Genomic DNA, 71,446 nt, shown 5'->3' on the forward strand with positions numbered 1-71,446 from the left:
CTAGGGGATCTCCACTGCTCCCAAAACACTAGAGTGCTATCTAATTGTAGATTTAGATTTGTTGTCAGAGTATACCTCAAACTCTAAGGAAACCACATAAAAATTTAGGAAACAAGTACACTTGATAATTTAGTAGAAGACAGAAAATGGAGTCTCAGGGAGAGACTGATGAGAATTAGAAAGTAAGAAAAGAGAAACCTTAAAAAATGAGAATAACAAAGAGAAACAGGAAACAGTTACCAATATAGTACATATGAGTTCAACTATGCGAACAATTGCTTTAAATGTGAATTATATCAATGCTCCACTTAAATGACAGAGTGCAGAATAGATGAGAAAACAAGACCCAACATTCTGTTGTTGATTTTTAAAAAGCATTTGAAATACAAAGTCATGGGAAAGGGGAGTATGGGTATATTTGTCAAAGGATACAAAGACATCACTTGTTCATCACAAATCTTCAATAATAAGTCTAGTGTAAAATGCACTGCCATCGTGGAGAGCAATGTATTCTCTTGTCACCTTCTGCCTTGGGCACCTGATTCTCAAGCATCAGAACTGGGGTATTCTGAAGCAATTGAGTCTTGAAACAATATTTGCACATCCGTATTCGTAGCAGCATTATGCACAGTGGCCGAGCAATTCAAGCGTCCCATTGACTGATGAGTGGATAAGCATAATGTGTTATATCTACACCATGAAATAGTACCCAGCCCTACAAAGGAGGGACATCTTATGTCACTTTGTGGTGTGAATGAACCTTGAATATGGATGATGCTGAGGGAAATAGTTGTCGCAAAAAGATGAATAATGTCTGATGTCCATCATATGAAGTTTCAAAAGTACTCAAATTCATAGAAAGTGAAAGTAGGATAGTGGTTACCAGGGACTGGGACAGAGAGAAAGGGGAGTTGTTTAGTTGGCATAGAGTTCAAGGTGTACACACTGAAAATGTTCTGGAGATTATGACATGAATAGACTTAACACTTCTGAGCTGTGCCCTTAAAATGGTTATGATGGTAATTTCATGTCATCCATTTTTACTGTAATGAAAACTATGTACATAATCTGCATCCGACTTGGTTTCTGTATTTATTATAACAATATCTAATAAAAGTTATCCTTCAGGAACATACAGTCATTACCCCACAGGTGCGCAGGTCCCTGAATTGCCCCGCCCCCACCTTTGAGAAGCTTTACTCTGCTTGCGCACCCAGGGGAGCCAAAGCCACTGTTATCCACCAGATCCTGGATTTTCACATCTTCTCCCAGAGAGAACTGGCCATTTGCTTCATGCTTCAACACCAATGCCACTTAGGGAATAATCTGTAACTTAAACGTCAGGCTTGAGAAACGGTGTCTTTCAGAGTAGCTAAAGGAAAGAAGGAAACCCTACAGACTGCGTTGCTTCTGACCCACAAGCAATAAAAGCAAACAGTGGAACAGGAGGGAGGTTGTCTCAGGGAGTTCGTGAATGACAGCACAGGCTCCGGCTTCTTACTCCACACACCCAGGCTGACACTGGTCCGTGTACTGTCCTTGGCCCACTTCAGGCAAGTTACATGTCTGGGTTGACCCTCCTCTCTTGAATACCTTATTGCAGTACATTTGACTTTTACTTTATAAACTCCACAGTACACTGTTACTAATGCTTTTTTAAACATTTAAAAAATGTTTTTATGATCTACCTATACACATATTTATGATTCCAAATACTCTCTGGTCCTTTGTATAAATCTCATAGAATTTTTTCCTTCTGCCTGAAGAACTTGTGTCCTCATGTCTTTAAGTCTGCTGGCAAGGAATGCTTTCAGGCACTGATGGTCTGAAAAATATCTTGATGTACTTCTCCTCCCCTCTTGAAAGATATTTTTGTAGGAGATAGAATTTATAATTTTCAGAATTTCTTCTTTCAATACTTTAAAGATTGTGTCACAGTATTCTTTTTCCTCTTGACAACTGCCACTTATTAGCACTTCCTGTGTGTTGGCCAAAGGGATTGTTCTTAAGCAGACATGATTATTATTCCCATCGTACAGTTGAGTTAACTGAGGTACAAAGAATACTTGAGGAGCTCTCCCCAAAGTCTTGTTCCCTTCACACAGGGTTTGTGGCTCTTTAATCCCAGCTCAGCCTCCATACAGCTGGGCAACTGTTTGGCCAACGGTTAGGTTCCAACAGAGATGGCCCTGGGTGCCGGATGAAGGGGACCCAAGGAAGTGTCCCCCAAGCAGTGCTGCAGTATGGCACTGGCTTGCACGGGCTGCTGTGTAAAGCTCCACAGAAACTTGTTTTCCTACAGCTCTGGAGGCTATAAGCTTAAGATTCAAGTGTTGGGTGGGTAGGTTTCTCCCGTGATCTCTCTCCTTGTTGATAGCTGGCCATCTTCTCGCTGTGTCTTCAATGGTCCTGTGTGCATGTGTGTGTGTGTCTTGTTCTCTTCTCACTGAACACCAGTCAGGCAGATTAGGACTCATTCTAATGACTTTGTTTTAACTTAATTACCTCTTCAAAGACCCTCTCCATTTTGAGGTGCCGTGGCTTAGAACTTTAACACAGGAAATAGGGATAAGGTTATCTACTGAAACTATAACAAGTTCTGACAACAAGTATGCTGCCACTTTTAGCACTGATCCTCTAACTGCCTTTAACATTTTCTGTTTATCACTCTTTTTCAACAGTTTGCTTGTGATGTTCCTTGGAGTGGTTTTTCTGTACTGCACTTGTAGCTTGTTGAGATTTTAAATCTAATACTTCATACTTCTTTATCAAACTGTTAATATAAAAGCCACTAGTTTTTTCAAATGTTTGCTGCCCCACCCCAGTTTTCTCCCCTTCTGAACTCCTATTTCTCATCTATTAAAACACTTGTCTTATTCCATAGGTCACTAATGCCCTCCTCATCACTTTGGGTTTTTTTGTTTGTTTGTTTTGCTCTGTTTTGTTTTTCCCTCTTTCTGCCTCGTTCGAACCATGCTAATGCTTTATCTTCAACTTCAGGTTTTCTTTTGTGATGATGATTAACTTACTATAAATCCCATCCAGTGTTTTGACCCAAATATTAAACTGTTTATTCTAGAGTTTCATTGCTTCTTTTTAGATCTTCCATTTCTTCCAAGTTTTCCATTACTTTTTCTTACACGTGAAGCATATTTCTAGCTGATATTTCAAAAGCTGTGTCTGCTCACTCCATTCTGTTATTTCTATACTTGTTTTGACAGAATACTGTCCTAATCATCACATCTAATATTGCCCTGTCTCTTTGTAAATTTGCTAGGTTTTTATTGGATGCCAGATATCTTGAATTTCACAAGGTATTGACCCTGGTCTTTGTTGGATTCTTTTAAACTGATTTGAACCTTGTTTTAGGCAGTGTTCTCCAGGGCATGAGCTCATAGGACATGTGAGAATGCACTTGTTAGATGAGTTGAATCACTCAGATATGGAGAGTAAGAAGTCTAAGATAGGCTCTCCAGAAGCTAGGAATCCTATTAGGATGTCTTGGTCCAAACCCAAAGGCCTTCAAACCAAGGAGATCAATGGTGTAACTCAGTCTGAAACCAAAAGCCCAAGAACTCAGGTGTCACAGGTACAAGTCCTAGAGCCTAAAAAGCAGAGAATTGGACTGCTGACATCCAAGGGCAGGAGAAGAAGGATTTCGTGACTCTGAGAGAGAAAGAAGAATTCATTCTTCCTCTACTTTTTCTTTCCATCCGGACCCATGGCTAATTGGATGGTGCCCACCACTTTGAGGTAGACTTTCCTCACTCAGTCCACTGACTCCCACACCATTCTCCTACAGAAATACCCTCACAGACACCGGGGACAGCCTGATCATTCTCATAATGCCAAACCATCTTTCAGCAGAAGAGAGACGGACTTAGGGCCTACTGACATTTCAGGGAATGAAAAATCCTTTATCCACTGTTGAAACCCACCATCAACCATCACAGACATTGTTGAACATTAATTTACCTAAAAGTCATTTGATTTTTTTCAAATACTTGCTTTTAAGCAAGCACAGAGCTGTGAACCCAAGCAGGGGAAAGAAGACACAGTGTTTATATGTGAAAGTGAGTTACGCTCAGGGCCTAGTCGTAAAAGGTTTCTCATTTCCATTTGGGAGTTGAGAAGTGAGACCCTCCCTTGGTGGACATTCAGCGTTCTTTGCCTCCACCCACTCAAAAGAATCCCTGTGTCCCCTCCTTGCATGAACTGAAAGCGCTGCCGCACATTTTTAAAGTGGCCCTCGGGGTCAAGGGAAGGGGCCCAAGTTACAGCCCCCGTTAGGAGCCACTGGCTTGGGACCTCAAGACTGAAAATACATGGGGTGGTAAAAAATATGGTGAATGTTTCAGTTTTCAAAACTTAGCAAAACACACATTGCCAAGAAAGACGGGATAAGTGTGAAGCAAAGAGTATGTTAAGGTGGATAAATGGCACTGAGTCTTTTACTGTAATGTTATTTTTAAATGCACCGTGATTTGTGATCATCCCACTCTTCCCCTTGGCTCTCTGCCCTCCGTTGGCTCCAGTTCCTCTTCCCGCCATCTTGTCAGAGGAACCCAGGAGGCGCCTCCTCCAGGCTCTTCCTGGATGGCCGATCTATTCACTTCTTTTCTTGCAGTGCCTGCCCCAGTGCTCACCCTGGTGCCCACCGCACCTGCAGGTGTCTCTTGCTCGCTGTCTACTCACAGTCAGCTCCTCTTCAAGGGCTCAGCTCAAGGGCCTCTGCAACCAGTCATCTCCATCCTCGCCGGGCCGGCAGCGACCTATCCCTCTCTGGCCCATGGAGATATTGCCCGTGGCTTCTTCAGTGAACAGAAATGTAGAGAACGCCGCACTGTGTCCACGCTGTGGTCACAACTAACCCTCAGAAGCCTGAGATTAGAGCCAGTCATTCCCGTAACGGGATGGATTGTGTGTGTACTCCATGTGCATACGGAGTAGATGTGTGTTATGGGATACACGCCAATATTGTGTTGTAACGTGTGTATGCTTCAACACCCCGTGTTATTCCTGGTGAATCATGTAATTTTGCAATTTGTTGATTTAAAATAAACAAGGTATCTAACGATGCATTTAGCAAGCAATCGGGTTAGCTGCCAGCAACAGTCCTGAAGTGAGGGTCCACAAGCTGGGGGTCTTGGCGCTGGTTCCATGCTGGGTCTCCTGAAGCGGGCAGTGCCGGGCTGCATATCTTGAGCTTTGGATTGTGAGGAGGCACAAAGAATTCATGGGAGCAGCTGCACAGGGTGCCTGCCACAAAGAAGGGTGCTGCTCCAGTCAGAATCTGTAAAATTGCGTGCTACAGGTTTTCTGATCCTGGTTTATACCAACAAATAAGTCCTGCCAATAACTAATAACTTTAAAAACTCAAATCTTTTTATAAAGGAAAAAACAGGAAATGGCTTGCTAAAACATAGGTTCCAGGACAATATCCTCAAAAGATACCATTTCCTTAAGCAAACATGCACAGCAAAGAAATCTGTGCTTTAATGGGCTCTCAGAGCATTTTGATGCAAAATGAAATTTTAAGAGTCACTGCCTTGGTAGCTTCCTGTGTCCCCACTGGCTTGAAAACCCTTTCAGTGCAGGAACTGATTGTTATTGCTTGGAATCTACCCCCTGCTGAGCACATAATTGGAGTTTCCAGTCCAATGTGTCAAGGGCAGGGGCTTAGGGAGCTCAGGGACTGCCTTAAAGGTGGGTTTTAGTCACCTGCATGGTCTGGAGCAGGTGCCTTCATTCTTGTTCTTCTATATAAAGGCTTCTAAAAAGTGCTACCCAGATGAAGCTTCCAACAAGTCCCCCGCCTGACTCTCAGCAACATTGCTGTCCCTAATCGCATCCCACCCAAGCAAGCAGCCACTGCTGAGCACATGAAGATTCATAAAACTGGTTTCCATTTCAAGAGGCATCAAGTTTAATAGCTGGGATGGGTAGGTAAATAATTATACAGAAACCATGGCACATAAAAAATATGAAAACACTGCCAGAGTCGGAGAACTTAATATCGGGGCTGAATTTAAAGGAATGGATAGGAATTTGGAAGTGAAGAGGAACCTAAGCAAGGGAGCTTCGCAGAGAGTGGAAGAGTAAAATAGAGAAGGGCTGGGTGGAGACTGGGAGGTAGGAAGTGCTTCCTCCAGCCTCGGTGCTCGGTCGGAGGACGAAGATGCTGATGGAGTGACACTGGGGAAATAGACCCACACGGTCGTCCTCCTGTCCTTGCCAAAGGAATCTAGTTCTGACAGCATAGTCGCAGCGGTTCATTTTCTCAAGCACAGCAGCTTCCCAGAGCCCCCAGGTTGCCAGGTGGACATACTGATTCTGACTCCATGCCCATTCTAAAAGCAGTGACTGTCAGAGGGTTTTGATTGTCACCCCCAGTAAGAAATGTGGTTTATGGTGCGACCTAGAAGCACATGTATAACATCAAGAATAGAAGCACAATTCCCGGGCAATGTTGCCTCCATTATTTCCCAGAATGCATTTTGTTTTGTTTTCTATTCTATTTCAAAGACAGGAAGGAAGGAAGGAAGGAAGGAAGGAAGGAAGGAAGGAAGGAAGGGGCTCAGAAGGGAGGGAGGGAAGAAGGGAGGGATAGAAGGAGGAAGGGAAGGAGAAAAGTTATGTTAGATCCATAGAACTAGTCTCACAATCCAATGAGTCACAACTCACACTTTGAGAAACACAAATCTAGGACTCACAGCCTAGTTTGGAGGTGTCAAAAAAGCAGCACAGTGCAGGGCTAAAAATACAGACTCTACAAGCAAATTCCCAAATACAAGTCCCTGTTCTTTCCCCCTTATTATCTGTGTGGACTCCAACGAGCGATGACAAGTTTCTGTACTGTGGTTTGTTTATCTGCATGATACATAACAAGAGGAACTCCCTGTTAGGGTTGGTGTGAGAAGTAATTGAGATGGTATAGACGAGCAAGTCCAGAAAACTGCCAGGTATCTAGTAAGTGCAGCCTAAGTGTTAACTGCTATCATCGTCATCGTCCTCCTCCTAACTTAAAATAAAGCTAAATTGCAGTACCACTAGTGGAAGAAACAAGGCAATACCGAAGAGTTTATTTGCAAGTCTGTACAAAACTACACAGTGTGCAGGGCAGGTATGGGATGCCCTGGGACCCGGTCCATGCAGGCTGCATCCCCCATTTGTTTCCAGAGGAGGATGGTGGTGTCCTGGGGAACAGGACTGCTGGGTTTCAGTGGCCCCCTCTGAAGCACTTCCCTACGGAAGCCCCTAAAGAGCACTTCCCTTCCCTACTCACATTTTGTAGCCCACAGTGAGGAAGGCTTCCGCCCTGTTGATGTCCCCCAAAAGTCACATGTTAAAACTTTACCCCCATGTGACAGTATTAAGACGTGGGGCCTTTAGAGGGGGTTCAGGTCATGACATCTCTATCCACACAAGTGAGATTAGTGCCCCTGTAAAAGAGGCTTATGGGAGCCCTTTTGCCCTTCCACCAGGTCAGGACACAGCAAGAAATCACCATCTTGAGCCAAAAGACCCCTCACCTCACCAGACACTAAATCTGCTGGTGTCTTAATCTTGGACCAGAACCACGAGCAATACATTTCTAGTGCTGACAAATTACCCAGACTAAGGTATTTCATGATGGCAGCCTGAATAGACTTAAGACAACTTCCTTTATACAATGAATCCTGGGGAACATGCTAGAACATTAGTCTGTAGAAAGAAAGGTTGGGTTCCTCTTCTCACCAATCCAGTCAGGGACAGCCCACAGAAGGGTTTAAAACAAGAGTCAGAAAAACAAATCTTTCAGTTATGACAAAGATCAGCATGATTTAACTCACTTCACGCAGCACCTCAGCTACTTGGATGGCAAAATTAAGGGTCACCTACCAACAGATGGGCAGAAGCCAAATTTCCAGAACATTCTGCCAGTCACCCGAAGGACAAATTCAGGAAATAAAGAACTGGAAACTTGAAGTAAATGTTTCATTGGTCATGATGATCAGAAGATGACGGTTAACACACACGCAGACCTCATCCCACTGGCCACAGGGCAGAATGGACATCTCCAGGCCTCACACCGCCTCAAGCAGGGCTCACCCTGGAGGCTCTGCAGCCGCCGCCCCTCCCGGACTCTGCCCCCGACTCTGAACCTCCACTGGCCCGGCTCTCATCTCCCTTCACGCGGCGCCTGCGGATCGGTGGTCCTGGTCCAAGCGGAAGAGCTGTGAAAGGCGGGGGCCCAGGCCCCAGTCTGCGGCGGGTAGTGTGGCAACGTCCGTGAGCTGGTCAGTCGCCCTTACCCAACTCTCTCCTTCTCTCCTCTCTCCCACCCCATCACTGTTCCCCAGAAACAAATAGGATGGCTTCACTGGTCGATTCTTTACATGTACAAACACCAAAAGCAGAGGGAACACCCCTGGGCCACCCCCCTCCCCCCAAACCCCAGCGCTGGGAGAGCAGCGGCGGGAGGCTGCTCGGGACTGCGGGAGCTGTCCGGCGTCCTGGAAACGTCTCCGGCCTCTGGCCTTTACCTGGAGGCCTCTTCCTTCAGCTCCTTGTTTTTCCGCACCTCCTCTGCGTGCTTGTCCTGAAGAAGAAGAAGGGAGGGACAAGAGAGGGTCACACAGGCTGTCCTGGGGTAAAGGGAGGTAGAGGGGAAGAGAACCGAGAGCCAAAGGTGACCACCGCTAGGAGCGCAGGGCTGTGTCCGCAAACGTCCTGAGAGGGGCAGAAGATGGCAGGTTTGTGAGCTGCTGGGTCGTGGCCCCGAGAGCCCGTGGGCCGCGGGCGGTGGGTCCCAACCTCCCTTGGGGACCCACCTGGCAGTGACCCCAGGACCCCTCAGCCTCTTTCTCGCTCCTCCGGCCACGCTGCAGTTGCGCTGCTCACACAGCTCGGCGGTGTAGGGTCCTGCTTGGGGAAGCCTATGCGGCAGAGCGGGCAGCAGAGCCAGCCTTCCTGCCCACAACCTTTGCCAATGTAGCAGCAGGCATTCGCCCTGCTGCTTTCTCCTCTGTCTCCTCAGTGAGCTGAAGTATGAGGGTTCTCAAAGCACAAACCGACAGAAGAAATTTTAGAAGGCTTGTGCGAAGATTGCTCCAAAAAGTAGACTCTCTTGGCCTTGATTGTAAGAGAAGCTGCACTTATTTTACAACGTCATCCGGGAAAAGACTGATCTGTCCTCGCAGGGCCACCACTGTGTAACCTTGCCGGACACACCCCACTCGGGTCTCATTCTCCAGGCCGGCCCAGGGGCCCGTCTGGGCAGCCCTCTGCCCTCCCGGGCTCTGGCAGGGTCCAGCTGCAGGCTCTGTCAGTCCTGCCTTTGTTGTGCTCTCTGCGGAAGCTTCTGGGTCCCTATCAGAGGTGATTTCCTCATGGGCAGGCATCAGGCCTTTTTCTTCTTTCTATTTCCCAGTTCTTGCACTTGGACTTGGCAGGTGCTCTGTAAACGAGCCCCTGAACCAACCCTGGCGTTGTCACATTCCGGTGACCATGAACCCAGACGAGACCCACGGAGGCAGCTCAGCCTGCCAGGATATAACTTCCTCTACAGCTCTGTCCCTGCAGAGGCCCTTGAACTTTCCCCGGGTTGGGAGCAGGAAGTAGTGTGTCTCTAGCAGTGCTTCTCAGTCTCTGCTGTGGCTCATAGGACCTGGGAGGCCTGGGTATCCTCAGGCACCAGCCCTCAGACCCCAGGTAGTAGGCCCAGGGTAGGTCCAAGTGTCTATAATTTTACACTTGTTCAAAGTGATTCTAGTATAGATGGTGCATGACCCACACAGACTGGCCCGAGAGGCATTGGAGAAGGGCTCTGTGGCCTGGTGCCTCACACACCCAGCTCTTGCTCCACCTCCAGCCTCTTCCAGTGGGTACAGCTGAGTGGGGGGCAGGTTCTGCTCTGATGCCTTGCTTCTTAGAGTCTAGTTCACCTCTATAGCACTTATTCCAGAATGGGAACCTTTCTGATCACTCCACCCTTCACTCTACCTCTGTTCTCAGGTGAGCTTACTGGGCAGAAGCCTAGGTTTGGAGCCTCCCTGCCCTTGGCCTCCAAAGGGCCCCTCAGTGATGAAAAATAATGAATTGATGGTGGACAGTTCTCCCTGGGATAGGCCAGGAAAGAGCCACCTGAACGGAGAGACAAAGAGCTAGTTTCTAGTCCCAGGTGTGCTACTTGTCAACTGTGTGAACTAGGCCTGTCATATGACCTCTGACATGCTTTCCTCATCTGAAAAAGGTCCACACCTATCCTGCTCCCCTCGTGGACTTGTAAGGACCAGAGTCACTGTGGGATGATGAAATGAAAGTGTTTTGTAAAATCTTTCAAATGCTCATCGCTGAGGCCTGCACAATTCGGCCCCTGCACCTTCCACTCCCAGCTGCAGACTTATTTATTTTTCTGTAAGCTTGCTACAAGTCATCCCACACTGATTAGAGAAGCTTGAGGTCAGACTCAAGGGATGGGAAGGGAGCTTCCCTCCCTGAGGTGGCCTGGCTGTCCTTCATCGGACAGAAGCAGTAGAGCACAGTGCCACCCCTGCTGGCCAGGGCCTGCGCAGCATTCGGGTCCCTGCTGAAGAAGCCACATCTTTCTAGCACCTGTTGCCAAGGGCCTGAGATCCAGGTGGATGGGCAGGAAGGAGTGGGGACCGCACTGCTCACCATGGGACGAGGCCACCGATCGGGTCCCGGGAGTCACCGCGCAGCAGGCGGTTCCTGGAAATAAAACACAGAGCTGGAGCTTCCCAGGAGCTGCAGGAGAAACTGGGGCAGCCTTGTGACTCAGGAGAAGAGGACAGCATGTCCTCAGACAGGCTGTGTCCTGCTGACAGGCGGACCAGCCCCAGGCTCTCAGGTTCTTGATACTCAGGTGACTCAGTTGAGTTTGCGGACGAAAGGCAGCCTGGTGAGAGACCTGCGACTCACTCAGGCCCTATACTGAGGTGTGGAGTTGTGTTTCCTGCTCAGTGGGCCCCTCAGCTAATCATGCCCTTGGCTTAGAGGTGAGAATTCAAGTGAACATCATTTATTGAATCGAATCAGTTCATTCAAGGAAGAAGCCAGGAATATACAGTGTGTCTATCCCTATCCATTTTGCCAGGAAAGAAGGGCTATCAACTTCCTACAACATCAAGATATTTCAGTGATGTAGCTGTGCAGAAAATCCCATGAGGAAACCCAGAGCCTGGTTTGTGCTTCATGCCTGTGGCTTCCCAAGTCAGCCCCTTGGGACTCTCTAAGGGTTCTGCCTAGAAGAAAGGTTCCCCTGCCCAGGGTGCTTCCTCTGGAAATGGTACATAGGTCCTTGTGCACTCTCCACAGAAGGAAGGCAGAGCTTCCGGGAGCCTCCTCCCTTGACCAGGATTTCTTACCTTCTCTTGCAGCCGCCCCAACATGGCAGCAAGGTGGGCCTCCCGGTTTTCCTTATTGGATTCCATCTTCTGGGCCAGTTTTTCCTTGGCCATCTTGATGAAGTTGTTGTTCTCCTCAATGGCTTTTTGGATCACCTCTCGCTCATGTTCTCGTTTCTCTGCTAGGTGCTTCAGGAGCTCAGCTTCCTGGTACTGGGGACGCACAGAAGGAGAGAGAGGCCTTTTAGGGTGAGCCCACCCTTGCACACTTTCACCGTCATGGTTTAAGCACTCTGCATCCAGAACAAGAGCCTCTCTGAGCGTGGCATCCCAGCCCATGAGCAGGAAGCAAGGACACTACCTGGATTCTCCCGCCACTTATTAAGCTTTGATTGTTCTTCAGCCTTTTGCTAAAAAGCCTCAGGGCCCCATTTCCCTTTGCCACCATTCATTCATTCACAAATACTAAACGACCTCATGCTAACTTCCAGATGCTACTCTAGCAACTTTGGAAAGAAGAGCTCCAGTAGAGATAAGATACAAAAGTAAATAAAAACAAGAAAAAGAAACCAGTGATAAATGCCTTAAGGAGTCAACAGGGAGCAATGTAGGAATTCAGGGGTGGGGGTGGGGGGGATCGTTTCCTGCTTGAGAGAGGAAGAGAAGCTCACACTGAGATCGCACCAGGGTGGAGCCATGAGACTCCTAGGAAAAACTGAAGACCGCACAGGCTGGAAACACCATACCATGGCCTTCTCCCCTCTCCTACGGAAACACTTTCCTCACATCCTCAGCATTATTCAATGCCTTCCTCTTGTCACCATGTACACAGGTCCCCTCTAGGAGATGCTTATGCCCCTATCAAACTTAGGCTCCTACAGGACAGGGACTTCACTCCATTTCCTTCAGTGGCACCTCAGTCTCTGCCTCACAGATGGAAGGCACTGTCCTGGTATCCACAGGTTCGTGGTGACCCTACCCACTCAGGCTACCATCTTTCTTTCCCAGTTCTCTCCTTCCCTTTCATCCTGACCTGGAGGGAGAGAGGGAAGGTCAGTGCCTACCTTCCTTCGCTCCTCTGCTGCTTCTAATTTCTTCTGGATCTCCTCCAGTGAGGGGTCTCTCCGCCGGGGCAGGGAGGCATTGAACTCGGGCACCCCATCAAAGGAGGGCGGCTTCAGGATGACCTCGAAGGACTGGCCCGAGGTGCACTTGTTCAGCTCGATGACCTCCATGTCTGAGATGACGCACCAGTTCAGGTCCACTGTGTCTGCTGCAGGGGGCATGGCAGGAGCTGCTCACCCATGCAAGGCTGTGCCCCCAGACAGCATGCACACATGCACACAGACATGGGAGAGCCAGGGTCCCCCAGGCAGCCCGCGGGCCAGGGCTCTGGCCTCGCCCTGAACACCAGTACTGAAGGTCAGTGGCCTCTGATAGGACTGAATGAGTCTGTAGCCATGGTGTGAGCTTTTGGGATCCACAAGTAGGGTGCCGGGTACAGGATTTATACAACAGCTGCAGCAACACTGGCTCCTTTTGCTTCTGCCTCTGCCTCCCGTCTCCTTGGAGATTTGAGCTCCTGCTCCAGCTCTCTGGTGGTGGACAGTGGGGCACTTGACCCTCCCCCCACACCCTCCTCGCCCTGCCCCTCTGATGGCTCAGCCTGACTCCCTCCTACCCTGTTCTCTTCTTTCTCTCCAGTCAGCACTGTCTTTCCGCTGGCTTTGACCTTTCCTCCTACACTGTCTCCCACACCAGCCTAAACAGAAAAAACAGTCTTAGGTCATCCGAACAGCCCCTCGCTCATCACCAGACCAAATCCATCGCTTCCTCTCACTCAGGTCGTGGGAGATGACCTGTCTCCTGACCACCCTGCACAGGGACAGGGCCATCGAGCACTCCCTGCAGACTCCCCCATCAGGGCCACTGACACAGTCCCAGACGGGAAGCCCAGGCCTGGTGCCTCTCCACCCTTCCCTAGGGGACCTGGTGACCACCCAAGTCTCTCCTCCTCTGGCTTGAGCTCCTCACGACAGCATCCTCCACAGCATGGATTTGCTCAGGAATGAACACTGGTGACCCAAGAGTGAGGGCTGTGGGCGTCCTGATTCAGACCCCCAGTGGGTCTGGGTCCAGTGACCCAGGTCACCCCAGGGGCTCCGACACTCAGGCTCTGGGGAGGAGACCAGGCCATGGCCAGCAGAGTTGCCTGAAACCGGGTCGGGCACTGCACCATGAACGCAGGACACGGGAGGCCCCACCCTCACGCCCCTCTCTGGGGCTCACTGACCTTCATATTTGTAGGACGATTTATTCAGGGGATCCGCCAGGAAGCAGGAGCAGAAGAGGGACACGAGCGGGAGCTCCTTCATCTTCTCCTTGTAGGCTGTGGGAACAGTGGCAAGTGAGGGGTGTGCCGCTGGCCTCAGCAGGCAGCATCCTCACCAGTCAGGCCAAGGCACCCAAACTGCCCAGACCCACACCCGGGATGGGGTCCAGACCTGGCGCCCAGAGCTGGAGCTGCCTCTTCAGGGTTCCCACCTAGGATTCCAACCTGCCCCTGGCCTTCACTGGCATCTCAGCCTTCCTAAGGCCCTCGTCCCTCCCCAGTGCTTCTCCGCTCCTAACACGAGGCACAGTGCTGTCAGGTGTAGCCCCTGGTCCTCTAGGCCCCCACCCGGTCCCCTGGCCCTGGCCGTCTCCACCCCACACCTGCTTGCCCCAGGGTGTTCTGACTCCATGCCGCTGACAGTGCTGGATGGCCTTGCCCAAAGAGGATAGAAGCTCAACTGTGGAGGGGGACCCTCACCACCATCCCTCTGCTCTGGACCCTCACTGACCTTCCCAGCCCAGTATTGAGGCCAGGGTGGCCAGAGGCCACGAGCAGGAACATGTCCCCACCAGCATGGAGTCTCTGCGTTTGGAGGCCACAGGTATGGCTGCTGTGGCAGCTCCCGTGGTCCCTTCCCACTGCCCTGGACCCTGATTTCTCAGCCTCTCTCAGCATCCAGCCTTGCTCCACTACATTCCCCTCATTTTCCTTTAAAAATTTGAAAGCACCCATAACTGCAAAAATATTATGTGGGCATTATAAAATCTTTTATTTTAAAAAAGTATACAGATGAGCAGAGTGTGGTGGTGCACGCCTGTAATCCCAGCACTAAGAAGGCTGAGGCGGGAGGGTCACCATGAGTTCAAGGCCAGCCTGGGCTATATAGTGAGACCCTGTCTCAGAAAAAAAAAGGCAGGGGGGAATTTGTAAAAGGGGGTGGTGGTTAAGGACGTAGCTCAGTGCAAAGGCCTGGGTTCAATCCCCAGTACTGAAAAACACAAAAAACAAACAAACAAACAAAAATAGAAGACTGAAAGGAAGAAAAACAGCTGTCCACCCACACCACCCAGAAATGACCTTCCTTTGCCTTTGAGTGCATTTCCCGAGCCCTTTGTTTCCCTGCATCCACAAGTGCACTCTGTATAGAGGCGCCTGTGCTAGGAGCTGTCACATGACCATATGTACCTACCTGCCAGGGTCATGTCTGCAGGAATCTGGGGCCTGAATCCAACTGAAAGCCACAAGTTGCCTGTCACCAGCCCAGGACACTGTCACGACCCTGAGAAAAGAGAAGATCTGCTGCTTTGTTGTCCTAATGAAGTCTCTGGACAGCTGCTGAGGGAATGGCAGAGAAGCTCACTCACGTCCCACACATGGCCCCTTCCATGGCTCGCCAGCCAGGCTCAGCTTCCAAGTTCTCATCATTTGGAGATTGGCTTCCCTGTCTCAAGGCCCCAAAGTATACAAATGTGAGTTCCCCAAAACTCCATGGAGCAAGGAGTGTGTCTGTCTCTATACATGGCATGGTGGCCAGACCCAGGGCTTGGGTCAGGACAAGGGGCAAATCCTCCATAGGCATCACCTGGAGGTGCTTACAAAACAGATTGTGTCTGAACTTCAGCCTGCAAACATCCCAGGGCCTCCTCCAGCCAACTCTGACCTGAGCTGAGAAGGAGCTGGGCAGAGGATGTGGAAATCCCTCACCTCCCCACCCACCAGGAGCCACTGACCCAACCTCTCCCTGCTCCCACTTACAATGACCCTGGACCATGAGGAGAGGCAAACACTGAGGTCTAGTGTCATCAGAACTTAGTTACAGACAGAAATCCGATGTGGGATCATCGCGAGAGGCCAAGGGAGCCAGAGAGGGCCTTCTGCGGGGGAACTGCTCAGGCAGGGTCCGGGTGAGGACCTCTGTTTGGGAGTCCCTCTGAAGCTGCTTGATGCTGGGCCAGAAAGTGGGAAGAAGATGGGAGAGGAGATGGGAGAGGTGGAGGTGAAGGTGTGGATCTGGGAGTATCTGGAGGACAGGAGGTGACAAGGCTCCTTGAGGGTTTCCATCAATGCAGGAATGGGCAGTGGTGAGTGCTTGTTATGGGGCTGCTTGGTCTTTGACTACCTGCAGGGGTCACTGTGCTAGTGAAGGACAGGGTGAGACTGACTTGGAACCCCTTTCTTCCAATACTGAAGGTGTTTTCTGTCCTGGGATCAGGGTCCGTGCTGGAAGGAGGGGGACCAATTCTGACCTTAGAGCTACAGCACTAGGAGTCAACTACAGGTGTCATCTCTTGCTGTCACACATCACTTCACATCCCATCTTACTTCTGCAGAGTTGCATAAATTAAAGGAGAAAAGCCAGCAACCAGCATCCAGCACACTGGATGCACCTAGTAAATGCCAGTTTCCTCCCCTTTGCCTTTTGCCTCAGAGTGATCCTCACCACAGCTCTGTGAAGGACTGTTGTCCCCATTTGCAGACAAGGAAAGTGAGGCTCACAGTGACAACCTGCAGTCTTGAACCAAGACCTAGCAACCCTACAGTGCTCTGTTCTCCTTCCTTTTCCCCTCATGTGCTTGGGAGCCAGGGGCCCCTGCCAGACCTCCCCAGTGGCAGCACAATGGGTCTTGTGTCTTTGTCAGTCTGGTCCTGATGGTACCAGCACCTCCCCACACAGGGAGGTGGGCCTGATGCCTGGAGGTGAAGTCCCCAGCCATGGGGCTCCAGCCAGTACAATCTCCCCTCGGGCCAGGTTGATTGAGAGTTGACTGGCCAAGTGGGGAAGCCCTGGCCTGACCTCAGCCTGGGTGAAGGATGAGAAGGAGAAGTCTGGAGAGGAGGGTGGGGAGGCAGAGAAGCACACAAAGAAAGAAGAGGATCCAGTAGGCACTGGGGTCAGGGAATGTATCTGTCAGCCTGAACTGGAATGAGGATGAGACCCCATAAGTGTGCATAACTTATGTTGTCCCGATCCATTTTCACATGGGCTGAGCAAGCCTGATGAGATGGGCATCATTTGCTTTCAGATAAGGGACTTGGGTGTAGGGTCACACAGCTCCAAAGTGGCCAAGCTGAATCTAGGATCCATGTCTTCTGGCTGTAACCTCTCCCATATTGACCAGTAGAGGACCTGGATCCTCCTTCTGATTCTCCCATGGAACCACAGAAAGCCAGTCAAGATGGGGGCTATCGCATCCTTTAAAAATGTGGATTAAATGCTTTCTGCATAGAAGATATTATGCCATGGGCTTTAGGAACACAGAGAATAGCAGGAACCAGTTAAGGATGACCAGGGGTGCCACAGAGATAGGCAGGGGTGTCCATAATGAATGGTGACTAAGACTCCTGAGTACCACAGAGTTGGAACTATCGGGATTTGAAATATGTACTTACTCAACATGACTCTGTGATGAGCTCTTGCACTTCAATTTCTTGATTGCTTTGTGAGCTAGGAATGCTAGCTCCACTTTATAAATAAAAGAAACAGATGAGGCTCAGAGAGGCTAAGGGACATTTCCAAGGCCATTCAGTATGGTGACATGAGTAAGATCTATCTTATCCCCTGCAACATGTGAAGGTAGCCTTGTTTGGAAAAAATAATTTGCAGGTGAAAGTAAGGCTCTTGTGAGGGATCATCCCTGGCTGCTCACCTGGGCCTTCAAGCCAGTGTTGAGTCCTTATAAGTGGCACTCAGAAGGAAGAGGGAAACCAGGGGAAGACGAATTCTTTGGACACCAAAAGTCAGAAGACACAAGGAAGAATCCTCCCTGGAGTTCCTGAACCAGTGAGGTCTGCTGAAGCCCTACTGTAGGATTTCTGGCCAGCTCTTTCATGGTAAGGTGTGTGGCAGCCCTAGAAAACCAGTGTCCTATCTCTATCCGTGACAAAACCAGGGTTCAAACTCATAATTCATTCACCACATCTCAGCAAACAGCATTTGTATATGGTCTGATTTGTTCCTCGAGATAATCCATGTACAGGTATTTATAAGTACACAGGGTCCCTAAAAAGTCACACCATTTCTGTCGCATTAAACACCCCATGAAACACTCTAAGAAAGGATGCAGAAGTTATGGGGTGGAAGGTTGTCAAGAACTTCTGGAGAATAGAGCAACGTAAGGTGCCCTAAGACACAGGGGGTGGCAGCCATACAGAGAGCCTGACTGTGCCACTAATTAGCCTGTGATATTAGCATTAGGTGGAGCCAGTCACTTCTGCCTCCCTAGCACTGAGCCTGATGGTGAAACTTGTACTCACCTGCAGTGGCTGTTAAATAGCCACGGGTGTGTTGTCTCATCATTGAAAGATACAGCCCACAGAAGAGTACAGGCCACCATGCCTCTCCTGGGACTGCCAGAGGGGGCAGTGAGGGCTGCTGCTGCTGCCCAAGGTCAGAGGGCACAGAACACCAGGAACTCAGGTAGGAGGAAGAAGACTGAAAGATGATAGAGACCATGGGGTGGACGTTCAGGCCCTCGGTAAGAGATTCTACGCAAGACATCATCGCATCGTAAGACAGACTTCAGACTTCAGGCCCAGCAAGGGGTTCTTCTTATGCTTTCAGCTAAGGCAGAGGGCAATCCTAAGCCTTGAGAAAACGTTAAGGAAACCAGGAACCTGAATGCACCCAACAGTAGCAAAGATCAAAGCTGCCTTGACTCAGGGTCGATGAGACACAGTCCCTTCACCAATAGCCCAGAAGCAGCAATGGTGGCCCCCAGACTTTCGCTCAGCAAATGCTCATAAACACTTTGGGTGGACACACACTAATCAGGAAGAGGCAAGGCCCCAGGTTGGCAGTCCCCGTGCAGCTTGCGATTGACCCAGCATAGTAGGTGGAGAGAGCACTCAAACTTCAGCCAGAAAGGTGAGCCCACAGCCTCACCCCAGTACCAATGGGTCATCTTGCAATGCAGGTCCTCTGTGCCTAGTTGTAGGTGGGTGCTTTGGAATCTGACTCTATAGGGCATGGATGGGTTTATTTTGGAATAGAGGGGACCCGGTGGGCTACATGCAGGATGCCCTGGGACTGGATGCTTGAAGAAGAACAGGAAGTTCACAGATACCTCCATGCTGTGTAAGATCTTGTATCTTCTCTCAGTTAGGAAGCTATTGGCATCTTTTGAATGGAAGGAGAGGGAGTGGTGATGCTGGTGGTTACAAGCACATCTCAGTTCGTGCTACAAGGGTCTTTGAAGCTCAGTGGAGTCAAGACAGTTACACCAAGTCCCACAGGTATTATGGGGCAGAGCTGGGATTTGAGTCATATGTGTTTCCCACTCTGCCTCTGGTTCTAATACTGGTACAAAGAGAGTCATCCCAACACTAGCTTGGGAAAAAGATTGGAAGGGGAAGCCAGGAAGCCATGTTCAGGTACAGAGTTACTGGCTCCCCAGCCACAGCTCTCTTCTTCCACTTATGAGCTGATCCATCCAGGTCCCCAACTCCAGCATCTGAGAGTCCGTGTGGGGGAAAGGAAGTCATCACACTTCTCTGCTGATGTACTGAGCCACTAGCATAGTTGGCAAAGTAAGTTGGTGGTGATAACCCCACCCAGCAGAGAGCTAGAGATAAGACACAGACAGTAAGTTTGATAGGGGCAGGGTTGACTGAAGGGAAGACATAAAGTGAAGGCCGTGGGTAAGCAGATGTCCCATCCAAAACACCAACACCACCCTCCCTCGGGACCTTAGATCCTGAGGTCACACAGCAAATGGCTGGCAGAAAAGGGACCAGAGCCCAAGCCTCTGGGTTTAGTGCTGGTGGTTGTCCCCTTCCACTGGCCCTTCTTCCCCAAACACCACCCTGAAGGAGAGGAGCCACCCATACGGGCTCACCTGAGCAGCTTCTAGTGAAAAGATGGGCACACGAAAGTGAGGGGCACCACGTGGGGGAATCTCGGTAGGACCACCCTCCCAGGCTGTCCATCGTGGAGTTGGTGACCAGGGAGCTGACTGAGAAGAGCACCGAGGGTCCCACTGCCATGTGCATCTGCCCTCCTGAGTGCCTGTGACCGCCCACCCAGGAGTGAGCAAGTATTCTATTTGTGTTTGTAAGAAATGACCAGATATTGCTCTGTGCTTTGTGGGTATGGGTGTGGTAGCAATGAATTCTGACCCAGCTCCTACAGCCACATGCAACAGAGGAAGGGGGCTGTCCCAGGCTGGGGATGCTAATCCGGCTTTCTAAGAGTCCCGGGGAAGTTTGTATTGACTTGATGTTGACTGGAAAAGTGACCTCAGTGTCACCCTCCTTCACTGTGGGCTGGAATCAAGTCCTCTCAGAATAGCAGCCTTTTAATGCCATGCTGATCAGAAGGGCTCTGATTGGCAGCCTGAGTCTTATTTGAGATTCAAATCAAAAGGAGATAAATTACTTTTTCATGAATGTGGTTTTTATTCCTTCCACATCAAATTCTGTGCCAAGTCCTCTGTCAGGTCCGGCAGGGCGGGGGACTCATAGGCTTTCACTGCTGAGGGGGAGGGGGAAATCTAGAGGCCTCTGACAGCATCCTCCACAGCTCTGTGGACCGTGTCATCGAGGAGAAGGAGATAAAGCACACAGCAAGGAGGAAGTGGTGAGACACACAGAGGAGACACGGCACTGAGGGACTCGCTGGCCTTGGGCACTGCACTGTCAAATCCTGTTAGGTTTGCTTCCAAGGGCTTGTAAAGAGGAGATGCTGGGTCCATGGTCAAGAGCACAGTGGCACAGAGCCCCTCTGTCCTAGGAAGGCAGCTTCAAATGCGCTTCTAGGCAAGAGGCACCTGTGTGTGGTAGCAGACTTCTCAAGGCCCGAGTCCGAGGAGGCCCTTGAAGCTCTGATGGCTATGCAGAGAGGCAGGTCAGAAAGGAAGATGGTGGCTGGAACACTGACAGCCCCAGTAATCCACTGTGATGGAACTTCCTGGGCTGTGTTTATCTCTGAATATTCTTGACAGAAGAGTTAATGAGTCAAGTTCAGGGAGGGAACATCCATTCAGAGTTGCTGGGTGAAATGCAAGGCATGTGACCCAGGCACCGGGTGGGTCCTGGGGTCAAGAGCACTCCCAGACATCACAACGGGGAGCAGGCCCTCACAGTCCCATTCTTCACAATGAATCAGATATTTCATAGTGCTTCACGGTTTATCAGACAACTCCCAGTGCACTCGTATGCATGTGTGTCTTATATCTGACGCTTAATTACAAGCATTCTCACGTCAGTGTCAGACAAATCCACATGATAGAGAAAAGAAAAGAAATCCCTGGAGTCTCATGAGTTTACACTGTGCTATCTCATTCTATTATATGTCTCTTGTCTATTATATTTGCATAGCGGTAATTAGGGTGTATATACTCCATCACTTCATCCTGTCCAAATCCCATGAAAGAGATATTATGATACCCACTTAACACATGATGGACTTAGGTGAGTAACTAGGTTTTCCCAAAGCTATACAAGTAAAAGGTGATAAAGACATAACTTGAACCAGTGTCTTTATGGCAAAGTCGATGCTGTTTCTGATAATGTCCAAGTCCACCTTACAGGTAGTGAGACAACTAACTTCCAGAAACCTGTGGCTGGAGTCACCTGTCCCAAGTATGCCTCTCTATCATGAATGACCTCAAGGCTTAAAATTCTCACCATCGTGCCCTCCCTCAGGTCAGACATCGTTTCAGAAAGTACCTGCTAAAATGCACACACCTGTGTGGGCCCCGCGGCACAGGCCTGTAATCCCAGATACTGGGAAGGCTGTGGCATGAGGACAACCACTGTAAGCCCAGCCTGCACAACTTCATGAGACCCCATCTCACAGAAACATAAAAAGATTCCAGGCAGACTGCTTCCCTAGCACACACAAGACCCTGGGTTCATTGCTCATCACCGAAAACAAAGTACATGGATGACTTCTCAAGTCATTTTTACATCAAGAGAGAACAAGTAATAGGATGTGTAGACACCTCCAGTGGGTCAAGCCCTCTGCCATGTGAAGTCCCAGAGATGGCCAAAGCCATGACAATCTCTAGAATTTCTCTCCCCACCTCTTTCCAGGTGAGGAGGTCGAGGGCCCAGAAAGCCCAGGGCTTTGCCTAAGGTTTCAGAGGAAGAGCAGAGTCGTGCTTCCGGCCCACAGTGAACCACACTGAAAAGAAGCCCTTGTCTTTCACAATACTGCACTTGCTTTCTTTGTTCTTTCATTCTTCACCAGTGCATTTATAGTTTTACATACTATTTTTAATTTTAGCTTTTTAGCCATATTCCCTATGTAAAATGATACAGTGATGCTCTTTGTGCTAGACTTAGCAAAATTTTACTTCCTTTCTCTACAAACAGGGTTTGAACCGAATTTTACAAACAGAATGAACCGGATTTTCAATCCTAGGTTGTCATTCTTGACCTCTTCAATACATTTTCATTCAATAGATATTTGTTGAGAACCTGCTCTCTGCCAGAGGCTTGGAAGTAGGAACAGAGCCATGAGCTTAATAAACATATTCCTCAGCCTCAGCTGACATTAGCATACATATAAGATCATTGATTATAATTAGACAATGATTAAATGCTGGTGGGTTTTTTTTGTTTGTTTGTTTAGTGATTATTAATCACATGTCCTTTTTGTGCCTGAGATTCTTACTATCATAATTCTTTGTCTAGCTAGAGTATCTGGAGTAATTTCTTCTTCCCCTCCAGGACGGACTCACCGAGTGCTTCTTGAGTCCTGTTGTGTCTGACCTGGTGGCACGTGCCGAGGACAGACAACTAAGTCCAGGCTCAGCCCTGGACTGGAATACGCTGCTCTGGGCCCAGCTGTTTCCCCACGTTCAACTTGAACTTGCTTCCCTGTTTGGTCTGAATTTCTGGACACAGATCTCCAGATGATCCACTGAGACACACAAATCTGCCCCGCCCCTCCCTCCTGAGTCTGTGCTCAGCGCCGACCGCTGGATTAATATTCTCCAGCCTGTTCTCAGAATTCTCCACCCGCCCACTAAATCGCCTTGGTCAGCCTAGGCTCCTGCCCCTTTGATCTGTACCCGTTCTCTGCCTCCCACCATGCACTGGAACAGCAGCGTGGTCCTAAGGGAGGGACACAGCCCCAATTTATGGGAAAGACCAATGAGCTCTGGGCTTTGCTGGAGAACAGGGCCACACGTGTGTGTGTGTGTGTGTGTGTGTGTGTGTAGGGGTTACCCGTTCTCTGCCTCCCACCATGCACTGGAACAGCAGCGTGGTCCTAAGGGAGGGACACAGCCCCAATTTATGGGAAAGACCAATGAGCTCTGGGCTTTGCTGGAGAACAGGGCCACACGTGTGTGTGTGTGTGTGTGTGTGTGTGTGTGTGTAGAGGGGAAAGTGGGAGACACGTGTGTGTGTGGGGAACTTTACGTATACATCTTCCTGTATGCCTATTGGAGCCAGAAATGTGGGAATCGAGGAGAATGGTTTCATAAAATACCAAGGGAGATTTGTGTGGGGGAGTGCTTACTGCACCCCAAAGGGAAAAAAACAGAAAAACAACCTTTCTTGGACTATCACATTTTTAAATATCTCAAACGCTAACTTAATGGGCAAACCGAATAATCATGATACACCTCTATCTCTCTAGTTAGAAAAGGAGGGTTTGGTTCTGTATTAAACATTATAAATTTATATTGTGGATATTACAATTTCCCTTAAATTACTACACCCCTCTCCCCCAATATTATTTCTTTCTACCTATGATTTCAAAATTGCTAGGAATTCATTCTTCAAATGAGAGTCTCTAGGTAAGGAAAGATGAATATAAAGACATCAAAAGGGAGGCAGGCCATTTCCACAGTACACACCTGTAATCCCAGCTCCCTGGAGGCTGAGACAAGAAGTTCACAGTTGAAGCCCAGACTGGGTAACTTAGCAATGTAGTGAGACTCCCATCTCAAAATAACCACAAAAACAGCAACAGTAATAAAGGGCTGTAGTTACAGCTCAGTGTGAAGGCCCCTGGGTTCAATCCCCTATAACACAGAGAGAGAGAGAGAGAGAGAGAGAGAGAGAGAGAGAGAGAGAGAGAGAGAAGAGGGAAAGAGAAAGGAAAGGAAAGAGAGAGAGAGATCAAAAGGGGCATAGAAGATAGAATCTTAGGAGTTCTAGAAAAATTAGGGTTTTATTTGGTTATGATCTTGATAATTAAATATCTAGTGTTTAAAACCAAGAACGGGGAACATCTTTCTTTTCCTGTTCTTTCAATATGGTTGGTTTATTTACAGACACCAGCTCCTCTTCTCTTTATCTGCTCTCCCACCTGCCTTATTTTCTTTTCTCCACGCCCCTTTTTCCTGTTGAGCTATGCGATTCTTTGGATTTTAGTTCTTCAGTCTCTGTTGTTGTGTTTTTTATATTGTCAATCTGTCTACTTCCCTTGTGTCAAGGAAATGGTTTAAACGGCCCAAGGAAGCCAGAGAAGGCAGGCAGCCTCGCTTTGGCCCTGGGGCTCCTTTTATTGAGCCCAAATGCAATCAAGATATTAATCCATCCAAGCACAGTACATGACCCTCCCAGTACCCCCCACACACCAGCAGGATGTGTCCTGGAGAGCCCTCTCATCAGCGGACTGGAGATACATCCAGAGTGCTCTGCACAGACCTGAAACCTCAGATTGTGCTAAATTCTGCATCCATTATGTTTTCTCCTATACAAGGTTTAATTTATAAATCAGGCATAGCCAGAGATTAGCAATAATGAGTAATAAATAGCATAATTATAACAATATACTGATTAATTTACTTAAATCTCATGAATTTCTTATTTCTGGAATTCTCCATTTAAGATTTTCAGATGCAGTTGACCACATGTAACAGAAACCAAACCAAACCAAACCATGGATAAGAGGGGACTGCTGTAGGTCTGTTAAACAGTCAGCTCAGGATGGACAATGTTAGACCAAAATTCGCTTTCACGGGTTCTTTAGAACACAGTGTCTCACCAAACTGGTCCCATTTTCAAAGTTACCTGGATTTAAATGCAACTTTTAGATACCGCTTGGTATCTCATAGTGCGGACATGCAGCCTACAACACAGAAGAGCCCAGAGAACATTATGCCAAGTGTCATGAGCCAGTCCCAAAGAGACAACCCCTGACAATCCCACTGATAGAGACACCTCAGGTAATCAGATGCATAGAGGCAGAAGTAGGAACAGAGGTCACCAGGGCTGGGGTGGGGAAGAGGGAGTTGGGGTTTAATGGTACAGACTTTCAATTTTGTGAGATAAAAGATTTCTGAATGTCAGATACACAGCAATGTGCACCTTAGTACCAGTAAATTGCATACTTAAAAAATAACTAAATTTGGTAAATTTCAAGTTATGTATGATTAATCACAGTAAAATATTAGGAATTTTAAAAGCTTCATGAGACTTTTCCATGACCATTCAGCCCTAAGGTTAAGAGAGGTAAGTAGAATTCACATAGCTAATGTTTCTCAATATTTTTGACCGGGACCCACAAGAACAATTGTGCTTTATGTGATAAGCTCCAGCTGAGACACATGTACATCTATCCACATATACACACAAATGTCCACATTACTGAACATAAATAACACAGGTACATGAAGTGTATGTTTCCCCTTACCTAGGTTGTATTCTGATTTGTTTCTAATCTTAAGTCATTTACTTTTTTTAGAAAGTAACAATTCATAAAATTGATTCACAATCTACTAATGGGTCTCCTCCGCCCCTAGTCTGGAGAACCCTAGTCTAGATGGATCTCCAGGGCAATGCAAAAAGGTGCTCGACTGCCTCCCTGGTGGGTGGTCATCCTGCTTCTGCTTGGAAGCCTTCAGTGATGGGGAACTTGGTCCCCACAGGCCACATACTGCACGAGGAACCCACCCTTCTCCCCACAAAGCTGCTCCCGATGAGGCTGGGTGGAGCTGGGGTGGTTCCCAGACTGGGACCAGCTGGCAGGAGCGCAGCAGCTCGGAGGGGAATGAAAGCACAGCTCCTCACAGCCTGGCGAGGGCTTGGGCAAGCTGGAAGCGAGGGCAGGGCTGGGGCTCTGGTTCCCTTCCGTGGAGCTGTGGATCAGACCTTCCCCTCCACGCTCACTCCGCTCCAGAACTGTGATTATTCCACATCTGACGTATGACCTCATTCCCCCTGGAACCGCCTGGAGAGCTTTCCTCCCCGTCAAGGGGCTCAGCCTCCCTGGAGACAGATTCCCCCACACTCCCTCTGCCCCCAACCCCGCCAGCCTCGGGACTCCAACAGGCCACCTCTGGCCACCCTCACCTAATGTTCTCTTGGTCCCGGGACACAGGTTATCCTTGCCTGGGTTATTCAGACACGCGTGGCCTGGACGTGTCCGACTACCACCACCACCCTCAAGGCACCCTGGAAACCTGCCCAGAGTTGGGACAATGAGGCACCTCCACACTTGCCTCCCGGGTCCTCCTGAGAGAAATAAAACAAAGACAACAGCACCATGTGGGGACAGAGCTCCCACTGGACATCAAAGCCCTGAGTCCCAGGATGAGAAAGGATGATACCTAAACTCCTGGCGAGGGTGGGAGGCTGTGAGAAGAGGGACAGTCCCTGGCCCTGTGGAGGACCAGGGTGTGGCTCTCTGTGCTCCTGCAGCCTCAGCCACAGGGCTGCCCACCCCACCAGGTAGCATCAGGTCAGCCTCGGGGTGGGGCGGGGCTGGGGTGGGGTGATGATCTCATGGTGTCCTTAGGACCCAGAGAAAAAAGTAAGGCAGGGGAGAGATGGGGGAGAGAGACAGGTGACAGAAACGGGAGAGACAAGAGCAGCTGAAAACATCAAGCACAGGGCAGCTTCCAGCTTGAAAGGGGGTCCACCTCTGAGCTCTTGAACATACCTCTCTCCCTCAGCAGCAAAACATCTTCATGCAGAAATAACTCACCACGGACCTCCACTATTCCCACCCCTTCTCTTCTCTGAGCCACACGGAGCCCACCCTCGCCCCTCTGCCCACCACCACTGTCCTTCTTGCTTTGCCCTCCTTCCCTCAGGGTTCCACAAAGTTTAATGATTGAGTGGAAACAAAGATAACACAGAAAGGCTCCAGGCTCTTCCTCTCTCCCCTCTGTGGCTATGGTTTGCTTCTCTCTTTTTCTTCAAAAGCCTCCCGTTATTTACATCACATCTCCTCTTACCTGCAGTCCAGTCTGTCTGGAGCGAGCTGCTCTCTTCTCACTCCCTCAATTAGTGGTACCCTGGGCTTCTCTCAACATCAGCACCACTGCTCGGCTCTCACCATGACATCACCTCCGAGCTCCCTGATTGGCCAACGGAGGGTTGCTTGGCAATTGGATGTCTCCTCTGGTGGAGCGGGGATTGCCTGAGTGAGTAACTCTTAGCAGGCCGGGGAGTGGAAGATGATGTCAGACAAAGAGCCTGCTGGAGAGGCAGAGGGCGAGGGCGGTGCGCAGGACGGGCGGAGGGAGTGAGTCGTACCATGAAGGTGGGGGTGAAGGCACAGCTCGCAAGCTGGGGGAACGGTGAATGACTGTGAGAATCTTTAGCTCGCTCAAATCTGGGGGAGGGAGAATATGGAATCTAGAGGAGTAATGAGAGAGAACAGATGAAACCTTGAAATAGCTTCCCAGAGGGCTTGGTGTGCGTCTCTAGCTCTGTCAGAAGGGCTATGAGGGTTCAAGAGGGACTGAGAAGGCAGGGAGGGGCTGCAGGGACCCCGGACCGGGAGCTGTGAGGGCTCCATACAGGGGTCTCAGGACAGCAGGACCCCCCACGCCACCCTCACCAGGTGGCTCCATGCCTCTGCTGTGGCACCCAGCCACTAGTTTGTCCTCACAGCCTGCTCCGCCAGGCAACGCTGGCCAGAGGAGCCACAGGTAGGGGCACAGACTAGTCTTCACCTGGGTGGAACCTGAAAGCCAGGAATCAGGAGCGCAGGGGATGGGTCACCCATCGTGACTTCTTCATTCCCCTCAGGGAACAAGGCCCTGATGTAGCCTTGGCCAGCTGCTCACCCTCCGCCCATTGGCTGGAGAGAGGAGGTTGGCCACTGAGGGAGGAGGCGCCCTGTGGAGCAAGGTCCCCCTCCTGCAGGTTGCCCCCTGACTGAAGCCTCCCTCCCTGTGCCAGCCAGATCCTCACTCCTCCACCCAGCCTTGATTCACTCCATTTCCTTGGGAGGGTGTAATTATGGCAAAGCATGCACAACATGAAAGCTACCATTTTAACTGTTTTATGCACGTGTGGTACTGGGGATCGACGGAATGTGCTTGGCATGCTGGGTAAGTGTCGGTCAGTGAGCTGCGTCCCCACACGACCATCACCACATCCATCTCCAGAATGTTTTCATCTCCTCAAACTTACATCTGTAACAACTAACAATAACTGCTCTTTCCCCTAACTTCTAGCTACTCCCCATCTTTATAAATATACCTATTCTAGACACCCCAAGAGTGAAGTCTTACAGTATTATTAGTCATTTCCACATAGCTGGGAAGAAATACCTGACACCTGCAGCTTAAAGGAGGGTTGTTTGGGTTCACGGTCTCAGAGGGTCCAGTCCATAGCTGGCTGACTCCAAGGCTGAAATGGTGTGGAACGCTGCTCACCCCAGGACAGCCAGGAAGCAAAGAGAGTGGGGAAGGGCCAGAGTGTGCCCTCCAAAGGCTCGTCCTCTCCCGGCCCCCCATCCTCACAGCATCTTCGGCTAGAAAGCCGTCAGTGGATTAATCTGCTGACGGACAGAGTCCCTCTCGTGACCCAGTCCCCTTCCAAAAGCCCCATGTCTGAACACATGTGAGTTTGAGAGGACGTTTTAAATCTAAAATACAGCACAGTGTTTGTCTTTCAGCGTTGGGCTTCTCCCCACGCCACAGTGTCCTCCAGGGCCGTCCATACTGCAGCACTCTTCAGCACTCCGTCTTGTCACCCTCTCTAAGGCTCGTCCAATACCAGTCAATGTTGTGGACCCTCGTCCTCTATCACATGCACCCCACTGACTGAGGCCAGAAAGACTAAAAAGAACACAGTTACCTTGAATTTAGCCATGCTTTGAAGTCATTATTGCACAATAGCATTCAAGAGCATCCAAAAGTGGTGAACGGTGCATGTAGAAGCCATGGTATGTGTTCACCCTGCAGGCTTCGCTCAGGAGTAAGTCGAGTCATGGCTCCTGCCTGCCCTACCCCAGCCAGGACACTGATGGCATCCCACTGCCCAGCACCCTGCGTTCTTCAGATGGTCCCTGTGAGCATACACCACCTGTCAGGCTCTCTGGCAGTAGCCAGAATAAGCTGTGACCCTGCCTGCCTTTAGGGCTTCACAGCACATCCAGACGCTCTTGTGCCCTCCCCTCTGCAGCACTGCAGGCAGCAGAAGGAGCTCGTTCTGTTTGACATTCAGCAAGTGCTTTTAGCACACTTTCCATGCATGCCACATACTGCCAGCCCAGGACCCTGGAGGCCAAGCCACCCATTTCAGAGGGAATGAGTTCCTAAGGATGCCAGAAGCAATCCTTTCAATATGTGAAGATGTTAGAAGCCATACTGCATAAAAGGCTAGAATCTGGAATCCAAGCAAACCCCAAATGTGGGGCTGCCCTGACTGTCAAGGGAGCCCTCTCCCTTCCCCCAGCCTGTTGTCCCTCCCAGGCCCAGGAGCCCGAACTCCACAGATTTGCTGGGTCTGGAAAGGGAGGGCAGGAGAGTGGGACAGTGGGTTGCCATGGTGACAGCAACCAATCAGAGAACCTCTGCTACTAGGGGAGGGAGGCTCTGGTCCTAACCCCACTAGAAAGATGGATGAGGTTGAGACAAGGGATAGGGCAAAGGGGGACAGGGCATCACTACCTGAGAGCAGAGATTGAGGAGAAAGAGAAGAGGCATGAAGAGAGATGCTTCATTTCTACAACTATCTAGCTACTGTTTGAGTGACAGGTTGTGGAAGGCAATACACAAACACACACATGCACACACACAATCAGCAAATCTGTAAAGATATTACACACCCCACTTGCAACAGAAGCAGACTCGGATGGGAAAGGTCACCCCCCAACAGCCTCTTGTTGAGAGATGATGCTGAGATTTGAACTTGGGGTATAGGAGAGGGAAAATAATACTGGAAAAAGAGAGTGGGCCAAGCTAGGTAGAGCCGCCGTCCAGAAGTCTACTGGACAGGTGAGTCTCAGGGACTTCCCAGAGGTGTCAGTAAGCCACATAAAGTAGTGATGAAACCGGGAAAGAAACAGCTATTATAGGAAAATGTGTCTTGCATCAAGTCCAAAGGACAAAGAGTGAGGAGACACCAAACCCAACAAAGAAATCAGCAAGGTCAAAGGTAGGAGGTTCAGAGGGATGGGATTCCCATCGGGAAGCAGACAGAGCAAAAGGAGGAGGGAGGGCTGTGTTCAAAGCTCCCTGGAGCCCAGCTGGGAAAGGCAGGCTGTGCTTCCTGCACCTGCCACGTCAGTACTGGGCCTGGCCAGCCAGTGGTGAGCAGTGCCTAGGGCAGGAGCTGGACCTCTGTCTGTGGATCTGCACCAACAACTCCTTGGTGCCATGTCTAACAGCCCCAGCTACACCGTGGCAATGACATTCAGACCCTGAATCCCCACATTCTGCCTGACTGCACCAGAGGAACCAGACTCGTTCATCTCTAAGCAGGAATCCAAGCACAGTCACTGTTCTGTGAGCTGACTTACCCTGCAATCGCTTACAGTCACAACCCCTGGGGCACAAGAAGATGGTCCAGGCCCCAAAGAGGCCCTGCCAGTGGCCCTGGTAGTTCTGATGAAGGACCTAGTTATCAGTCATCACAGGGAAAGCCTTGATCTCTTTCCAGCCCTTGGGGTCTGGGGTCCGAGCCTTACCCCCCAATCCAGGAGATCTGATTGTGCACAGATGTGTCTTATTATTCAAAAATGATAAAACATAAACGGTTATTTATTTTCTGCCTTTAAGAGGAAAATCAATCTTGGGAGATTTTCTTGTGTAGAATTTGTTAAATTGAATGTTGTCAGCTATTTGCTTAACATATAGAAAAACCAGTATGCATGATGTCACTTTTTAGAATATGGACACTTATTTCACTAGAAGAGAAGCTCTTCTGACTCAGGAGCCCTTGTGATATCAGTGCCTTGGATTTTCTCTCGATCTATTGAAACAACTCAGTCCACTCAAACGGAAGCAACGTTGGAAGCCCACGCTGTTTGTTTATGCTGACAATTAGACTTGCAAACTAAACTGTAATGGTGGTTAGTAACAGCGACATTTGATATTCATAAAAGCAACGTGTATTAAGTGAGCTGAGATCTGCAGATCACTTAGAACAGCGCCTGGCACACAGGACAGATTCAGTAAATGTCAGCTGTCACTGTGACTGACACTGAAGGCAAAGCCACCTGTGAGCCTCGGGGCACAAGTAACAGCAGCCCATTTCAAATTTGTTCAAAAAAACAAGAGCGTGTATACTAAAACTTAACGGTAAAGTATTTTAGAACACATGATCCACTTAGAAAATGGGCAAGAGGAGTAAAGAAGCATTCTATAGGTAAAGATAAACAAATTGCAAATACACACAGCAAAGGGCATTCAACGTTCCCAGCCGAAGGAAGTTGAAGGTAAGACCACACAAGGTATCACTAGGTACCTACTAATAACAGTGAAGATTTAAACCACTACAGTATCGTGAGAATGCAGAGGAGACAGATTAGACCTCTCACGTACCCCCGGTGGGACCATAACATGGTACAGCTACTTTGGAAAATACTTTAGTTTCTCCCATAATTAAAGACACATTTGCCAGATGACCAAACAACAGCACTCCAAGCATCATTCTGAGAGAAATAAAAACTCATATTTTGACACTACCTGGACACGAGGGTCCATAGCCATTGTGTTCATAACAGCCCCAAAATGAGCGCAATCAAGATGGCCCTCAGTAGGGGAAGGGATAAACAGCCTGGCAGGTCCTGATCAGTTACCGCTATTCACAGCAAAAATAAATGCATTAAGTGAGTGGATCTCTAGGGCATGGTGCCGAGGGTTTGGGGGTGGTCTGAAAGGGTCACAAACTGTTTCATTCTATGTACAGAATCATCACAAAATGACAGGGGTATAAAGGTGGAAAACAGACTGGTAGTTACCCGGGGAAAACGGATAGTGGCGCTGTTCCACAGACCACACACATCATGTTAACATCCTTTCCTGGTCTTGATACCGTACTATAGTGGCATAAACTCTAACCGTGGGGGAAGCTGTGCCTCTCTGTGCACATGGGACCTCTCTGGGCTATCTTTGTAAATTCCCAATCTATGATTATTCCAAAGTACAGCGGTGCCTCGGTTCGTGAACTGTTTCGCTCCGGAGCCATTTGGTTCTGAACAGAAGCACTGGGCAAAATTTTTCTTCTGTTCACGAATTCCACACTGGGTGACAAACATGAAAGCAGCATCTTCCCCCAGAATTGGGGAACAAATTAAGTCCGTGAACTGAGATACCACTGTAAAAACTTTAAAAAGGAAACAAAGAGCAGGAGCTACTTCGTGGAACCCAGAGCAGAGGGCCTCGTCTGAGAAACGAGTCGAGAAAGTAGTCAACCATCCGTGCACGCTCTCTCCTTTTCTCCTCCCACCCATCTCCTCCACCCCTCTGCAAAGCTGCCTGCTTCTGTCTGCAGGAAGCCCCTGAGCTGCTCCACAGGCAGGGCTGCCACTTCTTCCGGTGGCCACACCTTGTCTCTTAAATCCAATTCGAAATTCCCAGGAAAACAAATTTAACTAACTCGTTCTGGGCCAAGAGCCCGGACCTCACTGCACGGTCACAGAAATCGCCATGCCTGCCAGCGCTGCCAGCTCGGGCTCCTGCTCCTGCTCCCATCCACAGTACAGGGGCGAGGCCCTGATCCCGGGTGGGGCCCCTCGCTCCCCAGCTTGCTCTCAAAGGGTCAGGTCTCCAGAGGAAACCTCACAGCACTCAGGGAGGAGGACTGGCCGCGCTGCAAGAAGGAAGGAGGCCCCAGCCATCACTGGCCTGAAGAGTGGACATCCCCTAAAAGACGTCTGACAGAGCTCACAGCTGTCACAGGGTGACCCCTGCCGGCATCAGAGCAAGCTCTAGGCTGTGCCCAGAGGGACACCCTCTTGTCCAAGGTCCTTCCAGGCCACCCTGGGAGGACGCTGTGGTTGCCGTTGACCATGGGGGATCTTGGCCGCCAGCACCCCGCGGTGCCCCATGGTGCTGACCTGTGCTAATCCAAACACCCTGCTGTCCAGGCTCATGGATTATCTTGGTGGTGCAACACCTGTAAAATCTTCACCGGCGGCAGGTCGATTTAGCCCACAGAGACTGTGTTTGCAGCAAGCCGGTTCTAGACAGCTTGCTCAGCTCAGCATCTGTGAGCTCTGGGTTCCTAGAAGAAAGCCTGAGGGTTGTGTCCGTGTCTTCCACATAATAGGTTTTGCCTTAGGGTGCTAAGGGCTGCAGCAGAAATTTCTACCTCCACCTTGCCAGCTCTGCAGAGTGTCCCAAACCAGACCCTGAGGTGTGCTTCCGGGCGGGATAAACCCACCCTCGCCCAGCAGGAGTGCTCTGCAGGGGACTGGGCAGCAGCTTGGAAGGACCAGGGTTCCTCCGGCCCTTCCCGATGCCCTTGTTCCAGTTGCCAGAACCTCGCGGTTTCATAATTGGTGAGCCAAATTTAGTTCCCGATGTAGGTTGCTGCAGTGTTACTGCTGCACCTCAGTCAGCCTGTGATTAGCTTCCAGGATGGACTCGAAGTGGTCTCCGACCCTACACCTGGAAGGGAAGAGGATTACAGGCACCAGGTTGTGTAACCAACCTGATTTTCCCAATCCACTTTACCCAGACAGCCTCAGCCTCGACATCTCCCGTGCACCTCCTGAAGCCCCAGGGAGGCTCCAGCACAAGCTGACGCCTTTCTTCCACTCGGCCTTTCTGGCCCCTAAAGCCTCGGTCTTTTTAGCAAAAACTGTCCGGCTCCAAACCCCAGTCTCCCCTTCCACCAGCGCTTTCCGTCCGTGCGAGGCTGGCAGCCAGCTTCCCGTCCCAGCAAGGCAGCAGCCTATTGTCCCCACCCCAAATGGGTCAGACACGTGGCTCTCTGTAGCTTCCTTTCCCTGAGTACCAGGGTGCATATTGTTTGGAGTTCATTTGACTGTAAACTGACAAGAAGTTACCGCAAGCAAAAACAGGAAACTCGTTCAAGTTTAGAGGAATATCCCTTAGAAACAAACACACGAAGGACAGCTGGGCTGAAACCAGGAGCTGAAATCCACTAAAACCTGCAAGACCTTTCTTTTCCTCTCCTCTGTGTTCTCCCTTCCTCTCCTCTTTCCTCCGCACCTCTCCTTTCCCTTCTTTTCACTTCTCCCCTTCCCCCTCCTCTCCTTTTCCCTGCTCTTCTCTCTTTTCCTCTCCCTCCCTCTCTCCCTCCTTCTCCTCAGTCTTTTCCTCATATTCCCCACCCTTCCATCTGTATCTGCTTCTAAAAGGCTAGTTCCTCAGTTTCCATAGCAGGCTCTCTCTCCTCCCCAAAAGAACTAACTACCCCACGTTTCCTGAGGTGAGAGAAAAACAGACCAACTCTCTCTCTCTGCTCCCCCACACCAAGGACGTGTAGTGCGAATCTGCAGGATGGTAACGGAGAGGCGAGCTCACTTCCGACTGTGTGCTCCATCCGGGTTATTGGCTTCCCCCTAATTCTCAGGCGTGGAAGGCCTGAGACACAGGGGTGCTGTGCTCAGGAGTGGATTCATCCCTTGATGAGGTCGGGTGCTGTTAGCAGGCGAGACCTGGTTGGAGACCGGGGTCCCCTGAAGGGAGAGTTCTCATCCCCACCTTCTCCCTTCCCTCTCTACTTCCTGCCTGCCATGGGTTGAGCACCTTTTTCTGCCCCCGACCCCTCTGCCATCCTGTTTCTCCCTTGGAGCCAGCTGACCATGGGCTGAGACCCTGAGACAAAATAAGGGTAAGTTTGGCACTTTGGGTGTTTTTATCCCAGTGACATGAAAGTGGTTACGACAGCAATTAACCATAAAACAGGGATACTGAGCTAGTTGCCAAAATGTCTTTGAACTGAAGTTATTGCCAGCAGCAGAATGCTTGGATTGAGCGGGACAGAACAGAGATGAGCTGGGGGTGGGGATGGTGTTTGTCTTGCCTGTGTCCTATCTCTATTGCTAGGGCCCCTCCCTGCCCAGTGTGGAGGGCCTAGGGGCTGAGCAGTCCAAGAGATGGCGCAGCAGGCAGCTCACGAGGGACTCTTCCAACTCAGGCTTGGGGGCTGGGAGGTGAGGGACCCCTCGCTGTCCAGCTCTGTCTGCAGCCCTTCTCTGTGCACAGAAGGTGCTGGAACCAGGGAGCCCAATCAAACTCCGGGAAAACCCTGGCACACCATTCCTGTCCTGCTTGGAGCCACAGACAGAACAGTGGGGTGGATAAGGATTCGGAAGATCACTCAGGTGGGTGACAAAGAAGCATGGAAGAGAAAGAAGTAAATTCAACCCCACACGTGAACGGAAAGCCAGTGCTCCTTTCATCCACCTTTCTGTGTGGTTTAGGATCTGAGCCATTCTGCTCAATGGACCAAAAAGTTGACATCAATGAAGACCAAATTTGACCACAGTAATCTTGAAGACACATTAACCCATGAAAACAATCAATTTATATCCAAAAATTCAAGGAAATCAGAAATGAGAAGAATGCCAATGGTAGACTCATATCTGAGCAAAATAAGTAGGGCATTAAAGGAAAAATAGAAACAGATAAATTGAAGGAGGCATGGTAAGGGAAGAGGCACAGATTGTGAGCTAATTGGAACATGTGAGAAAGGTTGTAGTGTGTGTACCTCCTAGAGACAATGAATTTCAGTTTGCTTGTTAGAAGGTGAAAAATCTCATGTTCTAAATTGATTTTTCCAAGGAAAAATGGTGTTTTCTTATGCCGACAGACTGCTGTTGACGAAAATGGAATTCTCATGTGGAATTCCATATCTGTGAGGCTCTAGGAGAGACATATCCCATGGGTAGTGACAGGGAGGCTACCAGAAACTGCACAGACTGGGCAGGAGCTGAGCATTAGCCAAGGAGGGCACAAGGGGACATTTGGGGCGACAGATATGTGCCACCTGGATTCTGGTAGTGATTAAACTGGTTTCTATATCTGTCAAAATTCTCCAAACTTCAGAGTACGTTTACTTTTTGATCACATTATGTCTCAAACTAAGTTGGAATCAGCAAACACGAACATGGTGTGGTAATGAAATATATCTGTACCTTCATCTACATACCTGTGGTGAGAGAAGGGTGCCACTGCACAGCTGGAGCACCAGTGGGCGCCATCAACCTGGAATCAAAACGGTGCACTTCCGGTCTCCTCACAAAGGAAAGCGGGGGAGGCAGGATCAAGAAAGAGCCTCCACATGATGTTTGCAGGGGTCACAGGGTGAGGTATAGGGAAATGCTGGCCAGAGGGCACAAGCTTTCAGGTACAAGATGAAGAAACTGAGGCTATAGGCACAGCATGGTGATTGTAGTTAACAGTATCTGAAACGGTAGATGAGAGCAGACCTTAAGTGCTCTCACCAAACAAAGAAATAAATGAAGGTAACTATGGACTGTGATGGTTATGCTAGTCAACTTGACTGGTGATCAGTCAATGGACAGTTCATACGGATCACTTCAAGACATCATAGACTTAAACAGTTTGTGTGCCACGTATGACTCAATAAAGTGAGAAATGGCGGATTCTCAGAAGATGTCCACAGACTCGTTTGCTAGGTGACAGGAGATGAGGACATTCAGGCTCAGACCACTTCGTGCAAGACCTGGGGGTTGACGGAGCAAACTATAATGGTAAGCTCACCACTGTCCCTGGACAAAAACCCCAGCAAGTCCCCCGTGACCTTGGTTACACTCAATGAAATATCCTAACAGCCTCAATTCAGGAGTAAGCAGGTCCAGCTGAGTTTCCAGCTCTTTCTCCCACTCTGGCTTGGGGATGTTGGGGGCTGGGGCAGTTCCTTTCTATGCCCTCTGCCTTGGCCTCCATCTCACCTGCTCTCTCTGCCAGAATGGGGTGAAGGGCGTAGGGAAGGCAGGAAAGGTCTTCCAGATGCTGCCGTCATGGTGCTCACTGAGCCTCGCTCACAGGTGTCTAGAACTCACTTCTTCTCTTTAAGCATTTTGGAGGCTTCTTCAAAGAGTTCCCTGACCACAACCCCCCATTTCATGGACCCTCTCACTTTCAATTTTTTTTGTTGTCAAGGTGAGGGAGCCTATGAAGTCCCTCACTCCTTGGGGTGATCCCTTTGGACAGAATCCAAGACAACTCCAAACAGCATCTCTCCCAGGCCACTTCTGAACTTCGGGGGATTCTCACTCAGCCTTTGCTTCACCAGAGCTTGAAGCGCAATTCAGGCTGGTCCTGGAGTGCCGGGCTACCTCTCTGTTGCTCTAGTATGGAAATTCCCACTGCAAACCTTCAGCATAGATCACACCAGCCTGCTGGACTTCCCAGCTTCAGAGGTCACAGGGAGGTGTTCCAGGAAGTCGTGAGTTGTGGGATCAGAGAGAGACAAGTCCTTCATTTCTCTGAGAGGTCTTCAAGTTCCTCATTTCTGCCATGGTTGTGCATGTAGAGGTGAGAAGGACTTGGGCTTGGGGATTTGGGAGGGAAGGTGGGGTCCATAACACATCAACAGTGTTCTTCAAAGAAATCTTCCACCCTTTGGTTTCCCAACTTCTTATCCTTTGAAGGAGAACAGTCGGGTGAAACTTGTCAGACAGGGTCTCAGTCCCTTGAGTCCCAGGCTTCAAGGGTCCACTCCTCAGTTTAAAATATGAGTAGTTGGTGCTATTTTCTTGGGATCTCAGCCCCTAAATATTGACTCCTACTTGTGTCAGGTACTCCTCTAAACTCTTGACATAGATGGTCATATTTAATTTTCACGATGATCCTATCTGGTGGAAATGATGATTACCATTATGCAGATGAAGAAACTGAGTCTCAGGGATGGTAATTAACTTGGCCAAGGCCACACTGCTGTGTGATAGTGGTGGACGATGAACTGGTTTTCCAGCTCCCACAGCACCTCGCTTCTCCTCTTGGGTTCCAGCACAACGTTGGTTCTAGATTATCTCAATATATTTTATTTACCTGTCTCTCTTATTAGACTCTAAGGACCTCCAGAGCAGGAACCAGGCCATTATAAACTCATATCTTATGCATGTATCTCAGTGCTTAACAGAGGCTTAAAGCCATGAGCTGCAAAGAGTATGGGAAATGAAAAAACATAAACAAGGAATAAACCAGCCTTGGCTGTCCCAACCAAGAACACAGTTAAAGAACATGAGGCAAGAATGTCCTGGGTGTTATCTGGGATGGAGAAAGTAGATTTAAGACCCTACCTAAGAGACAAGGGAGTTGGGCTGGGTCCTGTCTAAAGGCTCCTTCTGCAGCTCTTAAGGAGCCCAGGGAAAAGACAGTAGAAGGAAGAGGGTGGCTGTCCTTTCACTTCTGTTCTTGGGCTGGGTGGTGCACTGCAGTAGAATCTCATGGGTAAGGGTTGGGAATCAAACCAGCAGGCTCTGAGCCCAGCATGTAGAAAACACCCCAGGAAGAATGCAGCAAAGAACATGATGACAGAGGTGAAAGAAGGATTCATTCCAAGGCAGTAGAAGCAAACTTCTACTTTATGATGCTGTGTTTCAAGCTTTGGATAACTACTTCCTAGGTGAGCTGTTGACCTGATCCTTTGTAACTTAAAGTCCACTTCATGGACTCTGAGGGAAGATATGAAGAGTAGTCTACAGTCCTCAAAGGGATCAAACTTATACCGGCATCTGTTTCTGGGAGGTATTGTGAAAACTGATTCCAGAGTCCAAAATCAGGAAAAGAGATGATCAAATATCTTCCCTGTTAGGGTCCTATTTAGAGTTGTCCCTGTTATCCATGGGGAATGGGTTCCAGACTCCCATATATACCAGCGTCCACAGTGCTCGAGTCCCTTATATAAAGGGTGTGGCATTTGCATATGAGTTTTGCCCACCCACCTCTATACTTTAAATCATTTTTGATTACTTATAATTCTCAATCAATGCCTACATAACTCTTCATTTGCACTGATTCGTTGTAACAGTCAGCTTGTGGCAAATTCAACTTTTGGTTGAAATTTTAAAAAAAATATTTTTAATCCATGATTGGTTAAATCCACTGATGTGGAATATGGGTACAGAAGTCAACTGCATTATGTTGCTGTGGGGTCATTCCTTTACATGGTTTATATGGTGTCTTCACAGAGAAACTTGGGTCCAGTCCACCATATTGGACCAGTGGAGCCTGATGCCACCGTGACCCTTCACCATTCCCACCAGAGCTGATCTGGAAGTGAAGCAAACCAAACCACTAATCTCTGTGCATTGCCTGGTTTTCCCAAGCCTGGGCCAGGCCCTCTCTGCCCTGGGATGGGCTCCCTAGGCATGAGTGTGGTCCCTGGGGCAGAAAAACACAGGTCAAAGCAGCATGACGTCACTCTGGTAGGCTGAGGCTCTGAGGGCTCCAACAATGTTCTCACCCCCTGAAGGATGCTCCTGGGCGGGCACTCCAGGGACCACAAACCACTGCAGGTCTTTGGTAATAAGCACCACGGCTGTGAAAGTCAGGGCATTATCACAGCCTTCCTCATACAGAGAATAACATCACTGCACTGGGGTTGGGGAAGAGAAAGATGGGAAACCTACTCCTGACCATACCTGAATCCTTCTTTAGAACCTTCAATGGCTCCCTAACGTTACAGAAAAATGTCTGCATCTCTCAGCATAGCCCCAAGGTTCTCTTCGATACCACTCTGCCTTTGGCCCCCACCCCTGCTACACACATATGGACCCACTGAGCTTCTCAGGGACTCTAGAGAAGCAGAACCAGTACCATACAGACAGGAATATGGATGTGGTTTTAGATACAGATGCACATACAGATATAAATATAGAGTAGATTTAGATATAGATATGAGATGGATTATGAGAACAGACCACACAACTGTGGAAGCCAAGAAGTCAATCTGCCATATGCAAACTGAAAACCCATGGAATCTAGTGATACAATTTGGCCTGAATGTGAAGGGCTGAAAACCAGGAAAGCTGATATTGTAACTCCCACTCTGACTCAAAGGCCTGAGAACCAAGGGGGTCTCTGGTATAAGTCCTGGGCCTGAGAGCCAGGAGCTCTGGTGCCCATGGACAGGAGAAGATAGATGTCCCAGCTCAAGGAGAGAGAAGAAGTCAGATGTGGTAGGGCACACCTGTAATCCCAGAATTTGGAGGCTGAGGTGGGAGGATTATGAGTTCAAGACCAGCCTGGGTTACATAGCAAGACCCTGTCAAGAAGGAGAAGAAGGAGAAGGAGAGGGAGAAGAAGGAGGAAAAGGAAGGGGAAGAAGGGGGGCTGATAAATTAACTTTCTCTACCTTTTTGCTTCATCTGGGCCCTCAACACACATTGGTGAGGGCCAATTGCTCTAGTCTATCAGTTCAAGAGGAAACACCCACCACAGACACATCCAGAAATAATATTACCAGCTATCCTGGCAATCCTCAGCTCAGTGAGACTGACACATGACATCAACGTCACACCCAGCCTACTACCGAACCATCTCCTGGCTGCAGTGAAATACTATGAGCTCCCTACAGGTGCTGCCCCACTTCCTGCCTCCCACTCGGCACACACTGGTCATTCCTCCACCTCTCACTCTCTGGCCAGCTCCAGCCATGTCTTCAATTCCCAGGGCACACTGTTGTCTCTTCCCAGAGACCTTCCTCCGCTCAACACTTCTCCCCCGTTTCTCACACACACCCCATGGTGACAATGTCAACAACAGTTCAGGGGGGAGCTGAATGTGAATGGAGCATTTTTAAGGTTCCAGCACGGGGAAAGCAGAAGTCTTAAAGTACAAGAAGCACAATGCTGAAGTAGAGATGTGGAGGAGTGAACATGAACAAGAGATTTGGGTCCTTGTTTTACACGATTGTTCCATTTATTTTGACTATTAAAAAGCTAACCGCTGGCTCCCTCCTAATCCTTCCTGTCCAAGGGCAAAGAGCTGTCCTAGAATCCATTTTTATTTCCTCACATGTTCTGAGTTCAAGCCCTTGGTACATTATATGTATTACAAATATTTTCTCACACTCTGCGTCATGCATCATTACTTTCTTCCAGCCTTCTTAGGGTAAACAGAACTTCTTCATGTCATTTGGTCAATTTTATCAATCTTGTCATTACCATTAGTTTTTGTGTGTGTGTGCCTTGTTTATTTCCCTACGCAAGCCATGAAAATATTTATTTTATCTTCTAAGTTGAAGATTATTATTTTCTTTTCAAATTTTAATCCACATCTACCTGATATAATTTTTTTAAATGATATAGAATTTTGACAGGTTATGTTGCATCTATGCACCAATCAGTTGGCAAAATAGCATCTTAGCAATATCGAGTATTACAATCCATGAATACGGTATTTCTTTCATTTATTTAGGTCTCCTTTATTTAGGTCTTTAAATTTTCCAAAAAATGTTTGCAATTCTATGTGTAGAATTTGCAGATATTTTGTTACATCTATTCCTTAATATTTAATTTTTACTGTTTTGGGGACAATCTTGTTGAATTTCATATTCTAGTTTCTTGCTACTAATAATAAATTATATATATATATTGTTTTAATTTACCTCCATAAATAACTGTATTGTCTTCAAATAATGATTATTTTATTTTATTTTGACAATTTTATTTTTTAATCCTTAAATCATTTTGGGGGAGTACTGGGGATTGAACTTGGGACCTTGCACTTGCCAAGCAAGCAGCTGAACCACTGAGCTCAATCCCTGGACCTAAACGATTTATTTTATTCTTGCCTTTTTTCTGTTGGCTAGGCCCTCCAAGAAGATCATGAATAGAATTGATTATTGGACTTCCTTGTTTTGTTCCTAATTTTAAGGAAAATATTTTCAACATTTCGCCATTACCTGTACTGTTTCACTGATGTCTTCTGTGTATTGTCAACCAAACTAGGGAACTTTCTATTCCTAGTCTTAAATGTCTTTTGAATTTTATTAGGTAATTTTTCTGCATAAGATGAAATTATTTTATTTTTCCTCCTATTAATGTGAGGAAATGATTTATTGACTTTAGAGTTTTAAAGGTAATGTCTGAAAGAAATCCTGAAATAAACTCAGCCAAAATGTGTATCTGTAATGTTTTTACATACTTCAAAATTTGATTCACTGTTTAGTACTTTTGTATAGGATCTTCAGTTATGAATGAAATTGATCTATAATTATCTTGTCTTGTAATATTTCTCACAGGTGTTAACCTAAATGCTAATTTCATAAAAGTTGGAAGAGTTAGTGTGAGTTTTGTGACAAATTAAAGGTAACAACCACTAAAACTAGAGTTAATATAAGTTCCTTCTAAATTTCTAAAGAAAAAAATGCAAAAAAAAAAAGGAAGGGGATGAAAGAAAAAAGTGTAAAACACACAACATAAAAGAATAAGTTTTTCGTTTATCTGTTAAAAATAACATTTGAGCTGTGCACATCTGTACTTGCACACTCCGGAGGCTGAGGCAAGAGGATTTTGAGGTCACTCCCAGCTTTGGCCACTTAGGGACCTAGTGAGACTTCATCTCAAAAACAAAAATGGCTAGGGACGTAACTCAGTGAGGGCCTGGGTTCAATCCCCTGTGCCATAAGAAAGTAAACAAATACATAAGTAAATAAATCTTGGCTCAATATTTTACTATAGATGAGTCTAAAATAAATGACATGAGCAGTTAAAACTAAAAGGATGAACCCAAATATAGTTGACAAATGAATATCGATAAATCAAGAGTAGCAATATTAGTTCAGATAAAACAGAACTCTAGAGGAAAGGTGATGTGTAGTAGTTTTGGACAATATTGCCCCAGGAATTAAAATGGCCAATGTTCATTATGTCACACCATTTCTGAGGGTCAGGGATCCCATGAGAGCAGCTTAGCAAGGTGGTTTTGACTCTGGGTCTTAGGAGGTTCAAGCAAGACCTCAGCCAGTGCACGAGAAGGGTTCACCGGGCTGGGATCTACTTCTGAAAATGCCCTTGGGATGCAGCAAGAAAAGGGACCCATAGACACAGCGGGCACTGGGGTGCTTTCACTATGTGACCTGCTTCCCACAGTCGCTTACCAGCACCTCTGCTGTTGTGTGTTCTGTTCCTCAGAATTGAGTCACTACCTCCAGTGCCACTTCAAGAGAAGGGAATTAAATCTCCCCCTTCAATGGAAAAGCATCGAGGAATTTATGGTCTCACACACACACACACACACACACACACACACACACACACACACAGTGTTTAAGACCACTGCGTGGAGCATAAAACACATGTACAAAATTGGTTATAGCTTGGTGTAGTGGGGCGTGCCTGTAATCCAAGCACTTGGGAGGCTGAGGCAGGAGGATTGCCATGAGTTTAAGGCCAATCTGGACTACATAGTGAGTTGAAGGCCAGGCTTAATCACATAGTGAAACCCTGTCTCAAAAAAAAAAAAAAAAAAAAAAAAAAAAAAAGGAGAAAAAAAACATTTTTAAAAAAAAAAAAAAAAAAAAAAAAAAAAGAATGAGAGAGAACATCAGTTGTATACAAAGTCACAAGGAAACTGTAGATAATTACAAAGAGAAGAAATTACACTGATCACATTTTTACTCCAATTTTTACAATCCTATTAACTAAAGTTTCCAGTTACAAAGAAAACCACTCAGTCAAAAAATAAAACCTTTCCAATCATCAGGAGAAACACATACACACCGGAACAAAGTAGACACAGACACATGGTAAATATAAAAAAATTCAGAATGGTTATTATCAAAACAACAACAAACACTGGCGAGGATCTGGGGAAAGGGAGCCTTCTCCATAGTCGGTGGGATGTAAATCAGTACAACCACTGCAGAAAATACTGCGGAGTTTTCTCAAAAACGTAAAACTAGAACTACCACGTGATCCAGCGATCATGGCCGCCCGCATCTGAAAGAATGAAGTCAGCACGCAGAGGCTCCACCTACCTGCAGGCCCACGGTCAGATCGGCGCTGCCCCAAATACCCAGAGAATCGGTCCAGCCTAGGAGCCCTTCGCAGACGAATGAGAACAGTCGGATGAGAACAAAATCAATCTCAGTAGTGAGGTTCAGTGCTATAAGGAAGTTTGATTCGGTTCTCGTCCATTTCGCTTTGCAACCAGGATCTTGGAGAGAATTAAGTTTGTGAACCGAGGTGCCGCTGTGTGTCATCAGCTGGGGCTCGACTCCTCAGGCCTGAATGTGGGCCCCGCCCTTTCTGGTTTTGTTCATCCTCCCGCAAGCCGAAGTGCAAGTAACGCCCATAAAAATGGAAACATAAATTTATCTACAATTTGGCCAGATTGATAGGGGAACCTGGTTCACCCTGCTTCCAACGCGCAGAAGCGTGCTTAGTTATAGAAGGGTTGAGGAAAAGCCAGGAAATACTCGTGTGTGTAGATCCGGCAGAGCTGTGGCCCGAAGGGGAGTGCTGAGCAGTCTGGAAATTTCGCCTTTCCTCCAGTGTGGGAACGTGTGTGTATGGTGTGTGTGTGTCTGTGTGTGTGTGCACGCACACGCGCGCAGGGGAGGTGGTTTATACTTTCAGCATGAGGAAGCTGAGGGGAAACAGTTTCACTTTTTAAAAATCTTACATTTTAAAGATTCACATTAAACTCTCAGTTGCATGTATACACGGTGGAGTATTACTTAGCCATAAAGAAGAATGAAGTAATGTCATCTCCACCCATCATCAATGCAACCGGAGGGCGTCATGATAAATAAAATAAGCCAGACACAAAAAGACAAATATTACATGTTTCCTCTCCTGTGGAAACTAGGAGGGGATAAAAAGATGATCTGAATGTAGAAGACCGACTGTGAGGGAAAGAAAAGTGTTTCTGGGGGAGAAGGGAGGGTAGCAGGGAAGACGCATGTGTGCAACATTACAGTCAAATACTTTAATTTGTACAAGTAATATATTAATAATTATAGTTTAAAATTTCAAAAAACTAAAAGAAACAATAAAACTAGAATTTATAATATAAATGTGATGGAAGAATTGTCATCAAGCTTATGTCATGTTATTTATTATAAATAGGCTAAATCTGTTTTTAAAAAGATATAGTTCTTAGATTTGATTGACAACTGTGGGGAAAGTTATTGTAGTATAAAATATTACAAATAATTTTAATTTCCCTCGAAAATGACACCAACTATAAGTTCCATACAATGGGAGGTTGTACAGCTCTTAAAAAATGAAATAACTCTGACAGTCAGGCGTGGTGGTGCACACCTGTAATCCTAGCACTCAGGAGACTGAGGCAGGAGGATCACTGTGAGTTTGAGACCAGCCTGGGCTACATAATGAGTTCCAGGTCAGTCTCAACTACATAATGAGACCCTGCCTCAAAAAACCAAAAAAAATAAAAAAATAAAAAAATAAAGAAATAACCCTGTATATATTAGATAAGACACGATCTCTTAGATATGTCTTTAAAAAGCAAAGTAAAAGTGTCTGAAGTCTGTGATTTTAATATTTATTTATTTTTGGCACTGGGGATTGAACTCAGGACCTTGTGCTTACGAGGCAGGTGGTAGCACCACTAAGCTAAGTCACCAGCCCCATGATTATTTTTAGATAAAGACCTTTTTTAAAAAGAATGCTTATTTTTACAGTATCCCTAGAAAGATCTACAATAAACCAGTAACACTGGGAAGAGGAAGTAAGTGGTTGGAGAGAGAGGTCAGAGAAACATATTTTCTCTATCTTCCTTTTTGATTTTGCTTTTTTTGTTAGTACTGGGAATCGAACTTGGGACCTTAAGCTTGCGAGGCAGGCAGTGGAATCACTGGGCTAAATCCTCCGCCCTGAATGTACCCAAGTGACCATTACTAATTGAAAAATATTAGTATAGAACTTTCAATAAGCACTTAATTAAAACAAATTATTTTAGCTAAAAACAATGCAAATTAAAATTTTAATAAAGAACTGATAGATTTAATCGACTAATAATTATGTAAGGATTTTTTTTTTAATGATCAAATCACTACCAGGATTGGCTCTGGTTCTTTCAATACCCCAGAAACACCTGGCAGACACGTGTGACAGCAAAGGGAAAACAGCTGCTACCGAGGTGCACCGCAAAAGCACCACGCGGAGAAACCAGAGCAAGAGGACGGAGGTGGTATAATTCAAGGAAATGGAACACACACGCGAACGCTGCTGGGAGATTGCAAATTGATTAGAAAAGTGTATCACAGTGATCAAAGAACACAGATAACTCAGAAAAGAAATACAATGAATGCATACATAGTCACAATCCTAATGATGAAGGAAATGAAAAACCTAAACAGATTAATGAGCTGTCATCTTGCACGAGGTTATCCAAGATGTAAAAGATCAAAAACATTAAGTTTTGCTTACCGTACGAGGAACTGGATGTTTTCATAGACCCTACACGCCTGGAGGAAAATGTGGCAGCATGTATTTCTCTCCCTCCCTCCTTTTGTTAAATTTCTGGGGCTCTAACCCAGGCTGTGCTCATGCTAGGTAGGTGGCACACACTGAACTATACCCCCAGCTCCTGGCAGGCCCTGTCTTCTAAGAATTCATCCTAAGGAATCAGTCGCACAGGAGTCCTTCCATACAGTGTATGTAGAGTTCTGTCCATTGCGGTCCTGTTTATGGGAGTGCCCTGGGGATTTTCAGAATCAAGTATAAGATATTCAGTGTTACAACTTCTTGCAGCCAGTAAAATTGGTGATCTCGATTTATGTTCTGGACAGTGGCGTACTTACGGAGTGTCCATTTAGTTTTGCCACCACTATGCATTTCCTAAGGGGAAAGAAAAATTCTTATAAATGGATAAAAAAGCTACAAGAAATAAAATGTGAATTAATTGCCTTAAAATTTCACACTTTTGAGTCTAAAATCATAGGCGCGAGAAAGCCAGGCATAGTGGTATACGAGTGTAATAATCTCAGCACTCAAGAGGCCGAGGCAGGAGGAAGCAAGTTTGAGCCTTGCACAGGCAATTTGGATATTTAGCGAGACGCTGTCTCAAAATAAAAAATAAAAAGGGTGTGGGGGTGTTGTTCAGAGCTAAGGCTCTGGGTTCAATCCCCACGATGGGAAGGGTGCGGATTGTTTTTGCTAGTCTTAAGGGTTTAGGAAGAGTTAATTGACTCCTAATTAACAGCCTGGGAGTGGCCCTGGCTTCCGATTGGGTGATGGTGATATCATGCTAGGATCAGCAGCCAATAGCGGCGTCCCTGCTCAGGGCGTTTCCTAAAGCCGGACGCCGGGCGAGGCCGCAGGACAGCTGTGCGGGAGCCGCTGGGCTCCGCTCCGCAGCTCCGGGCCGCAGACCCCGCCCCGCTCCCTGTCCTTCCGCTCCCTGCCGCGGCGGCCCTGGGTTCGGAATCCTTTCCTGCGTGCTCAGCCCCTGGGCCTCACAGATCTCGAAATAAAAGCCTGGCCCCAGCCGCCGGGGAGCGCCCCATCGCCACCGCCCGAACTCCTTGTCTTCCGGTTACCTTTTTCTGGCTGCACGTGCGACGCCTTCTCTTTTAAGAAAAGAAGAAAGTGCGCGCGGTGGGGGGCGGGGTGGCAGAAAGGGGAAAGGAAAACAAAAATCAAGAGGAAACGAGTCACCCAGAAATATCTATGGTTAGCAGTATTGGCTATTCCCTTAAAAATAGGACAGATTTACAAATTGAGCATTCCAGCCATTACAGGTTTATGTTTGCCATCCATTTAGCATTTCCCCTTGTCTAGAAATAGTCTTACTTTGTCAAAAAGTGACTTCATGCTATTCTGTCATATGGAATAATTTATTTAACTTTACCCCAACTCTTGGATATTTAAATTATTTTCAACCCTTCCCTATTTTGAATGTAAGGAACAAGGATGGATCTTTTTGTACGTATGTTCTTATCCCAATAGCTGACTCTTTCCATAAGGTACAATCTCCGTGAAACGATCGTTGTCCCTAAAATAATTTGGGTAATCTTCTTTTCTTGCTATTCCAAATTAAATTATAATCGTTCCATGAAGGTTTCAGAACAACAACAAAAAAAAAGAGTTTCAGAACCAAACATCTAGGTATTTAGAGTTAATGTCTGCTGGTTCTGATCAGTTTTTATTTCAGTAAAACTTTGTAGTTTTAAAATTTAATTCAAAGAAGTATACTGTATTTTAGTTGCTATTATGTGTGGGATCATTTCCATATTTTCTAGACTAGTCTTGCTGGTAAAAAAAGTGAAAGTAGCTGACACAAGTAAAAAGTGGCAAAAGTAATGCCATATTTCAAGCCTTAAAAATATTGAAACCATTAAGGTCCCTGAAAATGCCTACAGCAAATGTTAACAATGGGAATCATTTTCATAAGACACAGCTAATCATTCAAGCTTCGTTGTAACAAGTGCTGAATACTTAGTAAAATTTTTAGATATTAATAAATTGTACGTGGGGGTGAAGGGAGGGCAGGGACAAGGGGAAAAAATGAGAACCAAAACCTGTCATGTAAAGGTACAAGATCCTAATAATGAATGTAACTGTACTGTATACCTAAAATGTACCAATAAACTCAATTTAAAAAAAAAAATTTATGTGGTTTTTGTTTTTTTAAACAAGAAGAAAAGGACTATGGCAAAGAATCTCAGGGTAAGGATGTCATCAGAGTACTTCAAATGCAAAAAAAACAAAAAACAAAAAAAACAAATAAAAAATTTGTCCCAGAAAAAGTATTACTTATAAATGAATGTCATCAGGACTCACTTGCATCTCTTAGTGGTTCTAATATATTTTCAGTTAAGTTTCTGGGCAATTATCACATCAGAAAACTGACGGTAGATATCTAACATCTTGCTTTATATGTTTTAATATTTTTAGTACAAAATAACCCTTTATATCCCGTTTTGTCCTTTTCCTTTAAATTTGCCTGAAATTATGCCAATTTTTTTTTGTTTGTTTGCAAACTGTGGTTCATTGGTCATTTTGTTTGAGATGTTTTAAAGTAAGTTGTAAAAATCTAATTAGAGTTTTTAAAATCTATTTGAAAACCAATTTTAAAATAAAAAGCATTTTTAAATGTAAGAATTGGCATAGTAGGGGTGATTTTGTAGCTTCTTACTGTGTTTTCATTCCTGTTGCATAGATTTTCCTTTTTCTTTTCTATTTTTTCATGTTTGGAAGTTGTCTGTAGCGTTTTAAAAGTCTAGTGTTTTAGTATTCCCTTGAAACAATTTTTCAGTAGATACTTGCTTTCGTATAAAAGTACAGAATAAAACAATGCATTTTTAAAGAATTATGGTCCTTCTCACATCTTTTCCTCTGTAGTATTTAAGGAACTCTAAGAATTTAAGCTAATTCTCTTGCCTCCAAATGTTCTGGGTTTTATTAGTATAATCTAGTTACATAATCAAATCATTGTTATTATATTTAACATTATATTATTTGTTCTGAGAGTAGCTTTTGACATTAACACGTACTTGCTCAAGTTATTCCAAGTAGGGTTCATTGATGACATATTTTTGAATCCTTACATTATTTTAAATGACATTTTTACCCTAACACAACTTGTCTGGATATAAAGAATTTCTGTATGATTCACAATCTTTGTCCTAGATTTTATACCTATTTCCCTATCATTTGTCTTTTAGTAACCCCAATTTGTTTTTATTTTCATTTTTATTTTTTATTTTTGGTACTGGGATTGCACTCAGGACCTTGCTCTTGCAAGGCAGGCAGTGGCACCACTGAGGTGAATCCATGGCCAACCCCAATTTATTTTTATTCCTTTGTAAACAACTAGGTGTGAGTTGTGTTTGCATTTTAATCTTAAATGTTAGTAGAATTTATTTTGTATTCTGTAATTCAAAGTATTTGCCAGGAATTTGTTCAGAGTGTGATAAGCACTTTCAGTCTCTATTTGTTTAAATGTGTTCTGATTTTCTCCTATAATTTTTAAGTTAGATTTTTATTTTGTTTTCCACTCCTTTGTTTATTTACTTATTTATTTTTAGTTCCTTTCCCATCTTCTAGCAATATTGTCAAATTTATCTTTTGCATTCTTGGCTCAGTTTTTCTCTACCGTGTTACAATTCTGTTCGTGATATCTTGTTTTCATTTTTATTTTATTAGTTCCTATTTGTGATATGTGATGATCACATTGGTACGTGTGCATAACACATCTTAATTCTTTTTCATCCCCTTCCCCTCAACTCCCTCCCTCACCTTCTGTCACGTCTATAAAAAGATCTATTTCCCTGTTTCCTCTTTCCTTTTATTTTCCTCTTTAATTTATTGATACTTTGAGTTCCTCATATAAGAAAACCCATGCAATATTTAAGTTTGTGTGTCTGAATTATTTCACTTAATATCATGGCCTCACGGTGCCTCCACTTTCCTACGAATGACCAAGTTTAGCCGTCTCAGTGGTAGCGTGATCCTCCATCATGTGTAAACACCACATTTTCTTTATCCATTCATTTGTTGATGAACATATAGGCTGCTTCAAGATGTAACTATTATGAGTTTTGCTATATACATGTGCATTCATGTACCATTAATACTCTAACTAGAAGGGGAAAGCTGGGTCAAAAGGAATTTCTATTTTTAGTGTTTGAGGAATCTCTGTGCTGATTTCCATAGCGGTTGCATTAATTTACACTCCATCAGCAAGGAAGAGGGGTTCCTTTTCCCCCATAGCCTCACCAGCATTTATTGTTATTTGACTTCTTGATGACAGCTATTCTTTTCTCAGTTCTGTTTTAACATTTTTCTAATGGCCAGAGATATTGAACATTTTCATGTGTTTCTTGAGCATTTGTATGTCTTCTGAGAAGTGTCTGCTCATTTAAGTTGCCCATTTTTATTGCATCTTTTATTTGGGGGATGTAATTTCTTTGAGTTCTTTATATTTTCTAGATATTAGTCCTCTGTCTGAGGTGTAGCTGGCAAAAACATTTTCCCATTCTATAGATTGTCTCTCCACTCTATTGGTTGTTTCCTTTGGTGTCCAGAAGCCTTTACGTTTGATATGATCCCATTTGTTGATTCCTGATATTATTTTTTGTGGAATAAAGTTTCTGTTCAAAAAATCTTCACCTACACCTATGTCTTCAATACACCAATAATAAACTCACTGAGAAATTAGGAAAATAATGCCATTCACAGTAGAATGAAGAAAAATTAAATACTTGGGTATTAGCCAAAGGAAGTGAGAGACCTCTAAAATGAAAGCTACAGTACTCTGAAAAAAGGAGATCAAAGAACGCATCAGAAAATGAAAAAGATGTCCTCTTTCCTGGGTAGGCAGGACCAATATTGTCAAAATAACCATACTTCCAAAACTGATATACAGATTTAATGCAACCCCAGTCAAAATACCAACAGCTTCTCTCACAAAACTAAAGAAAACACATCTAAAATTCATATGGAACCAGAAGAGACCCAAAGCAATCCTGGGCAGCAAGAGCAAAGCAGGAAGCATCACAATCCCTGACTCCAAGTTATATTACAAAGCTATAATGATTAATAACAACAATAATAAAGAGCATGTTATGGGCACAGAAACAGACATGGTGATATCACTTCTGTGGGCTTCGTCTGTTGTCAGATTCTTTCAGGTCTGATTGATCTCACTACCCTTTTTGTTTTATTTCCCACTCCAATCAAGTGAAGATCACTCCTTATTAAGGGTGCTACAGCTTCCTTCTGGGGGCTGCAGACAACCTACAGAGGTACATAGTATCAGTTCAGTCACCTGTGGGTTAGAAGAAGGGTGATTATTGTCAAACGGGAGCAAGGAGAACATTTACATAACTTCCATCGCGGTATATGGTTGTAATTGTTCTGTTATATTATTGTTAATCTCATACTGTGCCTAATTTATAAATCAAACTTTATCATAACCCTGTATGTGTAGGAAGAAAACATACTATCTACAGGATTTGGTACTAAAGGAGGTCTTGGAATGTATCCCCCAAGGATAAGGGGGCTACTGCAGTCTTCTGCTGAGTGTTCAAGAGTTCCTTCCCTTTGTCCTGTGCTACTTGTCTTTTAATTATTAGGCTCATTCTCTAAGGAAGTGAAATCTAAGTAGATCCCTTTGGTGGCACCCAAGCCCCACTGGGGTGATGACAGGTGAGTCCGCTCACAACTCACCTCAGCATCAGAGTGGGGGAGTCTCTGCTGCCTCCTACAGGTGGGATCTTGTACTTCTACAGCTCTCCTGAAACTAAAAAAGTGCCCAGTCAAAACAAAAAATATATAAGATCCAAGCCACAAACCCACAGGCACCCTGGTATGAGTCCTTCCTTCTCGGTCCTGCTGTTCCATAGGAATTATACCTCCCCAGTTCCCCTTCTCCCTGTCGAGCGTTTCTCTGGTACTTGTAGTACCTGAATGAGAAGGAAAGAAGAAAAGAGGGTCGCTGACTCTTCCAAATGTAGCTCAGGGAAAAAACTGACCAGATGGAAGTCGGGACGAGGGTGACTCTTACCCAAGTCTGGGAGGCCAGGAGGGGTAGGGGAAAGGGGAGAGAGAGAGGCTGATTAACAGGTACTGAGTTACAGTTGGATAGGAGGAAGAAATTCTGGTGTGTTATTGTAGGGTGGACATGGATAACAATAAGGATTTTGAATGTTTTCACCATAAAGAAATGATATTTGAAGAGCAGATGTGCTTACAGTGATTTGAACATTGCACAATGTGTGTGTATATATATATGGGTATAAATGTATCAAAACATCACACTGTAGCCCATAAATATGTAGATATTATATGCCAGATGATCCTCTTAAAAAGTACCTTGGGAACAGTAGTTAGGACATGTAAGGCGACTCTCCTAATTAAAGTAAGGCCGGGGATTTAGCTCAATGGTTCAGCCACCTGCCTCGCAAGCACAAGGACCAGAGTTAGATGCACGGTACCCCCCCCAAAAAGAGTTTAAAATAATGCCTGGATCCTCAACCTCAGCCAGGGAAAGACAATTCCCATGTGGGGAGCACGGCTGGATCAAAACTTCAGTTTTTGCCTCCCCAGTTCACTTTCTTCCCTGGGGATGACTTCATTTACGCAATCACTCAATATGGCTTAGCCCTGGTAAGCTTCTCTGTAACCTGGGGGTGATGCTAGGGAGCCCCAGGATGAGATTTTTTTTTCCTTTAGGCTCTTGGAGAGCAAGGGAATTATGTCAGGAGTAACTTACAGGCATGACTCTGCAGCACCACCAAGACCACCTTGTTGGAATCCAAAAGTCCAACATCAGAGCCTCAGTCTGATCCTCTGGGTCTCAATGGGAGAGAGAGAGGGAGGAACACAGTAGCTGTTCATGTTTCTTAGTGGTTTCTAAAACTCCAACTCCACTGGGTTTACATATAAGGGGCATTGCTCTTAACTTCTGCCAATAGGTTGGGTACACGTTACTTTTGTTTTTTCTTTTTTGGACTGTGCTGGGGGTTGAATCCAGGGCCTTAATACTGACCTACATCCCCAGGCCTTTTTCACTCTTATTTGGGACAGGGTCTCACTAAGTCACTAAGTTTCCCAGGCTGGGCTCAGACTCGTGATCCTCAGGCCTCAACCCCCCAGAGTTCTGCGGTTGTAGATATGTGCTGTCATACCTGGATGCGTGGCTCACTTTTTGTGGGTGATGGCCATTTGCATCTTTTCTTCTGTCTTCACTGGTTTTGGGAGAAGCCACACCAGGGGCTACAAGCTGTGCATGCCACCTTAAACGGGATGCAGAACTGTTTTCCATCTTCACTGTACCTGGCTTTCTGGCCACTTCCCTCTCCTGTCTTCAGCATGCTTGCTGTTTTGTTTTATTTGTCATGCCACCTTCCTTGTGTTCTGCTTCTGCCTCTCTGTTCTAGCCACTCCTCGTGGGCCTAACCCAAATCTTTGGCCCACTCCTAACTGGGTCAGTGCTCCCTGGGACTCTGTGCCTGTCTCCTTTTATCTGTTCATTCTCCATGTGACAGCTGAGACTCCGCTGGCCTCAGCGAGACCACTCTGCTGATTGTATCTGGCCTTGTACACTGGGTGACTGAAAAGTATGGTGAATGCTTAAATTAAAAAAAAATGATTACAGTGAAAGACATACTGCCACGAATGCCCTTCAAAATACTCCCCCTTGTTGTAAACACATTTAGCCATCACTGTTGCCAGTCAGTGAAGTACTTTGGGAGTCCTCTTTCCTGAGTGCCTTTTTTTTTGTTGTTGTTCCAGAGATTGAACTTTCTGAGTGTCTTTACAAGGAGTGAGCAAAACTACAGTAAGCGCTACTGCCACTTGTAAAAACGTAACGTGTCTTCATCCACTTCTTCACTAGATCTGGTGCTACGCGACTTCCGGCTCCTCCCCAACGCCAAATGACCACAAAAAGAAAACATTTTGAATCAGTTTAGGATTTTGAGACAACCAGAACAGTGCAACTAAAGACACCCCCCCAAAGAGGACTCCCAGAAGTGCTGCAGAAAGTGGCAAGAGTGGTGGGATAAGCGTGTTTGAAGCAAGTGGGAGGATTTTGAAGGGGATCCATGCCAGTGTCTTTGGTTGAATTTTGTCCATTTATATGCGTACCGTAGTTTTCACTCACACCTCATAGCTCATGTCCAGCTCTTACGGTATGAGCTTGTTCCCAGTGGCCTTCTCCATCTTCCCACCTGCGCGCCTCCAGCCCAGCTCTGTGACCAGCAGGTCACTTAAACCAAACCCCAGGCAGCCAGCTGCTCCCCAGCTTCCTCGGCTGATCCTCAGTGCCCCTTCTTCCTCTCCATCTCCTCATCCGAACCTTGGGGTTGGTCCTCATAAACGGAACTGCCTCGTTATGCTGCCTTTACTGCTGCACACCCCGGTGCTTTGGGGTTGCAGGGTGGTAACTCCAGGAGTCTTGGGATTGAGGTCTGGCTTTGTGGTGATTGGCCAGGGACTTGCACCAGCCTTCTGTGTTCCAGACTCTCTCTCACAGGGTGCTCAGCTGGTGGTGAGGAATACAGTAGCACAGGGGACGTGCTTCAGGAGTAAACAGGTAGGTTCCCGGGCTAGTAAGGGTAAGGAAGGGCCCCTTAGCCGGCGCTGAAGCCCAGTTCAAGAGGCCGCGGAACAGCATCCTTGTGCCATGCCCAGTAGGGGGCGCTGTTCGCAAATCGCCGCCCTCCTTCCTCGGGGTTGGGGGAGCTGCTTCCTGTTCAGAGCTGGACGCAGATTCGCGTCCCTAGAAGAGGTCTGCGTGGAGCCTGGCTCCCCAGGCCTTCCGTCTCGTTTCCCTGGGCCTTTATGCACCTCCTGGTCCTCGTTTTCCCAGACTGTTTTCTGAAGTACATCATGCAAATCCCAGCCGGCCCAGTATCCATAGAAACCGAATCTCCTATGCTCCTCAGCCCGTTCTTTGGCATTGGAAACCCACCCAAATGACACCTACGGGCAAGGACAAGCCGCATCCCAGAGCAGGAAAGCTGCCCTGAGCCCAGGCCGGCAGGCTTCAGACTCATGTGGCTGGGGAAATGGGCGGGACAGGCATGTAAAAACCTGTATTTTGAAACCTGGAAAGTAGATACTTCCATCCCAGCACCTACCATCTCTAACAATCATCTTTGCCCAATCCAAACAGCTTGGCTGCCGTTAAAAATCACCTCCATGGTGGGGAGGAGTCCGTTTTGACATCTTTAATCACATATACCCACGTGTGCGAGCCTTTTAGAACGTGACAATCCAATTTCATTGTGCGTGACCCAGTTACTAATCTTACACACAATTTTGCAAGATCTGCTCCTCTCTAGAATATCCTTTCCTATGCTGGAAATATTATGACTCTTCTTTTTTCAAAACATGAGGCAGAGCCTCTGGTATCATACCCAGATTCTTTTTTTGTGTGTTTGGTTCTGCTTTTGGTTTTTTGAGACAGGTTTTCAATATGTGGTTCAGGCTGGCTTTGAACTCATGAATTCACTATGTAGTCCAGGCTGGCCTTGAACTTGTGATGACCCTTCTGCCTCAGCCTCCCAAGTGCTGGGATTATAGATGTGCACAACCATGCCTGGCTGATACCGACACAAATTGTGAACCACACAATGTAAGAATTGGAAATGACTTGGAGAAAATAAGCAAGTGTCCAGGTTTCCCTGTTTACAGAAGTTGGATATTTTATCCGAGCAATGTAAACAGCGGGGGTGGGTTTAACAATAGTGCACTCAACTCCTAAACAAGTTTCAAACACTATTCTAAGTTATTTACACATTTACTTACTTAAAAATCTTGTGACTACCAGAGTACATAGGAGCTCATCTCTTTCACCTGATGGAAATAAGGCAGAGAGGATAAGACACCCTCTCAAGGTCACATGGTGGGTGACAGAGTGCGGAGCTGGATTGTTAAACCCCATATCCCTGTTTCCTGCCCCTAGATGCCTTTGCACTGATTGAGCCTGTTTTCTGCATTTGCAGCATTGAGGCTTTAACCTAGGGACATGAGGATTGAGATTTTTAAATGTATGTTGAGGCCTCAGGTTTAAGGTTTCTATTTCGCATTTCCTGTTTTCAAACCCTACAGTTTAGATATAATTTAAACAAAAACAAAAAACAAAATCCACCAACTGAACTGATTGCATGAAAACATCCAGGGAGAGAAAATTATTTTAATAACATCTTTTATTTTGAGTGTTCTCCTCTTGGGTTGCTTAGGGATACAGAGCAGGGGAATCCGTTCTTACACTGTGATGGGTTGGGCAGAATATACTCATACCCAGACTATGTGCTATGCACAAAATCTCTCTGGATAGAGATTAAAAAGACAATGATAAAGAGCAATTGGCTACAAGGAGGGGAATCAAGTGTGCAGAACAAGGCTGTTCTAGTACATTTTGTACCTTTGGCATCTGCAGCCATGTAAACAGATTATCTAACCACACACACAAATTAAAGACAAGCTCTTGCTTGCCTTTTTGTATGTTGCATGTCTGTGTTTACTGTGAAATCCACTTTTACTGGCTATTATGGCACAGCTATTGTTCCATGATACTGAAGTCTTTTCACAAACATGTTTATGTACAATCTTGTTAACAGTGTGAGGAAATGGAAGCACTCAGGGAATAACGGGTATTTTCACTTGCTCACCTCTGCCATGTCATTATTGTGAATCATAATTTTAACATGTACAGACTCCCACTTGCAGAAGAATTAACCAACATATAATAAGTGCGTGGCTGACATAGGATCCTACCGGGCATTTTTACCAGACCCACCCGCTGGATGTCCTAAGAACTGGAGGGTGTGACACCTTCACTCCTTTAGGGAGTAGGTCTTCAAAAGTTCGGTCACAGGCTTGGTTCAAGAGCCAGGGATCTGGAGTTCAGGCTTTGTGTCTCTTTCCTCTTTCTAAAATGCCACAGTGCTCTGTGGAGCTTGGGAGGACAGCTTTTCAGTCACATTGCCCAGTGAGAAATGTGCTGTTAGGCGGGTACATCCCTGTGTGAGCACCACAGTGCACTTACACCAACCCAGATGGCACAGCCTGCTATGCACCTAGCAGATGCTTCTGGGCCGCAGAGCTGTGTGGTGCATTGCTGTACTGACACTGTAGGCCCTGGGCGCACGTGAGGTATCTATGTGCTCCAGCAGCTAAACACAGAGGTCAAGGAAAAAACACTGGACAGGAATCTTCCAGCCCCATTACAATCTTATGGAACCACCTTGGTCTATGTGGCCTGTGCCGATTCTTACATCCTTACGTGGTACGTGACTATACATGCGCTCAACACCACTATGGCCCAGCCACATTCCTGGTGGGGCCGGAAGCTGACAGTGATGTGCCCTGCACTCACACATCTCCACGGAGACGGCCCAGCGCTTCCCAGCAGGGTGGGGAACACACAGCAGCAGCCTAAGGAGTCCAGCAGGGTCCATGCAGATGAAGGGGGACAGGGGGACAAGAGCCAGCTAGGGGAGCTCTTTTAATGTCCCTCTGTGGTGAGGGGGACCATGCCCCATCATGAACCATGAGGGTCAAGAAAGCCTTCCACTGTTCTACTATTTAGCCAGTGACCACATTCTTCTGGAATTTCACCTTCCAGAAGAAGCGAAGGCCTGCAATTCCAGCTACTCAGGAGGCTGGGGCAGGAGGATCCCAAATTCCCGGCTAGCCTAGGCAACACAGAGATAACCTGTCTCAAAATAAAAAGGGAGGGGATGTAGCCCAGTGGTAGTGTCCTTGGGTTTGACTCCGAGAACCATCACCAAATAAATAAATAATTAAATAAAATAAAAATCTAGAAAATGCAAACAAGAGAAAAAAATTAATTGGACACCATTAAAATTAAAAAATGAACTTTTAGATTTGAAAGGCTATCGAGAAAGTGACAGACAACTCAGAGAATGAAAGTTGTATAAGTCAGATATCTGATAAACAGACTTGTATTTAGAACCAAAAGACATGTGACCAATTAAAAATTGGCAAAGGCTCTGGAGTTTTCCTAAGCTGATCACAAATGGCAAACGCATGAAAAGATGCTCAATATAATCAGCCACCGGGGAAATGTAGACCAAAGCCACAGTGAGCCATGCCACCGCCCTTGCCAGGGTGGCTAAATCAGAAGAGGAGAACTGGCAGGGACAGCCAGCCTGAACCTCTGCACAGTGCTGGTGGGAACAGAATGTGGTTCCTCTGCACTGGAAAACAGCCTGGCTGTGCCTCAAAAGATGGGTCGCCAAAGTGATCTGGCAAATCTATTCCCAAGTGTTTATTTGCCACAAAGAATTAAAGACATGTTCACATAAAAATTTGCATACAAATGTTCATAGCAGCATGATTTATAATAGCCAAAACTGGAAACGGCCAAAACCCATCAACTAAAAAATAAAATGCCACGTAATTCCATTCAATACAATATTACAAAAAAGAATAAATAAATGCTACATGATCTTGAAACGAGCACACAGAAAGAAATACATTAAAAGAAACAATGTATCATTTTAATTTTTGTGAAAAAGCCTGGGCTATCCAAAGTTGCCCAGGCTGGGCCTGGAACTTGGGATCCCAGGTGTGTATCACCACACCCAGATCAAATTATCTTTAATTAAAAAAACAAACACAAACTTACATCTAAAGTGAAAATAAAAACATTTTTAAACTTTATTCTAACAAAGTAATTTCAGGTATGTCTGCGATACAGAAACTGCATCTGACAGGCAAACGCGCTCAGACCTGCTGGGCTCCAGAAGTGCACGGAGCCTTCCTGGACCTGAGCACCCAACAGCCCCGGGGAAACGTATGCCTTTACCACCCCACCTCCGGGGACAGTGGGCCACACAGAGACCACGGCAGGCCTGGGAGAGCCAAGGTGGGAGGCACACAGCAGAGAAGAGCAAAGGAAGGCAAGAAGGCAGGATGATGAGGGTGTTTGCCTCCACGGCACTCTACAGGCTCTGGGGTTGCAGCCGTGGGCCCCCCTGAGTGCACCCCGTTTCTTCTTCCTAACTAAAAAGGGCCTCCTCCTTCCTTCCCTTCTCAGACCTTGGAAAGAACCAAGCAGAGGAATTTCCTCCGCGGCAGTTACAGGACACTGTCTGCCAGTCCCATCATCTCACAGGGGAGAAAACCGAGGCCCAGTGCTCCAGAACTCTTAAATTCTGAGGAAGCTGCCCATTCAAGTATAAACAGAAACATGGGAGCTAATCGATGAGGTCAGGAAGCTTTGCCTCAGCCTGCTCAGTGGGATTTCTGCAGCAGTTTTAAAATAGTAATGTAAGGTAACAGCCAAGCAGAGGCCCAGGTAGGGTCCTAAAGCCACAGCATGGTCCTGCATTAACTGTTTTATCTACGGTTTTCCTGAAGCTCTGCAGCTGGGGACCCCATGGGTGACTGGCCCCTCCCAGGCCAGCCAATCCCCTGACACTCACCAGCCCAAGCCCCGCCCCACGGCCTCCTGAGTCTGCCTCACTGGGCTCTCTGGGGCAGTGTCAGTCCTGCAGGGCAGCCCCCAGAACCTGAGGTAACCACTCAGACTGGCCGATACTAAGCCTCTGCACCCCGCTTCCCCTGCCCTGCCTTTCCTTCCCAGAAAACTAAACAAAGGCTTTGCCTATACTTTCTCCTTGCTCCCCCTGCCTCCTGACACGCCCTAGGGCCTCCCTGGGTGGCCCTATGTGGCAGAGCCTGCTACATCCTCTTGGGAACCGAGTGATAAATAATTTTCAATAGCAGTCATCATCTGGATGGCCGGCCTCACCGATCCCGGAAAATACTGAAACCTACTTTGTGAAACAGGTCCACTCCAGAAGCAAACATTATCTCCAGAAGCCCTGGAATGAGGTTCAGAACATTCACACCCTGAAGGTGCCACAACTCTGGCAGAGCCTGGGCCAACAAGGGGCCTCCTGGGTGGCTCTTAACTTTGAGAAGGGAAGGGGCCAAAACTAGACAGGTGTAGGGCTTGGAGCCCCAGAAAGGACTAGAGAGCTGCACAGAAGGCAGCCTGAAGGCAGCGGGCAGAGGCACCCAGGCCCGTGTGGGCATCAGGACGAGGCTCGAGCCTGCTCAGCTGTCCAGCTCCTGCTTGATGCTGATTCGCAGCGGGCAGATCTGCAAAGGCTCGGGGGCCCTGTCGTCCCGTGCACTCCCCACGTAGAAGTAGGGTCGCACCTCCCCGAAGCGGGCGTGGAAGGTGTACAGGTGGCACTGGCGCTCCGCGTCGTAGAAGGACAGCTCGCCCTCATCACACTCCAGCTGCACACGCAGGCGGCGTGGGATGGCCAGGACAAGGGGTGATGTGGCCGGGTCCGAGGCCACACAGTGGTCCCCCTCCACGCCCTGGGTGCGGCACAAGTACCAGAAGCCAGAGCGCATATCGTGGTAGGAGCCTTGGGAGTGGCCATCTGTGCCCTCCTCCAACTTCACCCGCACCACACCCACCCGCCAGCTCTGCAGCCCACCCAGGGCCACCTCCCAGGTGTGGGAGCCCCTGGAGAAGGTGCGGGAGCCCAGCAGGCAGGGCGCCGAGGAGAAGCGCTCCGGATTCTCCACCTGCACGTGGTAGCCGTGGTTGGTGACACTGGTGAGGTCATCAGCCACCGAGAGCCAGCCAGCTGCTGTGTTAGGATCCAGGCTGAAAGGCACTGAGGGCAGAACGGGAAGAAAGGAGTCAGCAAACACGACACTGCCCTCCTGCCACGCTGGCTGCGCACCACCCACCTGTCCCACCTGCCCAGGCATCCAGGGCACTGCCCGAGCTGATGGGGTTAAGGGTTGGAATGGATCCCTGCCAAAGATGTAGGAAGTCCTGAGCCCCAGGACTTTCGGAATACAGCCTGAATTGGGAGTGGGGTCAAGGCAAGTGAAATTAGTTAAGATGAACTCAGACTGTAGTAGGGGCCTTTACTTGACTGTGTTCTTATGAAGAGGGGGAAAGTGAGAAAGATACCAGCGGCAAGAATGGCACCAGGTGACAGAGGGAAGAGGCTGCAGCCACAAGCCAGGGACAGTTAACAATGCCTGAAGGCACCCGAAGCTAGACCAGGTGAGAAGGGTCTGCCCTTCAAATTTTAGAGGGAACATAGCCCGTCTGCCTCCTGGACTGGGAGAATAAATTCTGGTCATTTTGAGCCACCTGGTTTGTGGTCCTTTGTTACAGCAGCCAGAGACACTAACAGAGGAGGGACACATAAAGTTCCTAAGACAGCAGCATCTCGGGAAAGAATGACATTCCTCTCCCCAACACAGCAGGACGTAATGATGGAATAGGCTGTGTCACCTTGGGAGAGGTGGTCCTGGATGCGGGCCCTCATCATAAATGTTACAGTTCTGAATAGGAAGGGGAGTTTGTCTTTCTGAAGTGGTGACAGAGGGTCAGGTCCTGCCCAGGAAGGAGAAGGACCTGTCGGGCAAGAGGGGGAGGAGTAGCCGGCATGCCTGGGAGAGGCTGGAGGGAGCCAGAGGGGAGATGAGGTGGAGCCTGGCAGCGTGCAGTGCTTCCCTGCCTGGATCGCCTGCCCGCATCCCTCACCAGATTCCACGCATGTCATCATCTTCTTCCAGACGCGGTACCGGAGGGAGTCAAGGTACTTGCAGACATCGATGAGCATGTCTGGCTGGACAGGCTCTGGCTCCATGGTGCAGAAGAGCCTGGGAAAGGAGGACTGTGCATGGTGTGCAGCACCGGGCTGGGCATCCCAGGCATGGGCAGCAGGACTTGTCTGTCCCCTTGCCTTGGATCTAACCTTCTTTTTCATCTTCCCCAAAATAATCCCCTGGATTGGGCCAAGAGCCTACGTGGCTGCCACACCACTTCAGGATTTGGTCAGAAGGCTCATCCTACCCTAGCTGTGAGAAATACAAATAGCAGGTTCTCCTGGCTGCCGTCCTGTGGACAGATATCACATGCATCTTCCCATAGGATGTCCGACTGGAAAGGACTTTAACAATGCTCCAACAGAGCCAAAGTGTCACCCAGCCTTTCCTGAACACCTCCAGGGACAGGGAACTCACTACCACCCAAAGCATTCTCTTTGGTCTCTGAGCAGTCCAGAAAGGGACACAGTTCTTCTGTATTCATCCCAGAGAACCCAACAGCCATCAGTGTCCTGAGGCTGAAAGCGAGAAGGCCAGCAAAAAACCAAATCTCAACGTTGGGTGACCACTGAGAAATATGAGCCATGTGCATGGCACTCTCCTTCCCACATAGTGGGTGATGACCCTCCAAACAGGGAAGACAACTGTCCACTGCCTTGCCAGCCAGCACGACCACTCTTTCCGGGCTCCACCCAGTTGGCTGCATTACCTGCCTGGCCCTGGAGCCACTGCACTTTGCCCCACTGTTTTTTCTGCCTGCTCTTTCCCTCCCCTCCACAAGTCCTGGCAACTTACCGGCGTTTTCGGCTCTTGTGTTTCTGAAGGAAAAAAACAGACACAGAAAGTGTGTGAGTTTCTAACCTCCAAGAGTCATGCCTCCTACGTTCACGAATCAGACTTAGCACTGCTATATGATGTCCTATGACTTCCTAAACTGGTACACAGATTGACTGTAATCCCTAAAGTCCCAGGTGACTTCTTTGCAGCACTAAAACACTGACTCTAAAATTCAGATGGAAATTCAAGGAACCCAGAATATACAAAGTAATCTTGAAAAAGAAGAGAAAAGTTGTATATTTCACACTTGCCAACAGTAATTAAGACAAAGCAGCACTGACACACAGGCAGGCATGGTAGCGCACACCTGTAATCCCAGCTCTCAGAAGGCTGGAGCAGGAGGAGTATCAGCCTGAGCAACCTGGTGATACCTTGTCTTCAAATAAAAATAATAAAAAGGGCAGGGGATGTAGCTCAGCAGTAGAGTGCTTCCAGAATGAGCCTTTGTTTGGTTTCAGTCCTCAGGACTATCCCACAAAAAAACCCCAAAATAGACAATATGGATCAACGACATAGAAGTCAAAAACCAGAAATAATCCTGCAATTTTACTGTCAACTATCTACAAGGGAGCCACAACCATTCAACAGGGAAGACAACAGTCTTTCCCAGATAATGGCGCTGGCACAAGTAGATTCTAAGGTGTAAAAGAATAAAGTCGGGGCCTGACCTTGTATAAACAATTAACTCAAAGTGGATAAAAGAGATAAAGAATTCTTACAAACAAACAACAAAAAGACAACCCAATTAAAAGTGGACAAACAATGGAACAGACATTTCTCCAGGGAAGAGCTACAAATGGCCAATAGGCACATGAAAGATACTCGGTAGCATTAGTCATCAGGAAATGCAAATCTAAAGCACACTGACACCACCTCACGCACAGCTACTGGAAAAAGAATTGGCAAGGGTGTGGAGAAACTGGATTCCTCATATACTGCTGGTGCAAATATACAACAGCACAGCTACTTCAGAAAACAGCCTGGCAAATCTTCAAAGACTTAAGCCAGAGATACTCTAGGTGCAGCAAATCTGCTCCTAGATATATATCCAAGAGAAATGAAAACAGGTCCATGAAAAAGTGGTACATGAATGTTTATTATCAATAAAACCCAAAAGGTAAACTGGGCATAGTGGCACCTGCCTATAATCCCAGCACTTTAAGAAGCTGAGGCAGGAAGATAGCAGGTTTGAGCCCACCCTGGGCAACTTAATGAGACCCTGGTTTTAAAATAAAAAAATAAAGGACTAAGGATGTAGTTCAGGGCAAAGGCCCTGGGTTCAATCCCCAGTACTGAATTAAAAAAAAAAAAAAAAGCCAAAAGTAGAAACAACCCAATGACCATCAATACAACCAACAAAATATACAAAGGAATATTCTTTGGCATAACAAAGAAACAAGTACTGACATGCTACAATATGGGTAAAGTCTCAAAACATTACGCTGAATACAAGAAGCTGGTTAAAAGAGGTTACATATTACATTATTCCATTTATGAGAAGGGTTTAGAAAAAGCAAATCTGGAAAGAAGGCTACCTGCCAGTGGCTGGGGGAGGAAGATTGAGACATGATCGCTGAAGGGTACAGGCCTTCTCTGGGGATGATGAAATGTTCTAAGATGGATAGCTGTGTTGGTTGCACAACTCTTACTGAAAACTGGTGAACTGCGTATTTTAAAGGGGTGAATGAAGCCAGAGTGGCTGTAAGCACTTTTAGTTCCAGCTACTCAAGTGACTAAGGCAGGAAGATCTTTTGAGGCCAACCTGAGTGACAAAGTAAGACCCTGTCTTCAAAAAAAAAATGAGTAAGGCTGGGGATGTGGCTCAGTGGTGCTGCTGCCTGCTTCATAAGCACAAGGTCCCAAGTTTGACCCCTGGTACCAAAAAAAAAGAGTAAATTATATGGTACAGTATGCAAATTGTATCATAACACCAACAATAAATAGTTACAAGCCAAAAGCATCCCTGGAAGCACACTCCAGGACAACACTACTACTTCCCTAAACAGAACTGGCAAGGAGCCCAACTTTAATCCCATCAAGCGCTTCTATAATCGAGCACTGCAGAGACAGGGACCCGGTGGTTCAAGGCTTTAGGAGGTGGACAACCACCCTGCCTAAACAAAAGATGGCTCTGACCCTCCCCACTCGGCTGGACAGACTCCATTCCCAGAGATGTCAGCTGTCTGCGGGCGGAAAAGTAGGTAACTCAGGTTACCAGTGTTCAAGTTCCAAAAATTTGAACAGTGGTAAAACCAATAAATGTAAAGAAAAAATTGAACTCAACTATGAAAGGGAGAATAAAATCGATCTTTTTTTTAAAGAGAGAAAATACCAAGAGATCATATTTAAATAAAAAATTTCAACAACTGAGTAATTTTAAAAGAACAACAAATACAGCCTGGACCCCCAAAAAACCCAATAAATAAATAAATAAAAGAACAACAACAAGAAAAATGAGAATGAGAGTGAGTGCAGGAGAGAGGGGAAGAGAGATGAGAGGTTCTCAGGCTCTGCTCTGCTCAGTCCTCCCAGCCTCTGATGCAAATGGCTTCTCGGGCCAGGCCATGGGAAGTCTGGGTTGGCCAGGGTTGGTGCCACGTCTCCTGCCTGGTGCCTGAACACTGGGTTCTGTCCCTGAATTCAGATGCTGAGCTCCTTACCATAAGAAAAGAGATGTCATCCTCCTTCATTTCCGCCTGCAGCCGCTCAATCTCGTGGGCCAGCATCTCGGTCTCTTCCTCAAGCCGCTTCATCTTCTGGTCAGCCAGGAGCTGCTTCTGTCTGGCCTCATTGGTCATGGCGTCCAGGGTGGCCTGCTCCTCCTTCCGCAAGAACTCACGGAGCTTCTCAAACTCCTCCCGGATGCGGCTTTGCAGCCAGGCACCCTCCACCTGTAACAGGGAGTCACAGAAGGCCAAGAGTGGGATTCTCAGCTGTCCCTCAGCGAGTGACCTTCAGACTGCAGTAAGCAACTCTACATTCTAAAGGAATCCCATGCAGTCTCTAGAGATAAAACAACGTAACACTTGACAAGCATGCATTTATAAGCTTAGGTTTCAAATGAGAAAGTTAAATGGTTGTTTTGATGAAGTTTTAAAAAACAAAATCACCGCTTACAGATGACACCATTAATCGTATAACCTTAATATAGAATGTTCTGTATCTTGTTTGGTTGAACAACAGCAAGAGAACTGAATCACAGAAATGAATTATCATAAAAGCAATATTTTTGTTGTGGTTTTTGAGACTGGGTCTCACTAGCCTTGAACTAGCCTCAGATTCACAATCCTACCCCACCCAAATGCTGAGATTACACGTGAATGCCACTACACCAGGCTCTTGCAAGTAACTTTTTTTTTTTTTTAACTTTGTGGCAATAGAGATTGGACCTAGGGCCTTCTCACTGAGCTACACCCCCAGCCCTTTCTATGTTTTGACATGGAGTCTCTCTATATTGCTAAATTACCCAGTCTGGGCTGGGCTCAATCTTGTGATCCTTTTGCCTCAGGCTCCCAAGTGCCGGAGTTACCAGCATGCACCACCATGCCCATATAGCAACCATTTTTAAAAAGTTATTTACCTACAAATCTTAAGACCTTAATTTGTCTGATCCAGAGACTTTGCTAAACTAATAGGAAGTCTTTATTCTAACATGCACACTCCAACTCATAACCACAAAATACCTAAGTTGAGGACAAACACATACTCTGAGAAAAAGCAAGTATTTCTTATCTGGGAATTGAAGACATTTTTTAGTACAATATGAAACTGGAAAGGCTGAAAGACTGAAATAACTGAATACAAGTATAACATCAGAAACTCTGTGTAACAAGACTATTAATAAAGTAAAACACATAATTCTAAGACGACTATTGGAGAAGCAATTCAAACTATGGGTTCTAGCTATAGAAGGTTACAATCTCATTTGTGGGACTAAAAGCTCAATATAAATTTATAGTTGTGAAAAGGTGATGAAACAATTCATTGAAAAACCAAAAATAAGCCCCCAAAAGTGAAAACTACTCAGGGAAAGATAAATGACAAATAAGGAAAAATATCTACAACAAACTTAATAGCATTAATGTATAAAAACACTGTTACCAATCTACTAGGAAAAAAGACAAATACTCCAAGAATAAAAAAGAACATAGGTTAGGGCCAGTGACACAGCACTTGCCTAGCATGCACGAAGTCCTGGTTCAATTCCCAGTACCCACAAAGAGGGGAGGGCATAAACTGGTATCCACTGGAAAACCTGGTACAATGAGTCTCCAGCCCACCACCAAGTTTCACTCTGGGAGAACATCTAAAGTCGGATTCATTCCTAAGTCTGACAAAGTGAATCCTATACACCTTTGATACAAATATTGAATGTATATTGCTTTGCTTTGCTTCCTAGCTGTCCCCTGCACATCATCCTTGCTTTTCCTCCTGCTCCGGGGATCCCGGGCTCTGACCGAGCACCGCCCACCATGGCGCTGCACAGTGAGCACACAGCAACCCAGCTGGGACAGCGTCCGGCACACATGTGAGCTACTTCTGACATTTGTTCACATCCATGAATGTTCACAAATGTGAGGTCTGTTCCTATCTGTAAAATTTCACAACTTGAATGTTCATAAGTTGGGGACTTACTGTATTATGAAAAGAGGTACAAACTTGCCAAAAATCAAAGAAATCCAAGTGAGAAGAGTTAACATGAAACTAAGGCTAAAAGGACTGATAACATATGTGGTAGACACAGTAGGATCTCAGGTAATTCTACCTCTCAGGATGCAAAAGAACACAATGAGGCAGAAAAATCCAGCAAGTGTCAAGGCAACTCCAGCCTCTGTCACCAATGGTAGTGACAACCTCACAGTAAAGGGTAAACACTGAGATGCACACGTCACCATCGACTTGGACTCATGGAATTCAACAGAAAAAGCAACAGTCTAGAGGCTTCATGCCTCTCTACACAAACCCTCAGAGCCCTCCATTGCCTGGGTTGGGCAAATAATGCCTCCCTCAACCTAGTCCTGTTCACATCAAGCCAATCGAGTGGCTTTGGCTACAGAAGAAATCAAGTCAAAGTACAGACGAGAACCCCACGATTCCATGATGACCAGAAAAACAATTCTGAAGTTGTCCTCCAGAAATGGCAGGGTGGTGATCACATGCTTGGAGAGAACTGCAGTATATGTTTATAGGTCTGATAGATCAGGGCAAAATGATTCTCTGAAAAAGTGCAAATTCCTTCTTAAGTCAGTTTGTTGGCCCCTGACTCACCAGAAATGTTGGGTGGCTTCTCTCTGTTAGCTGTGTCTACATATTATCATATCTGAATGTTTAAACAAAAGCTGCAGAAAGAAGGAATTGTCCTCTTTTCCTTTTGAGGATTAGTTTGACAGGAGTTGTTTGGAGACAAGCTTAGATTTGAAAGTAGGTCTTTTGGGGGGTCCTTTCTCCTGCCGTCCCTTCACCTGGAGGCAAGCTTGTTTGTGACTGTTTCCCTGGCTCTGCTCTGCTGCTGGACTCATCCCAGCCATCGCAGACACACCTGGTTCTGGCTGTTCGGTACTGCCACGGGTACTGCCCTCCTGTGCCTGTATGTCCAAAGCCAAGGACTGGGCTCAGAGAAAGGCTCGTTAACATCTGACCATGGAGTTCGCCACTTACTGCCACTTAAACTTCAAGATACTGGGAATGAACTGTGTGCCTGCTCTCCTTATACTGAGATGAGAGGAGATCAAAAGGCAATAAAATGTCTTGGGGAACACACACCAAGAAGACAGTGAAAGGGAAGGGCTCCTTTGGGGTGATTGGGGAAGGCTTCTCAGAAGGGACATGGGAGCTGGGATTTTGTTGGCAAAGATGCTGTGGATAGGGCCTGGGTAGCAGACATGCCTAGTTTAAGAAACAGAGAAGGCCAGGGCAGCCAGAGTAAAGAAGTAAATATGATTAAGGGGGAGGCAGTGGGCAAACAGCAGCCTTGGAGCCATGGGAAAGTCTGAATTACACTCTGAAAGACCACGAGGCAGCTTGTTCGTTTATTTATTTCAGAACTGGAGATGCACCCAGGGCCTTCATACTGTGCTGCAATCCGAGTCTTGTTTTTGTTTTCTTTTTTTAAATTGGGATTTAAACTTGCAATCTTCTTGCGTAAGCTTCCCAGTGCTGGATTATGGGCATATACCACCATGCACGGCTCCCTGGGCTGTTTTAAGGAAAGGAGTGGCATAATCGATATGCTTTTCCAAAAGACCACTCCAGTGTAGAGGAAGCAGGAGGGCGGCCGGCGGGCAGTGTAGTTTGATAGACCTGGTGTATTCTGAAGACGGGACAGGACGGTTCATGGAGTGGCGTGGGGACCAAAAGGAAATGAGGAGTCACCAAGGAGACTCATTAGCCTGAGCACAAGTTCATAGCGATGTGTATGTGATGAAGTTATTCTTAAGCCACAGTACAGACAGCCTAGGTGGCCCTTCAGGCCATGCCTGTGGCTGCTGGTGTGATCATGCCCAGTCTTCAGACAGGCAGAGTAGTCCAGCCAGTGCCCAAGAGTTTGGCTCTGCTAGGCCATCAGCACCAAGGAAGCCCATCTGAGTCAAAAGGGACCCCGAGCGATGCCAACTTCCCTGGGTGTCCCCACCTCCCCCCTCAGCCCGAGCCCTCACTCACCTGATTGTGCTTGGCAATGTTCTCATAGGAGCGTCGCATGGCCCAGAAAGTCTTGGCTTTCTCCCGCAGCATGTGCTCCAGGTTCTTACACTTGGCCTATAGTGGAGAACAAGAAGGAGGCAGGCAAGTCAGGGCTGGAGGCTGGGGGGCGGTGAGCTGCACACTTACAACTGGAATTCCTCTTTGACATGAACACAACAATTGCATTTACTGAACCCAGTCCTGCCAAGCACTGCAAACACAGCTGAATGGTATCGCTCTACAGTTCTGGCTTTGAACCGTCCATTTATAGCATTAAGGGCCATTGGGTGTCCTCCAGTCTGGTGCCGTTGTTTGCCTGGTTCGGGTGAGGCATCAAGACAGGACTGAGGAGCTAAGGGGGCCTGGTCTGACAGGCTGGTCACAGGTGCAGCAGGGAAGGGTATCCTGCTGAGGCCCAGGCTGCGCTCTAGTCCCTGAGCTGCAGGGTAACTGTAAAGACAGCGTGGCCACAGGCTCCCTTTGCTGTTCTTCAAACTGTGCTGGTCCGGTCTGCATAACGTGTAGGTCTGATGACACGAGCAGATTCAGTCATTTACCATGAAGTGAAGTGTTCACCATGAGACCGCATCTAACCATGCCGCTCCCTATGCTCCCGCTGCCACCCCCCTACCCGGCTTCTAATATTGTTGCTTACGTGAAATACCTACATCAGCAAATCAAAATGTTGGTTTAGCAGTTTTTGGTTTTTTTAAAATTTTAATTGTTATTTCTGACTCCTTTGGACTCCTTAAAGAACCACTATGAGTTTCAGGTTGGATTCCTACCTTTTGTACCTGAGGTCTATCATTATTCTTTTCTCTACATATTCCCTTTTTTTCTTCTTCTCTTTTTGTCAGATGGGGTCTCCCTATGTAGTTCAGGCTGGCCTCGAACTCATAAGTGATCCTCCTGCTTCAGCCTCCCGAGTGCTGGGAATATAGACATGTACCACCATGCCCAGCATACTTTATATTCTAAGAAAGCTTTTCAAAATTTTTCTTTGGAAAAATGACAAAAATGATGATTCTAGTAACATGACCATCAGCACTTGCTAGAGACTGTGCTAATTACTTAAAAGAAATGATACCATGTGACCACCACATTATCTCTGTGAAGTAAGAATATTTCCCCCATCTCCCAGATGGCACTGTAAACCAAAAAAGGAACACCGCTGATTCACAGAACTGGCACGTGAGCGCAGGTTGTGGGGGTGGCTGCTGGGATAAGACAGCTGTTTAAACTGCTAAATGTTGCAGCAAAACAACATGGTTGTTCCCAAAAGCCTCATCCCCACCTGGACATGGTGTCTGGGAGGACACTGCAATAGGCCGAGACTTTGGGGACCTTAGGGAGGTGGAGGGCATTTTGCATGTGGGAGAGAAGCGAATCATTGGTGGCCTGAGGCAGACCGAAGTGCACTGGCTCTCAAATGGCTCCCTGTGGGCTGTACTGAAGGACTTGTGTTTAACCAATAGAATGTGGCTATGTCACTTCTGAGACGGGGTGACAAAACGCTATGTACACCTAGCCTTGCTCTTTGTCGTTGGACTGCTCGGAAGGAAGTTAGCTGCCGTGTGGTGATAAGAGTGGCCACTCTGCCAGATTGGTTCTGAAGGATTGAGGCCCTTACGCCAACAGTCCCTGCCAACACGACAGTGAGGCGACACCTCCATAAGTCTCTAGGGCACCACGAAGACTTTGAATGTGCTTATAAAGCAAGAGGAACACCCACAGCTAAGTTTAGTCAGACTGAGCATAAGACGGTAACCCAGCAAGGGGTAGGGATCTGGGTCACGAAGGGGCCAAGGACCAGGAAATGGCTGTCATCTGAATCACGTGGGACAGATAAGAAAGAGGCCTGGACAAGACAGTTCAGGGGCCTGAGCCTCAGAGGAGTTCCTGGGAGGTTTGCTGTGGAAGATGCAAGGAAATCCAAGTACTGATCTAATGCTACCACTTCAACTTCCTGTTGCTGCAATGAGGAACTCCTTTCTCCTTCAACGAGTGGCTGTATTTCTCCAAGTTTCTATTTTCTTATTAGTAAAACATAACGGTCTCCACACAGTCTCCTGTGGGTCTGGTCTGCATATTTTGGAGTATTTTAAATTAGTATTT

The 71,446-nt window shown here is 47.0% G+C and overlaps 2 protein-coding genes across 5 annotated transcripts in view; both read right to left on the bottom strand.

The window, feature by feature from the left end:
- Positions 1-6,565: 6,565 nt before the first annotated feature.
- Positions 6,566-26,968, bottom strand: Stmn4 (stathmin 4). 4 transcript variants are annotated; one of them, XM_033765496.1, is made up of 8 exons: positions 26,820-26,968; positions 14,873-14,962; positions 13,642-13,737; positions 13,030-13,110; positions 12,413-12,621; positions 11,370-11,561; positions 10,660-10,713; positions 6,566-8,581 (listed from the first exon to the last, which is right to left on the bottom strand). In XM_033765496.1, exons 2-7 carry the CDS (start codon positions 14,883-14,885, stop codon positions 10,693-10,695), a joined length of 612 nt encoding a protein of 203 aa, XP_033621387.1. In that variant the 5' UTR covers positions 14,886-14,962; positions 26,820-26,968; the 3' UTR covers positions 6,566-8,581; positions 10,660-10,692. The 4 variants fall into 4 exon arrangements, with proteins under 4 accessions (XP_033621387.1, XP_010621856.1, XP_010621850.1 ...); XM_010623554.2 differs by lacking the exon at positions 10,660-10,713 and having other exon boundaries at positions 26,820-26,960; XM_010623548.3 differs by lacking the exon at positions 13,030-13,110 and having other exon boundaries at positions 26,820-26,935.
- A 31,850-nt stretch (positions 26,969-58,818) lies between these two features.
- Positions 58,819-71,446, bottom strand: part of Trim35 (tripartite motif containing 35) — a 15,297-nt gene continuing 2,669 nt past the window's right edge. Inside the window, exons 2-6 of the mRNA XM_010625114.3 lie at positions 69,311-69,406; positions 65,311-65,541; positions 62,609-62,631; positions 61,749-61,867; positions 58,819-60,861 (exon numbers count right to left, since the gene is read on the bottom strand). Coding sequence (XP_010623416.1) covers positions 60,284-60,861; positions 61,749-61,867; positions 62,609-62,631; positions 65,311-65,541; positions 69,311-69,406 — 1,047 coding nt within the window. The 3' untranslated portion in view covers positions 58,819-60,283. The remainder of the gene's footprint in view (positions 60,862-61,748; positions 61,868-62,608; positions 62,632-65,310; positions 65,542-69,310; positions 69,407-71,446) is intronic.

Source organism: Fukomys damarensis, unplaced genomic scaffold, assembly GCF_012274545.1.
Source record: "Fukomys damarensis isolate Sample0158 unplaced genomic scaffold, DMR_v1.0_HiC HiC_scaffold_18, whole genome shotgun sequence".
NCBI classification, from domain to species: Eukaryota; Metazoa; Chordata; class Mammalia; order Rodentia; family Bathyergidae; genus Fukomys; species Fukomys damarensis.

Coding starts and splice junctions, on each gene's coding strand:
- Stmn4 (XM_010623554.2), bottom strand. Junction 12,622..13,029: donor GAGAGAAAGAAGAGAACAGG/GTAGGAGGGAGT, acceptor TGCCCCCTGCAG/CAGACACAGTGGACCTGAAC. Junction 8,582..11,369: donor TGGGGCGGCTGCAAGAGAAG/GTAAGAAATCCT, acceptor CTTCTTCTTCAG/GACAAGCACGCAGAGGAGGT.